The sequence below is a fragment of the Arvicanthis niloticus genome, chromosome 4 (genome assembly GCF_011762505.2).
Source record: "Arvicanthis niloticus isolate mArvNil1 chromosome 4, mArvNil1.pat.X, whole genome shotgun sequence".
NCBI lineage: Eukaryota > Metazoa > Chordata > Mammalia > Rodentia > Muridae > Arvicanthis > Arvicanthis niloticus.
This window is the reverse complement of record NC_047661.1, coordinates 85,953,010-86,025,098: the sequence shown is the minus strand read 5'-3', so window position 1 is coordinate 86,025,098 and position 72,089 is coordinate 85,953,010. Positions and strand designations below refer to the sequence as shown.

The 72,089-nt window shown below is 36.9% G+C and overlaps 2 protein-coding genes across 2 annotated transcripts; both read left to right on the top strand.

Moving 5' to 3' along the window:
• The first annotated feature begins 19,710 nt into the window (after positions 1-19,710).
• Positions 19,711-23,502, top strand: LOC117706547 (olfactory receptor 11A1-like). The gene has a single exon (XM_076932105.1). The coding sequence runs from the start codon at positions 20,134-20,136 to the stop codon at positions 21,082-21,084; it is 951 nt and encodes a 316-aa protein (XP_076788220.1). The 5' UTR covers positions 19,711-20,133; the 3' UTR covers positions 21,085-23,502.
• A 9,710-nt stretch (positions 23,503-33,212) lies between these two features.
• Cd53 (CD53 molecule) lies at positions 33,213-59,652 on the top strand. The gene is made up of 8 exons (XM_034500631.2): positions 33,213-33,369; positions 48,183-48,261; positions 49,932-50,120; positions 52,420-52,494; positions 52,966-53,061; positions 56,546-56,626; positions 57,675-57,758; positions 58,670-59,652. Exons 2-8 carry the CDS (start codon positions 48,199-48,201, stop codon positions 58,739-58,741), a joined length of 660 nt encoding a protein of 219 aa, XP_034356522.1. The 5' UTR covers positions 33,213-33,369; positions 48,183-48,198; the 3' UTR covers positions 58,742-59,652.
• The last annotated feature ends 12,437 nt before the right edge of the window (positions 59,653-72,089 follow it).

Below are 72,089 nucleotides of genomic sequence, written 5' to 3'. Positions count from 1 at the left end.
CTGGTGACCTCAGGATAAAACCTCACCCAGCTAAGCTTGCAAATTGTAAAAATAAATTAAAGAATTTAAAAAAAAGCTTAAGCAATGAAGGACATATAACAACAAAAAAACCTTTGCAAATGTAGTTGAACAGGAGGCCAAGTTCCAGCTCTATCAAGCAATAAAATTTGGCAGCTTCTGTCATTTGGTTCTGGCTATAGGATCAAGGATATAAGAAAGGAGTTGTGTAATCTCCATCCTTGGCTAAGGAAAACCACTGAGGCCATGCATGCATCAGGGTGGCCCTGCATGGAGGTCCAGAGAGACCATTGTGTGACAATAAGAAAGTGAAGCCTGCTTTTTTTTGTTGTTGTTGTTAGAGATCCCAAGATGTTGGAATTGCCAGATTCATGGGATACCTGCCAAGGATTGCTGCTAGCAGGGTGTAGAACCAATCAAAGAGAAATATGTTGCAGTCAGCAAAGTTGAAAGGAATCAGAGATCTGAAGAGCAGTTTGACATCAGATATGGAGACGCAGGGTTTGGAGTTTGTCCTGCTGGTTATTGGTCTAGCTTTGGTTTAGTTTTCTTACATTCCTCCCCATTGGAATGACAATGTATCACCCATGCTAATGTGTTGTAAATATGTGATCTGATTTTTCATTTTGATTTTACAGTTAAGAGATTGCCTGAGTCTCAGAAGAATCTTTGAATTATTATTATTATTATTATTATTATTATTATTATTATTATTATTAAATCTTTTTTTACTGTTTGGATTTTATCGCCCTCCTGGTCTACCCTCTGACTATTCCACATCCCATACCTCCCTCCCCCCATCTCCACGAGGATGTCCCCACCCTCCACCTTTCTACCCCACCAGAACTCCCCACTCTCTGGGGCCTCTAGTTTCTTTTTTCCCACATATTTTTTTATTGGATATTTTATTTACATTTCAGATGCCATCCCCTTTCCCTATTTCCCCTCCACAGAAAACCCCTATCCCATACCCCCTTCTCCTTTTTGCTTTTATACATTCTTTTAAATGTTAACCAATGGCTTTAAAATTTGGTAATGCTCAATATCAATCAGAAGTGTAACCTAATACCCAAGCTAGATATATCAGCTATCTCTGACTGGCGAAGACATGTGAACATCTGCCTCCATGTCTGGCCCCCCTCTCTCTTTCTCTCTCATCACCTAGATCCTCCTCCCCTTCTCCTCCTCCTCTCCTTACTTCTCCTCTCCTTACTCCTCCCACCTTAGCTCCCTATCACCCTTCCTGCTAAAATAAAACTTTTCTCTCAAAATACAGTTAGAGCATAACTATACCAATTTATGTCAGTAAGGTGCAAGATAGATCTAATACCCAGTCCATCATTTTGTTGACTAAGCAGAACCTCTGTCATCTCTCCTAAATAAAAGACTTAGTTCTGAACCTGGCTTTTTTTCTTGGCTTTAAAATGAATGTCAGCTGAAAACCATCCTCTCAAATCTTTTCTCTCAAAGTAAATAGCAAGGATTGGCTATGAGACTATAAGTTTTCAACCCCGTCAGAAATCCAGAATGACTGAGTTAACTGAAATTATGGGAAGCACAAAGCATAGCTTCTAAAACTTAGCCAATCTATAGAGAGCGCTGAACACTTGGACAGTCCCTATACTACAGAACGTTGGAGCATCCGATCTTCAGCCTTCTGGCCCAGGATCATCTGACAGACCTAGTGATGCAGAATTATTAAGGGCTGATTACTCTGTCTTGGCAGATATAATCAGTGTACCCTTTTCTGGACAGTGATTTGTCTGTAGATGGAAAGAGGCAATTCTTGCCTAGTGGCTGACTCACCACAATTGGAATAACTCCAAAGATGCTCAGTTTCTTCTTAGAATCCAAGACAGGAAGCTGTCAGGAGCAGACAGGTCTCTAATCAAAATGAACATTAATACAGAAATGTTTGTAATGTCATTTCTGTGGATTTCTGACGTTTTGAAAACCAACTATTTATGTAAGGCAATCTGGACTGTTGTCTGTTAACTCCTCTCACCTATTTCTAAAGAAAATATAGAAAACACCCTAACAATAAACTCCAAGCCATGAATTTGCTATAGGCCCTTAACTCACAGGCTCACCATCTCAAATAAGTTAAAAAAGTTAAAGAAGGACTGGATCTAAGCCTTGTATTCCTAAATGTGTTATACAGGCACAATGCCTATGAGAGTAACAATATTCATCTCACTTTTATATTAATAAGAAGCTCGTACCAATGAAAAACCTTAAATTTGAAATCAAAGTAAATTTTGTACCATTTAAGAAATTATAACTTCATCTTAATAACAATTATACATATTTCTACCAGTCGGTTATGGCTATGCAATAAATCCTAGCTAATCCTCCCTGTTCCACCAAAACCACTACTTTTCCCTAGAAAGACAGCCCAATATTAACCACCTCAGTCCCCAAACCCAGGGAATAGGGGCGCTGACTCTTCATTAACTTCTTCAAGCTGATTATGGGTGTTGAGATATTAGAAGAGGGGTGGGAGGAAGAGTAAATTGATAAACCTCTGATGCTGTGTCTTCACTGCATCCAGATGGAATTCCAGGACATCAGAGGTTTGAGCAGGTCTGCTCAGCTTGCCTGATGAGTAGATACACCAAGGCTGTATATTCTGCAATATACAATTCTCAAAACAAATTTTAGTATCAAAATAATTGTTTGCTTGAATTCTGGAATCTAGTCTTCTGGCGGCTTGCCTCTGTCATGTCTAATCCATATAATTCTGGGAGTTTCTATGAGGGTGTGCTTCCACCATCCTCCCAGTTTTGCCTTCCTGCTCTCCAATTTCCCAACATCAGGGAATCCAAACTTTTGGACACCTAGGCCCTCCACTTCCACTGATTCCTAACCCCTTACCCCATTCCCCCCTCCAATTACTATGAGGGTGTGTTCCCACCATCCTCTCATTCCCACCTCCCTGCTCTTGCAATTCCCCAACACTAGGGAATTCAAACTTTCAGGTACCAAGGCTGTCCTCTTCCACTGATGCCTGGCAAGGCCACCCTCAACTACCTATACAGGTGGAGCCATAAGTCCCCCACTTTGTGTTCTCGGGCTGGAGATGTTAGAATGGCTACTCCAGCTTGTTTCTTAGGACCATTTGCTTGAAAAATTGTTTTCCAGCCTTTTACTCTAAGGTATAGTCTGTCTTTGCACTGAGGTGGGCTTCCTGTATGCAGCAAAATGCTGGGTCCCGTTTATGTATCCAGTCCATTAGCCTATGTCTTTTAATTGGGGAACTGAGTCCATTGATGTTAAGAGATATTAAGGAACAGTGATTGTTGTCTCCTGTTATTTTTGTTATTAGAGGTAAAATTATCTTTGTGTGGCTATCTACTTTTGGATTTGTTGGAAGAGGATTACTTTTTTGCTCTTTCTAGGGTTTAATTTTCCTCCTTGTATTGGAGCTTTCCCACTATTATCCTTTGTAATGTTGGGTTTGTGGAAAGATATTGTGTAAATTTGGTTTTGTCGTGGAATATCTTGGTTTCTCCATCTATGGTAATTGAGAGTTTTGCTGGGTATAGTAGCCTGGGCTGGCATTTGTGTTCTCTTAGGATCTGTATGACATCTGTCCAGCATCTTCTAGCTTTTATAGTATCTGGTGAGAAGTCTGGTGTAATTCTTATAGGTCTGCCTTTATATGTTACTTGGCCTTTCTCCCTTACTGCATTTAATATTCTTTATTTTGTGCACTTGGTGTTTTGATTATTATGTGACGGGAGGTATTTCTTTTCTGGTCTAGTCTATTTGGCATTCTATAGGCTTCTTGTATGTTTATGCACATCTCTTTCTTTAGATTAGGGAAGTTTTCTTCTATACTTTTGTTGAAGATATTTATTGGCCCTTTAAGTTGGGAATCTTCACGCTCATCTATACCTATTATCCTTAGGTTTGATCTTCTCATTGTGTCCTGGATTTCCTGGATATTTTTGCATTTTGCATTTTCTTTGACAGTTGTGTTGATATTTTCTATGGTATCTTCTGCACCTGAGATTCTCTTTTCTATCTCTTGTATTCTGTTGGTGATGCTTGTGTTTATGACTCCTGATTTCTTTTCTAGGTTTTCTATCTCCAGGGTAGTCTCCCTTTGAAGTTTCTTTTTTGTTTCTACTTCCATTTTTTAGATCCTGGACGGTTTTGTTTAATTCCTTGGTTAGCTCTAGTGCTACCTGCACTCACTCGTTCTGAATGGAGCCTGCCTTTCCAGTTATCTTGGTTGTGTCAGAACCCCTCCGGGTCTGGATGTCTCTGTGATCCTGAGCTCCAGCTATTCTGGGTACAGTGGCTCCTCTAGCATATCTCATTATATGGTGTCTCCACGGTAGTAGACCAGCTAGGTGTTTGTTGCTCTGACTGTAGTCACTCCTCCAGGATGTCTTGGGATATGGTGTCTGTCATTCTGAGTTCAGTTGTTTCGCTAGGATGTCTCAGGCTATGGTGTCTGTTGCTCTGTGTTCAGTGGTCCCTCTAGGATATCTTGTGATCTGGTGTCCACACAGGAGAAGACCAGGCGGGTAACTGCTCCAGGCAGCAGGCCCAGGCGAGGGGCAGAAGGGGAGTGGTATTCTGCTGCTCTGTGTTTAGTGGTCCCTCTAGGATGTCTCGGGATCCAGTGTCCACACAGGAGAAGACCAGGTGGGTGTCCGCTCCAGATAGCAGGCCCAGGCAAGGGGCAGAAGGGGAAATGGTATTCCGCAGGGGCGGGGTTTCGGTGTCTGCTGTAACCTTAGTGCTGCCTGCACCCAGTTATGGGTCTGGGGCAGGCATAGGGCAGTGTGTGAGTGTTCTTACCTGCCGCTCTGGGTTCAGTGGTCCCTCTAGGATGTCTCGGGATCCAGTGTCCACACAGGAGCAGACCAGGTGGGTGTTTGCTCCAGGCAGCAGGCCTTGAATTAATTTTATATCAGCCACTTTGCTGAAGTTTTTTTTTTTATTAGCCGTAAGTGTTCTTTGGTGGAAGTTTTGGGTTCACTTAAGTATACTATCATATCATCTGCAAATTGTGATATTTTGACTTTTTCCCTTCCTATTTATATCCATTTGACCTCCTTTTTTTTGTCTAATTGCTCTAGTTAGGACTTCCAGTACTATATTGAATAGGTAGGGAGAGAGTGGGAAGCCTTTGTCTAGGCCCTGATTTTAGTGGGATTGTTTCACGTTTCTCTCCATTTAATTTGATGGTGGCTATTGGTTTGCTGTATATTGTTTTTTACTATGTTTAGGTATGGGCCTTGAATTCCTGATCTTTTCAGGACCTTTACCGTGAAGGGATGTTGAATTTTGTCAAATGTTTTCTCTGCATCTAGTGAGATGATCATGTGGATTTTTTCTTTGAGTTTGTTTATATTATGTTGATGGATTTCTGTATTTTGAACCATCCCTGCATTCCTCAGATAAGCCTACTTGATCAGGATGGATGATTGTTTTGATGTGCTGTTGGATTTGGTTTGTGAGAATTTTATTGAGTATTTTTGCAATGATATTCATAAGGGAGATTGGTCTGAAGTTTTCTTTCTTTGTTGTGTCTTTGTGTGGTTTCGGTATGAGTGTCATTGTGGCTTCATAGAATGAATTGGGTAGTGTTCCTTCTGTTCCTATTTTGTTGAATAGTTTGAAGAGAATTGTTATTTGGTCTTCTTTGAAGATCTGATAGAATTCTGCACGAAAACCATCTGGTCCTGTTTTTTTTTTTTTTTTGTGGGGAGACTTTTAATGACTGCTGCTATTTCTTTAGGGGTTATGGAACAGTTTAGATGGTTTATCTACTCCAGATTTAACTTTGGTACTTGGTATCTGACTAGAAAATTGTCCATTTCATCCTGATTTTCCAGTTTTGTTGAGTAAAGGCTTTTGTAATTGGAACTGATGAGTTTTTGAATTTCCTCAGTTTCTGTTGTCATGTCTCCCTTTTCAGTTCTGATTTTTATTAATTTGGATACTGTCTCTATGCCCTCTGGTTTGCCTGGCTAAGGGTTTATCTATCTTGTTGACTTTCTCAAACAACCAGCTCCTGGTTTTGTTGATTCTTTTTATAGTTCTTTTTGTTTCTACTTGGTTGACTTCAGCCCTGAGTTTGATTATTTCTTGCCTTCTACTCCTCTTGGGTGCCTTTGCTTCTTTTTGTTCTAGAGCATTCAGATTTGCTGTCAAGCCACCATTGTATGCCCTCTCCAGTTTCTTTTTATAGGAACTGAGAGCTATGAGTTTCCCCTTAGTACTGTTTTCATTGGGTCCCATAAGTTTTGGTATGATGTGCCTTCATTTTCATTATATTCTAAAATGTCTTTAATTTTTTTATTTCTTCCCTGACCAAGTTATCATTGAGCAGAGTGTTGTTCAGTTTCCATTGTTTTTGTTGTTATTGGAGAACAACTTTAGTCTTTGGTGACCTGATAGGATGCATGGGGTTATTTCCATCTTCTTGTATATGTTGAGTCCTGTTTTGTGACCAATTATATGGTTTATTTTGGAGAAGGTACTGTAAGGTGCTGAGAAGAAGGCATATTCTTTTGTTTTAGGGTGAAATGTTCTATAGATATCTGTTAATTCCATTTGATTCTTAACTTCTGTTAATTTCACTGTTACTTTGTTTAGTTTCTATTTCCATGATCTGTCCATGGCTGAGAATGAGGTGTTGAAGTCTCCCACTATTATTGTGTGAGGTGCAATGTGTGCTTTGAGCTTTAGTAAAGTTTTTTTTTTTTTTTTTTTTGAATATCGGTGCCCTTGCATTGGAGCATAGATATTTAGAATTGAGAGTTCATCTTGGTAGAGTTTTTCTTTGATGAGTATGAAGTGTCCTTCCTTATCTTTTTTGATTACTGTTAGTTGAAAGTTGATTTTATTCAATATTAGAATGGTTACTCCAGTTTGTTTCTTGGGACCATTTGCTTGGAAATTGTTTTCTAGCTTTTTACTCTGAGGGAATGTATGTCTTTGTCACTGAAGTGCACTTCCTTTATGCAGCAAAATGCTGGGTCCTGTCTATGTATCTAGTCTGTTAGTCTATGTCTTTTTATTGGGGAATTGAGTCCATTGACATTAAGAGATATTAAGGAAAATCGATTGTTGCTTCCTGTTACTTTTGTTGTTAGAGGTAGAAATATGTTTGTGTGACTATCTTCTTTGTGGTTTGTTGCAAGATTATTTTCTTGCTTTTTGTAGGTTCTAGTTCCCCACCTTTTGTTGGAGTTTTCCATCTATTATCCTTTGTAGGGCTGGATTTGTGGAAAGATATTGTGTAAATTTGGTTTTGTCATGGAAATATCTTGGTTTCTTTATCTATGGTAATTGAGTGTTTTGCTGGGTATGTTAGTCTGGGCTGGCATTTGTGTTCTCTTAGGGTCTGTATGACATCTGTCCAGGATCTTCTTGCTTTTATGGTCTCTGGTGTATTCTTATAGGTCTGCCTTTATATGTTACTTGACCTTTTTACCTTACTGCTTTTTTATTTTAATTTTTTATTGGATATTTTATTTATATTTCAGATGTAATTTCCTTTCCCCATTCCCCCACACACCCAGGAACCCCTTATCTCATCCCCCCTCTTCTTGCTTCTATGAGGATATGCCCCCACCCACCCTCCCACTCCCACCTCCCCATGCACAATTTCCCCCATACTGGGGCATTCTGCCTTCACTGGACCATGAACTTCCTCACACACCTATATCTGACAATGTCATCCTCCCCTACATATACAGCTGGGACCATGGGTTCCTCCCCATGTCCTCCTAGGCCAGTGGTTTAGACCCTGGGAGCTCTGGTTGGTTTGTATTGTTGCTCTCCCCATGGGGCTGCAAACCTGTTCAGCACCTTCAGTCTTCTCTCTCACTCCTCCATTGGGAATGCCATGATCAGCTCAATGGTTAGCTCTGAGCATCCACCTCTGTATATTTCAGGCTCTGGCAGACCTCTAAGGAGATAGATACATCAGGCTCCTGTCAGCATACACTTCCTGGCATCCATATCCGTGTCTACCTTTGGTGACTGAACAAGGGATGGGTACCCAGGTGGAACAGTCTCTGGACGGCCCCTCCTGTAGTTTCTGCTTCACACTTTGTCTCTGTATTTGCTCCCATGAGTATTTTGTTACCCCGTCTAAGAAGGACCAAAGCACCCACAGTTTGATCTTCCTTGTTCATGAGCTTTATGTGGTCTGTGAGTTGTATCTTGGATATTGCGAGCTTTTGGGCTAACACTTGTCAGTGAGTGAATACCATGTGTGTTCTTTTGTGATTTGGTTACCTCCCTCAGGATGATATTTTCTAGTTCCATCCATTTACCTAAGAATTTCTCAAATTCATTGTTTTTTAATAGCTGAGTAATATTCCATTGTGTAAATGTACCACATTTTCTGTATCCATTCCTCTGTTGAAGGACATCTGGGTTCTTTCCAGCTTCTGGCTATTATAAACAAGGTTGCTATGAACATAGTGGAGCATGTGTTCTTGTTATATGTTGGAACATCTTCTCGGTATATGCCCAGGGGTGGTATAGCTGGATCCTCAGGTAATACTATGTCCAGTTTTCTGAGGAACTGCCAGACTGATTTTCAGATTTCCACCTTGCAATCTTACCAACAGTGGAGGAGTGTTCCTCTTTCTCCACATCCTCGATGGCATCAGCTGTCACCTGAGTTTTTGATCTTGGCCATTCTGACTGGTGTGAGGTGGAATCTCAGAGTTGTTTTGATTTCCATTTCCCTGATGACTAAGGATATTGAATACTTCTTTAGGTTCTTCTTGGCCATTTGAATTTCCTCAGTTGAGAATTCTTTGTTTACCTCTGTACTCCATTTTTTAATAGGGTTATTTGACTGTCTGGAGTCTAATTTCTTGAGTTCTCTGTGTATTTTGGATATCAGCCCTCTATCAGATGTAGGATTGGAAATAATCTTTTCCCAATCTATTGGTTCCCATTTTGTCCTATTGACACTGTCCTTTGCCTTACAGAAGCTTTGCAATTTTATGAGGTCCCATTTGTCAATTCTTGATCTTAGAGCATAAGCCATTGGTGTTCTGTTTAGGAACTTTTCCCCTGTGCCTAGGTATTCGAGGTTACCTTACTGCTTTTAATATTCTTTCTTTGTTTTTTTGCATTTGATGTTGTGATTATTATGTGATGGAAGGAATTTCTTTTCTGGTCTAGTCTATTTGGAGTTCTATAGGCTTCTTTCATGTTCATGGGCATCTCTTTAGGTTAGGGAAGTTTTCTTCTTTAATTTTGTTGAAGATATTTACTAAATTTGGGGATCTTTACTCTCTTCTATACCTATAATCCTTAGGTTTGGTCTTCTCATTGTGTCCTGGATTTCCTGGGTTAGTGACTTTTTGCATTTTCTTTGACAATTCTGTCAATATTTTCCATGGTATCTTCTGCACATGAGATTCTCTCTTCTATCTCTTGTATTCTGTTGGTGATGCTTGTGTCTATGACTCCTGATCTCTTTCCTAGGTTTTCTATCTCCAGAGTAGTCTCTCTTTGTGATTTGTTTATTGTTCCTACTTCCATTGTTTTTTAGATCCTGGGTGGCTTTACTTAATTCCTTTACCTTTTTACTTGTGTTTTCTTGCAATTCTTTAAGGGATTTTTGTGTTTCCTCTTTAAGGGCTTCTAACTGTTTACCTGTGTTCTCCTGTATTTAAGTGAGTTATTTATGTCCTTAAAATCCTCTATCATCATCATGAAAAGTGATTTTAATTCTGAGTCTTGCTTTTCCTATGTGGTGGAGTATCTAGGACTTGCTATGTTGGGGGAACTGGGTTCTGATGATGCCAAGTAACCTTGGCTTCTGTTGTGTTTTTGTACTTGCTTTTTGCCATGTAATTATTTCTCATGTTACCTGCACTCACTGTCTCTGAGTGGAGCCTGTCTCTCCTATTATCTTGGTTGTGTCAGAACTCCTTAGAGTCTAGCTGTCTCTGTGATCCTGTTGTCCTGAAAGCCTTGGTCTAAGAGCTCCTTGGTGTCAGGCTGCCTCTGGGATCCTGAAATCCTATGATCCTGGGCATATTAGAGCTCCTGGGAGTCCAACTTTCTCTGAGTGTTGTGAAACTGTGTGCAAAGCAATTGCTCTGGGTGCAGTGGATCCTCTAGGATGGGTCAGAATATGATGTCTTCTTGCAAGAAGACCAGCTAGGAGTCAGCTGCTCTAAGTGCAGTGGATCTTCTGCTGCTCTGAGTGCAGTGGATTCTCCAGGATGGGTCAGGATATGGTGTCTTCCTGGGCTCAGACCAGCTAGGAGTCTGCTCCAGCAGAAAGCCCTTTTTGCTAGTTTTAAATCCTGGTTCAGAGCCTTCAGTTCAGCTTTTTGGGCTGAAGTTCCAAATGACAGAATCCAAGCCCACTACCACCACCCTCTATATCTGCTTCCTTTCTGGATGAAGCTGCCCCCATCCAAGAAGTTAATGCATTCCACACCTGGCCAGTGTATGTCAGTCAAGTCTGGCTTGATGTTCTGAATGTGCCCCAAAACTTTAAAGTAATCATGCTGTATGTCTAAGGATTGATAAGGTTGCAGGGTAGTGCAGTTTAAGGCAGATGATGTGTTATATCTTATATGACGGGGGTTCAAAAGCAGAGCCTGGAAGTGCACCAGTCTGGCATTAGACAGACATTGGCTAGGTGGTTCTTGAGTGTCCCATTAATAATGTGTGGAGGTGAGGTGGTAATAAGCTCTTGCCCTGTAGTTATCTTGTCAGTGTTCTTAACCAGCAGGACAGTGGCAGCTATAATCTGCTGACAGGCTGGTCAACCTTGGGCCACCAGGTCCAGCTTCTTAGATAAATAGGCCACAGGTCTTTTCCATGGACCCTAAGTTTAGGTGAGCATTTTTCTATCTACCTTCTCTCATTCATATACAGGTGGAAAGATTTGTGAATTTCCAGGAGGGCCAGGACTGTCACCTCCAAAAAGGCTTTTCTTAAAGTCTTAACCCTGGCACTCAGTCTACAAAACCCAATGGATCCCAGAAATTCTGAACTTGCCTTCAGACTGATGGAATTGGGATGTTGAGGATACTTTGATTTCAGATGGACAACAGACAGCATTAGCTGGACCCCTTGAGTATGTATCTCAGATAGGTGACCTCAAATTGACAAAGGTTAACCTTGGCAGACATAGCCCAGTTGACTCAGCTCCTGTAGCAGGTCTTGTGTGGCCTCCTGGTATGTCTCCAAGTTTGGAGCCACAATCAGGAGGTCATATACATACTGGAATAAGTATTTGTGGGTAGGACCACTGGTACTCCATCCAAGTCTTTATGCAGCACGTCATCAAAGATAGTGGGTGAGTTGTCTGTTGAAGCCTTTCTCCAGATCTTGCCATTCAAAGGCAAACAGAGGCTAGCTTTTAGGTACCAGAGGCAAACTGAAGAAGGCATCCTTCAGGTCAAGGATGTACATAGTGTGCTTGGGAGGGAGGCTGCTCAGCAGGGTATGTGAATTCACAACCATGGTATGGGTGTCTTGTTTGCCTCCCTCAAGTGCTGCACAGGACTCTCCTGATGTGAAGGAGAGGAGTGTTCCATGTTGATTGGCAAGGAATCAGAATCCCTGACTACCTGTGTCTATTGATGTGCAGGGTGATTCCTATTTTGGCCTATCTGAGCATTTGACATTGCCTGATTCAGGCTGGGGTGACCCAAGTTTCTAATTGGATTAGAATTGGGGCCTGTTGATGGGCAAGTCCTATTGAATTCTTTCTGTCTAGACCTTGTGGACCTTTGCCACAAACTCCAGAAATAATGGGATCAGAAATGGGGCTGTTTGAGTGAATAACTTGTATTCTTCTAGGGACTAGGTCAGAACATGGATGGGGTCATTCTGGTCCAGCAGTTCCACTGCCTCAGGGCCAAAATGGATTTGGGTTCTCATTTTGGTGAGGATGTCGCTTCCTGGCAAAGGGTGTGGACATCCTGGGATGACCATAAATGAATGGGTTATTACTTTCACTCCTAAATCCACCTTTCTTTAGGTAGTCCATGGCTATTCTTTAGTGTGATGACTATTACCACTGCACCTATGTTTTTGACTTGACAATAACCCTAGTGGTTGTTTTAAAACAGAATGTTGTGCCCCCATGTCCACTAGAAAGTTTATAGGCTTCCCCTTCACCTTTAGGATTATCCAGAGTCAGTTAGTAGAGTCAGTTCAGATAATTAATTTCTGCTTAGTCTGTTGAATATCAGTGCAATGAGAACAGTACAGTGGAGATGTGTTCATTTATAAGTTCATATGGCTCCATGCAGGCTACCAGAGGCAGCTGAAGCCAGATAATAAGGAGCAGAAGGTTAGAACAAATTTCAAGAGGTAGTTTGAGGTTAAGCAGAGCAATTCAGTGAGAAGCTGAGGAAGCTAGATTGAATCAGTCATCTTGGAGAGGAGTTTGAGCCAGAACAGCTGAATTGAATCAGCCAGCCAGAGTTCAGAAAGTAAGAAGCCTGCAAGATGACAATTACATCTGGTGAATATAAAAGTGCCTTGTACACCAAGTAAAAAGCACAAATCCTTTGTCTACAAGGGTTTACTACCTGCAAGATATGCTGGGGCAATGGTGGCACAAAGCTTGTGCTAGCCATCAACCAATAATTGATTTAACTTAAGGCCCACTCAGTGAGATGAAACTCATACTTACCACTGCTTGGGTGACCAAGAAGCTAAGACTAGATAGCCGAGAGACCCAATACCAAATAATATTGTTCTGAAAGAATAAAAAATGCAGTAAAAATAACTCCTAATTATATTCGGCTATACTCATAGGTTAGTAGTACCTTGTTCAGTTATTACCAGAGAAGCTTCCTCATGTGACAGATAGAAAAAAATAGAGACCCACAGCCAGGCATTACACAGAAAGTTAAAGACTTTGGAGCACTCAGTCCTAAATGGGATGTCTCTATCAAATCTCTTTCTTCAGGGATCAGGGAATCCCATGGAAGACAAAGCAGGAAGAATGTACAAGCCAAGGAAATGGAGGACTCCATGAAAACAAAGGCCTCTAACTCAACATGGGCAAAGCTCAAATGAACTCACAGAGACTGAAGCAGCATGCACAGAACCTGCTCAGGTCTGCTCAGGTCTGCACCTCTGCATTTGTTTATATTATGACTTTCAGTTTAATGTTTTTATGGGAATCAAAAGTGTTCAGACAAGTGCATCTCTGACACTTGTGCCTTTTCTTAGGCTATTTTCCTTTTGCTGGTTTGTCTTGTCCAACATCAATGTGATAGTTTCCATGTTTTATCTTATTTTATTTTGTTATATTTTTAAAATAATAAATGAATCTAAATATAGCCATTAGGGTAAAAGTTAACAACTGAACTGTCATTTATACCCTATGGAAGAAGGAAAGTCAGTTTTCTACAATGGACTGATACTGTGTATATCAACCATGCTAGGATAGGCCTCATGTTCAGTAGTTGCTGACTAACAAATGTTGGACTTCATGAAAAAAAAAGAAAAATTATTTTTTCTCAAATAAGATATCCTTATTATGGTTTGCCTTCCCTCTCCTCCTCCCAGTTCCTCCCCATTGCTCTTCTCATCCAGATCCATCCCTTCTGTCTCTCAATTAGAAAATAAGCAAGTTCCCATAAAAATATAATATATCAAAAACACACACCAGAATTAGGCAAAACACACAAACAGAAGGTAAAGGGCCCAAGAGAAGGCACAAGAAATGAGACCAATTCATATCCACAGTGAGGAATCTCATAACAACAGTAAACTAGAAGTAAACTAGAGAAGAAAAATAAAAGTAAAAATAAAAATAAAAACCAATAAGATAAAATTAAAAATAAAGGAAGAGTCCTGACATTACATTGTGAGACAAGGGACCTCCAAAGAGCTCTCAAGTCCATTTTCTGATTGCCATATATTGTTGGGCATGCAGCCTAACCTTAAGAATACTTTCTCCAGTAAGACTAAATTTTCATTTTCCAGTGTTTATCATTTGGAGGTAGCTTCTGGGGTAGGTATGGGAGTATGCATCTAGTTCTACTTTCATCTCTAGAATATTAACTGGTATAGACCTCTGCAGGCCATGCTACCTCAGAATCTGTGAGTTTACAGTTGTATCTCTCTTGTTGATTTAGAGGGCTTAGTATTCTTGGTGCCCATAGGTGTGTGAATTTATGTATGGGTCTTTAATTTGATTCAGCTGATCAATAGATCTCTTTTTGTGCCAATACCTTGTTGTTTTTATACTTTGTAGTCCAACTAGAAATTAACAAAACTGACATTTGTGAGTTGATTTTATATCCGGCTACTTTGCTGAGTTTACTGCAGTTTTTAGAGTCACTTATGTATACTATCCTATTATCTGCAAATAAAAATACCTTGGCTTCTTCCTTTCCAATTTGTATCCCCTTGACTTTCAATTTTCTTATTGCTCTACCTAAGATTTTAAATACTACAAATATTTATGGAGAGGGTGATCAACCTTTTCTTGTTTCTAATTTTCTTGGAATTGCTTTGAGTTTCTCCCCATTTAAGCTGATGTTGGCTATGGTCTTGCTGTAAGCCGCCTTTATTATGTTGAGGAATATTTCTTGTATCCGTAAGTTCTCCAGTGCATTTATTATAAACAGATGTTAAGTTTTGTCAAAGGCATTTTCTGAACCTAATGAGAATATCATATATTTTTTGTTCTTTATTCTATTTATATGGTAGATTAGATTTATGCATGTTGATCAATCTGTGTGTCTCTGGGATGAAGCCTACTTGATCATGGTAGATGAACTTTTTGATGTATTCTTGCTTTATGTTTGTTAGTATTTTATTGAGAAGTTTTTACATCTATGTCCATAAGAGAAATTGGTATGTAATTCTTCTTTATTGTTGAGTCTTTATATGGTTTGGGTATCAGGGTAACTGTGGATTTGTAAAACAAATTAGACAATGTACTTTCTGTTTCAATTTTGTGGAGTAATTTAAAGAGCATTGACATTAACTCTTCTTTAAAATTCTGGTAGAATTCTGTGCTAAGATCATTTGGTCCTGGGTTTGTTTTTGCTGGACGAATTTTAATTTCTGCTCAGGATGTAAGGAACATACCTCAACATGAAGCATATATTCATATCCTCTTTGAATTCTTGGATTATGTTTATGATTGCTATCTTGAAATCATTGTCTTATATGTTATCTAAATTGCTTTTTTTGGAAGACATTACAATGAGACTATCAATATTTGAGACTTGTTTTGATTATTCATATTTGTGTATTTGTACCTAGTCATCTAGAGTTAGATTATTTTTTGCTTCTTGGTGTAAAAATCTTGCCTCTTTGATTACTGTCACTCTGCATTGTTGAGAGGTTACAAGGATAGTAGACTTAGTCCTAGCAGGATGAGATTGATGACTACTTTTCTTTTCTCTGATAGCATGTGTAGAACCTACCAGCACTATGAACACTAATAAACAGTGGTTAAACTAATTCAACAGTAGCTCAGCTTCTCCATGCTTAATGATATAAGTGGTTTTTTTCAGTAATAGAACATTACTATCAAATTGTGGAGTGTATCCAATAACATAGTCAATAGCTTGTAATATTTTGAGGTCATTTTGGCCAATGAAGCAATAAGATGTAATCCTTTCCTGGCATTAGGGTTTTACTTGGTAGCATATCTAGTTGGGGTATTGTTTACCCATTATATGTTGACTATTTAAACCTTTTTCATAGACATATAATCTGAGAAGACCCTAAGTTCTCTACAGCCCCAGCTACTAGTTTTGATAATACATGCTTATTAGTGTAGACACTTCAGTTCCCTGACAAATCTATGACAGCAAGGAGATGCAAGGTCATCTTTCTTCTGGAGGATAGAAATAAATCAAATATTTCTTTCAGTGATAACCCCTTATGATAAAGCATAATACAACCACACATTTTCAAACAAAGCTCTTTACCAAGGTCTTGTAGACTTTCTCTGAGTACAAGCTTAACATATAGCAAAAGAATGAAGAGATTTCCTGTGTGATGAAGGTACCTTGGTTTCAGATACTTTGCAAAATAAACACACATTTCCCATGTGAGCCATTTGGGATATTTCTATGTTTGACATCATTAGGGAGGTTACAACTTTACTCACAAAGGAACTAAACTTTACACAATGGAATAGATTGAGAAACAGGGTCAATATTCCACTGGCCTTCCGGACTCAAAGGAATATAGCCCTTAGTTTTTGATGAATTCACAGGGAGATGTATTTCTGGATAAATGCAAGGTTCTATAATCTAATATCATTATTATATCCAGGGTAAGTGGACATGTTTTATTTTATGTGATCTGGCTCTGCAAAGTAGGAATGGACCTCTTTAAGGCACTGGTAGGCAAAGCTTATCTGTTCTGATAATATACTCCATTTTCCACTTCTTTGTCTATATTTAGCTAACTTGGACTGGGATAAAATTTACTAATGTCCTAATTAACTATTATCTTAGTAGCAAAATCAAATTCCTATCTGTTTGACAAATTGCTTACATGAGTTGACCCAACACCTGGCTAGCATGTGTCCACTGTCTTTATTGTGAGGTCCAATTTTGAATGAATTGATTTAGTGGTCATTGATGATTTGTATTCATTGCCTTCAGTTCAGAGAATGGGTTCCATGTAGATGATACCTATATTCACCTCACATCTTTCTTTGTTTTGTTTTCAATCTTGCAAACGAAAGTGACAAAACCTTCAGTTCACAAAGTATTTGTATTTTAACTTTGGTTGTGACAAGCCCTTTTTTTCTCTCACAAATTATTGTATCAATACTTCCTGGAGAAATGGAATGTTTTATGTTAGAACAATAACAAAGTCAAGTTTCAAAAAAATGTAGAAACCTTCAATTTAAGCCAGATATGATGGTGCATACCTATAATTTCAGCACATAGAAACTTTAGCAGGGGAGCAGAGTCAGTCTGAGCTATGTAGTGGGCCCCTGTCACATAAAAAGAACAATGTAAATAATCCTTAACTGAATTGGTTTCTTTTAATTGTCTTTAAAAGCTGTTCTTATTGACTATCTTTAGCTAATGGAAGCAGATGTGTTCCACAAGGTGTCCATCAACTACCTAATGACAACATTGCCTGTTCTGGACAGAACTGAGAGGAAAGAAGACAGTGCAGAAGAAATCTTTTTAGGAGAAATAAGAGAAGTAGGGAGAAGAATACATGGAAAGAAATGAGGGGGAAGATAATATATGGAAGGGAAGAAGGGGGATATACTGTCACTTATGAACATATTCTCTGGGGTTAGCCCTGTACCACCATCTTGCACTCACCCATTGAATAATTTGTTAGATTCTTGTGGTTTTAGAGTAAAAAGGTACATATGAACAGTTAATGTAGAAGCCTTTTAGCAGAGCCTATAACTCTGGCTTTTACAACAAAACCCTTTTAAAGTTTCTTCAGTTTAGCTGAGAAGATAGTGGTTGCAAATTAGGGTGAGGAGGTCAGGTCATCTACTTTTGTTGTCCTTGAAAACTTCATCCACACATATTGGGAGGAAATAGAGTTGCTCTTTCCTTAAAGTTTTCAAGCTTGATCTCAATCAAATACATTTGTGGTTGAGTGAAGGATTTGAACCTAGCCCATTTAGTTTTAGAGCCTGTGTTCTTAATTTGGCTTCATTGTGTTTGATCTCAGGTCTATTTATTTTGACTCAATTTTTTGCTCATTTTGGGATTCTCTGCACTATATCCAGGATATGAAGCAACCCTGAGTAGGTAGGGCAATCACTTGGTAAAGAGGAAAGAGTAAATTTCTGAGCATCTTCTTTAAAATGCTTCTTAAAAAATTTTAAGATAATAGATGACTCTGATTTTTAAAAATATGATAAAGAAAGAATATAAAAGTAACCCTAAAGCAAGTCTAAGAGACATTATAGAGTATTTAAAGCCTTTAAAAGGGCTTTGTTGAAAAAGCCTTTAAATGGGTATAGGATCTGCTAAAGGGCTTCTACATTAACCGTTCACATGTACCTTTTCACTCTAGAACCACAAGAATCTAACAATATAGATACTTTTTATGGAATTAAAATAGGCTCTCCCCAATTTTTAAAATTGTGTGGAAGTCTTCCCTGTGGAACTATTTTTCTTTTTTTACCTTTGTCTGATGATGTAGACAAGCCTTTGTAGCTACACTCCCAGACAGTCATTGTTTTTAGCAGCTGGAGGGCCACAATGGGTCTAAATCTCATCACTGTCTCATTTTGGCTGATAAGCATGAACAGCTATGCAAGGTCTCTGTGTTTTTACATAAAGTGTGACTCTACCTGCACAGTACTTGCAGTTGTGATGAATTATGGTGATGATTTTATGAATCCCAGATTTTTAGCACTTAGAAGATTAGCTGGGGCAGACATATTCTTATTATCAGCAGTATTCAGGAATCTGATTGTGCAGTGTAAGAACTGAACTTTTTTCTAAGATCTCTGATCATGGGTGTGCTTTGCAGCAAGTGGAGAGAAGTCACTTCTTTACAGTTTCCCCATACTACATTAAATGAGCTCAGAGTCTGAATCATTAGATGTCAGGCAACCTGTGAGTGTTCAAACTCATGGAGTTTGCAGGTTAGTTCTATAAAACCCTCAGTAAGTTGGAATTTATATCCCATAGGATGATCTCTAATTTTCTACAGCAGTGTAAAAATAGGATCAACATATTAACAAAAGGCTGTAAGTGTGACACAGGGCAATAAGGATCAAGCTTTAACACAAAATTTCATGACCACACATTGTTCAAGGCAATTCAAGAGAGATTGATATTTGATGTCAGTGGTCCTTCTAAGGCAGAGTATTCCTTAGTATACTTAAATATTGCCCAAAACCCTGCATAGTCAATGATTTTCTAATATTTTTATTTGTATTTTTATATTTTTACATTCTTCTTCAAACATTTATTGAATTTACAATGAAAAAAAACCCTGAGACTTGGAGAAGCTAGACCAAATTTAAAGTCAAACTCATAAAGTAGAATCCCTAACTTCATTTAAGGCTTTTTGATTACTCATGATAACAACTCCTTTGTTACACCCACATAGTGCTTTATGTGCCTATACATAAATTTTCTCATCTTGCCTTGCCTTCCTCAACCATATAGTCTCTCCATAATTGCCATAAGGAGTTTCATACAGGATTCAGATCTTGAAATTAGTACAGTGGTTTCAGCCTTAGACTTTGCAGAACTACTGCAGGAGTTAGGAGTGCTTCTCTGTTTACTTTGTGCTCTGTTGTTGGTGAGTGGCTTTCATCAAAGTGCAACTAAAGAGGAGAGCAGGATTCCTTAAATCACCCAACAGTCCCAAATTATACATATCATATGCATAGTTGGTTGCACTCTCTGGTACTGGATAGAACATGAGCTAAATAGTTTATTTTGTACTCTACTCCCTGTGCTGTTGTAACCAAATAGGTATGACTTATTGAAGCCTTAGATAAAATTTTTAAATTTGCTTTTATATTATCTGTTTAAAATTGTGAGATAATGTATTTGTCCCTGGTTATGTCTTCATAGCTTATGACCTCTGAATCAGAGAATCTCAAACCTTCTATTCATATGACCTCTTTAAAACTCTATGAAAACAATTTAGAAATAGCCCACACCCTACAACTCACAGAGAGGAAAATAAAATTGACATGAAAAGAAATTTCTTTAAATGTCTTAAATGACAATCACTGTCACTGTTTGAAGTGGGAGGGACTGTCTTGCATCCTTGTTTCTCTGTCATTTCACAAACCTCCTCTGAGTTTTCTCTATTACACTTTTTTTAGATCTTCTTTCTGTCTATAACTCACAAGATTACCAGAATACACCCAGGAAGAGTGTGCACTATGCAGTTCTCCATCTATCTTTACATTCTTCTAGTTCAAATGTTTCTGCTCCTGATGAAGTGATGATACCAAGTAGGGGAAAAGGAAAGAATAAACCACAAGTTCTTAATTTAAATTATGTTCATTCATATGAGTTAAAAAGCCCTATTCTCTTCACCCATAGAGCAGAGAGTAGATAGAGTACAGAATGAAGATGATTCTGTTCACGTTCTTGCATAAAGTAGAAACAGCTATATTGTGTATGTTTTTATCATTGTGTCCTTCACAGAAACCAAAGTATGATGACCCTATCCTGGGAAAATCAAACAACGATAGTGGAATTTGTTCTTCAAGGATTCTCTTCCATCTTACAGCTCAATATTTCCCTCTTTATGATGTTTAGCATCTTCTACATCCTAACTGTTTCTGGAAACATCCTTATTGTTCTCCTAGTTCTGTGCAACCGTACTCTCCACATTCCCATGTACTTCTTCCTAGTGAACTTGTCCTTTCTGGAGGTCTGCTACACCTCCAACATTGTTCCCAAGATGTTGCTGATTATTATAGCTGACCAGAAGACTATCTCATTGGTTGGTTGCTTGGCACAATTCTACTTCTTTGGATCCCTTGCTGCAACAGAGTGCCTCTTGCTTGCTGTGATGTCCTATGACCGCTACCTTGCTATCTGCCAGCCTCTCCGATACCCCATCCTGATGACTGATTCTCTCTGCTTTAGGTTGGCTACTGGGTCTTGGTTTTGCTGCTTCTTCCTCACAGCCATCACCATGGTCATGCTGTGTAGACAAAAATTCTGTGGCCCTAATGAAATTGATCACTTCTTTTGTGACTTTGCCCCTTTGATCCACCTTTCCTGTATGGATACTTCACTGACTGAGACAATTGCCTTTGCCACTTCTTCTGCAGTCACTCTGGTCCCATTTTTCCTCATCACAATTTCCTACTCTTGCATCCTTATTGCCATCCTACGAATCCCATCTGGCACAGGCAGGAAAAAGGCTTTCTCCACCTGTTCTTCCCATCTCACTGTCGTCACAGTATTTTATGGAACACTGATTGCCACATATCTTGTGCCCTCAGCCAACTCTTTCCAATATTTACGCAAAGGGTTTTCTCTGCTCTATACTATCCTGACACCTATGTTTAATCCCATTATCTATAGCCTGAGAAACAAAGACATTCATGAAGCTTTGAAGAAATGCTTGAGTAAAAAGTCAGACTTTCTCATATGACATGAAAAAGAAAAGTCCTATATGGCAGCTGCCTCTGATGGCTGTAGATACTTCTGAGTTCAGTTTTGGGGCTAGTATTCCATGTCATGGTCTAAGTAGGTCAAATTCTGTCCTACCATCCTCAAAATTCATAGAGTATTATAAAAATAAAAGCCCTTAATCAAGATGGAGTGATAGGATTTTGACTAATTCCTTCAAATATTTATTGAAGGTCTATTATGCTCAAGGTACTTTGCTAGACATAAGGGATGAAAACAGATAAAAAAATCAAAGAGACATTCTTCGTGACCATCAAACTCACTGTTTAGTAACAAGAATATCATTCACCAAGAAGCATGGATAAATACAGTATAAAGCAATTACAGGAGAGTGAACCTACTATGTGAATCAACACAAATGTGTTGTTACACATTTGTTGAAAGTCAACTAATGTACAGTACCTACAGTGAACCACAATTGGTCATTGGGTGATCATGATGTCATACTGGTTTAACAATTAGACCTCTTGGGTATGGGATTTAGGTATTGAGAAAACTGGGAGTGTAGGAACAGAGGATACGTGGGAATTTGTACTTTCTGTTTTGTGTTGAATCTAAAAATCTCCATAAAATAAATTTATTTAAGATGTTCTTTGCATATCAGGAGTACAGAGCTTCTGTGTCCTTTTCTGGAATATATTTGGCCCGTGAAATATCTTATCATTAGCATAAAGGAAATGTGGTACATTTATACAATGGAGTATTACCTGTTTAAAAAAATCATAAAATTTGCAGGCAAATGGATGAAACTATAAAAGAAATCATTCTGAGTGAGATAACATAGATCCAGAAAGATAAATGCGGTATGCATTTGCTTATGTGCGAATGTTAGCTGTTAAGTAAATGATATCCAAGCTACAATATAAGTCTTCAGAGAGGTTAGTTTAAAAAGGAAGGTTCTGCAGTTGGGCACATGGATCTCCCTGGGAGTGGGAAATATAATAGATTTTACTTGCAGACAGGGGGTAGGTGAGTGGGAGTTGGAGAGTGAGGATCAGGTAGAAGGGAAGATGGGGTGGAGGGAGAAAGTGTGAGGAGAGAAGGTTGGAATTGTGGGCATCTGGGTGGTGGTGTAGAAACCTAGTACAGTGGAAACTTCATGGAATATATGAAAGTGATCCTAATGAAGACTCCTAGTAATGAGGGAATAACTGGCCATCTCTTGTCTTTAGGTAATGTTTTCAGTGGCAGGACTTGGTTGAGTTGTTCACTAAAAGGGATCCCATGGAAATCCCCAAACGACCCAGGCTGTGACTAAAACAAAGGATTGCTCTCCACAAACTGACAGTGGGGCCCTATTGCCAAGGACAATACCCACACAACTCATTTCATAAGGTGAAGTTGAGCTGGTGCCTCCATGGAACTCTCATCCCTATGTTCTAGTCACTTCAGTGTGGGAAGGTACTCTGCAGGCTACCAAAAGTAAAATGTAAACAACAAACCAGCCACCAAACCTCTAACATACAATCTGTCCTGACTGCAAAATATGCTAGGGCAATGGTGGCACAGAGCTTGTGGGAGCTGAAGATAGGAAGAAATATAGAAACCCACAGACAGATATGATACTGAAAGTCTGAATCATGAGGTCTTCATCAAACCCCTCTCCTAAGAGCTTGGAAAATATCATGAAAGAAAGACTTTTAGTGTCAGAGGAGATGAGGAACAACAGAAGAACAAGACTTTTAAAATCAACTAAGCAAGGCACATATGAGCTCACATAGAGACTGAAGCACAAGCACAGGGCATCCTATTAGCTTAGTTTTCTTATGGGAATCCTGACTGTGAGACCTTGTGGGTCTCTGACTCTTGTGCCTATCCTTGGGACACATTTTCTCCCTTTGATTGCCAAAACTTCGATATTGTAATTTTGCCTTTACCTTATATTTTATCATGTTTAATTATTATTTCCTAGAAACATGTTCTTTTCTAATAATAAGAGAGAGAAAGCAAGTGGATCCAGAGGAGAGAAGAGGTTGGGATGGACTAGGAGGGCTAGAGTGAAAGGAAACTATAGTCAGAATATATTATATGAGAAAAGAATCTATTTTCAATAAAAGATAAAAATAAAAAAAAATTAATGTGGGGAAAATTTTTGTGAAATGAGGGATAAAGATTTTTGGAGGAAAAGACAGGCAAAACCCACATGTATATCTGAAAAGCTCCTCTAGGAAGGCCTCAAGATTAGGACTGAAAACCCAGAATTTTTAGGACAACCTCTCATTAAGATGTACAGTATTAAAACCACATACATCAATTTTAGAAACTAAAATCATTTGGAACATACATAACTATTTCAACACAATATTTTTTCTGTAGTTGGACAATAATGTCTGATCTGAATATCCCATTGTTCATATTTAGGGTTTCTTGAAAGCATTTACAGGTGGTACTATTGTAAGAAAATGAAAAATTTACAATTAATTATACACTTATAATTATATAATATTTACTCTTGATTAATTTAACATAAAACCAATATGATAGATTGAAAAAATTTTATAATCCTTTGTACTTTAGGATTTAAAAGTAGGAAAATGAAGATTTACAGAAATGAAGTCAATTAAAGAAGTAATGCAATAAATATCTCTAGTGTTGTCTCCTCTGTCACTACAGCAGTAACCCCAATCAAAAGAGAAGACATTGTATTTACTTAATGCCACTCCCTGTTGCCAGGCCTTCTGTGAGACTCTCCCTTCCTGCTAAACATGGTTTCAGTAGTTACAACATAGGATGTGCTGGATATGTGTTTGTTCTTAATTAAAAATCAGCTTAGTTCAAAGTTCTTAGTTCTGAGTCAGCTTCAGAGAAGAAAAGCTGATGGCAGCACTGCATACTCAGATATTGTCTATTTCTTGAAAAGTATACATCACTAGTTCTGAGAATAGGTATATGTGGTCTTGCCGTTTCTCTTTTTAATCAGTTGAGCTAAGAGATTATTTTCATCATTCATGGAGGTTAGTCAGGAACTGAGCTGTGTGTTTAATAGCACATTTATACTTCATGAAAACACATGTACATTTTGCTTTTTTTTTCCAGACAAAATTACCTTTTTTTTGAGTCTCACCCAAATTTAGATGAATAGGATTGATATTATAATGTGTTCCAAGTAGAAGTAAAAGTTGTCAGTTTTCAATTATCTGCAGGCTGCTCAAATATAACAAATTGACAGTAGTTTATTTGGAGGAATGGAGTGGTAGATGGAAGTAATTTTCTGCATCATGAGCAAGCTTTAAATTCAGACTCTATCTCCCCAGCCCTTTTAATACTGTAGCCTTGGATAAGTTACCAAACTCACGAATCAGCATTTTTCTTTGTAGAGAAAAAGACACTATATTTATCCTTCACTTGTCTGAATGAAGTCATGTCCAGCATGTAGATTGGCTTATAAGTTATGGCAGTTTGAATGAGAATGGCCCCATGGGTTCATATGTTTGAAAGCTTGGCTGCTGATTGGTGGAATGGTTCAGGAAGAATTAGGAAATATAAACTTGTTGAAGAAGGTGTGTCACTAGGGCTGAGCTTTGAGGTCTCACAGCATTCCCAGTTAGCCCTCTTTGTCTCATGCTCATAGATCAAGTATAACCCTCAGCTATACTTGATGCTCCAGCACCATGCCTGCCTGACTGCTGCCATTCTTCCTGTCAATGATTTTCATGAACTCTAACCCCCTGAAACCATTAAGTCTCCAAATGAAACACTTTCTTTCCTAAGTTACCTTGATCATGGTATATTATTACAGTAGTAGAAAAGAAATTAGGACACAAATAGAGTCTAGAAGATGAGTTCAGTAATTCTTCCAGGTTCCACCTTCTAATTTTCTGTAGGTATTGACTTTGGATATTGTGATGGCTACTCCTGGTTGCCAACTTGACTACATCTGGAATAAACTGCAATCCAAAAATGGAGGGCACACCTGTGCTCCAGATCTTGAGTGAGGCTGGAAGACACAGGTTTCTGACCTGGATCTTGACATATAGATCTTGAAGCATAGTGACCATGAAAAGCTTAGTCCCAGGCAAGTTAATATACACTTTTAATGGCCAGATACTGAGGCAAACAGATCTTTGAGTTCAAGGTCAGCCTGGGACAAAGCAAGTTCCAGATCCAGGCATGGTGGTACACACCTTTGATTTGGGCCACACCTTTTGCTGGAGGTCTATATAAGGACATTAAAAGAAGGAAGATTCACTCTTTGACTGCTTGCTCTTACTTGCCAGCACATCTGTTGGAACCTACTTCTACAGAAGACCAGCTTAAACAACTAGCCTCATGGGACTGAGCAAATACTAGATTCTTGGACATTCCATTCACAGCTGCCTGTTGTTGAGTTAGTTGGACTACAGACTACAGTCATTACAATAAATTCCCTTAATATATAGAGACATTTCATAAGTACTGTGACTCTAGAACATCCTGACATACAGATACTATAAGTGATAATTGTTCAAAGTTATTAATATCTAGTAAAATGTATGGTTAATCTATTTTGTAGTTTTCACAGATATTGAGATAACCTCTTAGAGGATCTGATAGAATTTATCACATAATTATAGAGCAACAGCTTGAATACAGCACTTCTGAATCCAAGTATTTATTCCAAATAACATATTACTAGCTCAGTGGTTTCTCTTTTTTGCCCAAGAGCACATAAGTAACTTCTGTTTGTACTGCAACTGCCTCTGGGACCAAATTTGTTGCAGTCAGTGAGGAGGTAGTATAGTCAGACATACCCCACCAGCCCACAGTGTTCTTCCAAGGTCACATCCTGGAATCAGTTCACAAAGCCTCAAGGTTTTTGTGGTCAGTAAACCACTGTCATCAGGGGAAATACTTCCTTAGGATTCCTTCTGTCGAAAACCACAGCTCTTGACTTCTCATATAGGGAAGGGAAGATATTTGTTTATAATCGTCTTCCTATTTCTATCAAGACAGTAAAATAAAACATGAAGTGTAGAATTCCTTCCAAGTTTTGGAGGTCTATTAAATCAGAAATTCTATGTTCCTGGCACCATAACTGGAAATAAATCCTGTTGCAAAGAGCTAAAAAAAATATGACTACCTAGATCATTGGTTCTCAACCTATAAGTTGTAACCCCTTTGGCAATTCTATATCTCAAAAAATTTACATTATCATTTGTAACAGTAGAAAAATTACAATTATGAAGTAGTAACAAAAAATTTTATGGTTGGGGTCACTACAACATCAGGAACTGTACTAAAGGGTCTCAAGCATTAGGAAGGTTGAGAACTACTGACATCTAGACAAATTTCTAGCCTTAGAGTTGGGAAAACGTGAAAGCCAATGAAAAACAAGAAGGATAAGTAGTCTGTTGACTCCCACCTTCTGCATGTTCTCTGAGATGTTATGTTTTCCTTTATCTTATTTATTATTGTTCCATTCAAAATTTCATTTGAATAAACACTAGGCATATATATATATATATATATATATATATATATATATATATAAATTTGTTTTTGCTAGAGCTATCCTTTCTCTATAGCCTCCTTTCTTTCTTTCTTTTTTCTTGAAGGGCTTTCTTTTCTGAGATTTATTTATTGATGTGAGTACACTGTAACTGTCTTCAGTCATGCCAGAAGAGGGCATTGGATTCTATTACAGATGGTTGTGATATATATATATATATATATATATATATATATATATATATAGTGTATGTATGTATGTATGCATGTATATGCCAAGGGGACAGATTTGGCTTAATTTAAACCCAGTAAGGTTGAAGACAAATGGTTTGATCTGGATAGAAAGAAGAGATAAACAACTATTTATAGAGAGTTACTGTTCAGGTTACAAGCTTCTATATATCAAGTAAATCACAGCCATTCCTGCTATAATTTAAAGTAATTGCTTTCAATTAATACATATTAATTATATGCATTTATGGGCACAATGTCATAATTTGACCAGTATAAAATTATTATGATCAAATTAGAAAATTAGTATGCCCATCTCCCATCTCTTTAAATATTTATCATGCCACTTTATTGGAAGCCAATAAACTCTTCTACTCTGGCTCTTCATACTTTAAATATGTTGTTGCAAATTAATGTCATTCCATTTTTGTACAGAATTCTATTACTTTTTCTTGCTTAAATGTATACTGTAGTACTCTCTATACAATCTTATATTCTCTCTGTTGTGCTTTGAATAAGAACTGTCCCGTACAATCTTGGGCATTTGAACACTTGGTTCTTGTTGGTGGCAGTGTTTAGGGAGGTTTAAGCACTGCAGACTTGTTGGAAGAAGTATGTCATGAGAGGCAGGATTTGATACTAAAATTTTCCAACTACTAGTTTGCTCTCTCTGCTCTCTGCTTTGTGCTCATGTTTGAAAATGTAAGCTCTCAACTTTCTATTTCTGCTGCCATGCCTGTCACTTGTTGCTGTGCTTCCCAGACATAATGGACATTATCCCTCTGGAACCATATGTGAAAATAAACTTTTTTCCATAAGTTTCTTATGGTCATGGTGCTTTATCACAGCAACAGAAACAGAACTATTATATCCTTCCATTCTTCATGGACTGTAATTATCACTACCCCACAGTCCTCTATATATTAGAAATTTTAGCTTTTCCATGTGACGAATAATATGCAGTACTGATCTTTCTGTCTCTGCTTTATTTTATTTAGTATACGGGCCTCTAATTTCATCCATGTTGCTTTAAATAACAGGATTTCAATACTTTTATTACTGACTGATTTATGTTATCTAGGACCACATAGCCTAAGCTTGTCTCAAAACAAAACAAAACAAAACTAAAAAACAAGTTAAAAATTAAGCAAAACAAAGGAAAAACTGAAAATATCTGAAAAATGGACAAACAATCTGAAAGCTATTTGGAAATGGAAGACATACAAATGGAAAATATATAAAATAATGTTCAACACAAATCAAGGAAACAGAAGTTAGTACCACGGTTTAGTATCATTTTTACTGTAGCCAGAATATTAAATTTAGAAAAAGCCATTTTAAAAGAGGATGTAGACAAAGGGGAACTCATCAACTGTTGGTGAAGAATATAAATGATAACAGCCACTATGTAAAATATATGATGTGGAAGTTCCTTAAAGAACAGAAAACAGAAAGTACCACACATTTGAGCTAATTGTCTCATATATCTAAAGGGGATAAAGTCTTTACATCTAAGAGACACTTGTGCACACGTGTTTATTGTACTATTATTCATAATAGCCAAGGCATGCACAGTTAAGATTGTAGTATTTTAAGCTTCTAGAAGTCTATGTCAAGTTCATTCTCAAAGTAAGAGTAAAAATTGGCAAAAAATCCGTCATAAGGTGACCACAAATGAAGCCTATGCCACTTACAGACACATTCTTTCTCATGACGAGAGACAGGATGCTGCCTGATGCTTTGTATGTTTGTGACTATATCTCCAGACCTGTTTAGTCTGTTACTGATGGATGAACTAAGGTTTCAATGTATAGTCAAGGTTGCACTTGGGTCAGGACAAGGGTCAGGACAGGGGTCAGGAAGGATATATTATAGCTATTGGCTACCATCACAGGGATTAGTTATCTGCTTGACAGTCCTATCACTCTTCTCTTTTTGATGTTAGGCAACCCACCATGGAAATTTGGGTTACACTGCCATCAGGTTTGGTAGCTCTTAACTATTCTCATGTATATGAGTTCAAAGAAGATGAAAGCTTAATAAGAGAGTCACATTATCCTATTGAAATAAAAAAGAGTCTACAGGACAAAGGGACCACTTCTTGTACATTCTGGGCTCTGACTGCTTTTCTAAGTGCAAGATTATGATAGCTACTAGTTTTCCAAATAGCAGAGATCAAGGACCAGTCTTTTACTGTTTTATATCTTAGGCTCTGAATGTGAAATAAATCAGGAAGATTGGGTAGGTGTTATCTAAGAACTATATGGAGAGTAATAAGTAACATTTTATCATAGTTACAATTATATAAAACTTTTCAATACTCTTCATTTGACTCAGAAACAGAAGTTATTCCTATGGTACATAAAAATTTACCAAGACCCAAAGATGCTAAGTGACATGCTAGATAGTTTTATGTCAATTTGACACAGCTAAATTCATCAGAGTAGAGGGAACCTCAACCAAGAAAATAACTCCATAAGATTTGTCTATATGTAACCCTGAAGGGCATTTTCTTAATTAGTGTGGGCCCAACCCATTGTAGGTGGTGCCATCCTTGGAATTGTGGTCCTGGGTTCTATAAGAAAGCAAACTGAGGAAGTCATATAGAGTAAACTAAGAATCAGTAGTGGCCTCTGTATCAGCTTTTGTCTTCAGCCTCCTTCCCTGTGTGAATTCCTACCCTCAGTGATTTTGATGATGAACTGTTCAATGGAACTATGAAAAAATAAATTCTTTTCTCCACAAGTTTCCTTTAGTCATGGTGTATCATTACCACAACAGTAACCCTAATAAGACAGTGACTTTCAAACTATGTTTGTGGACATTTTCTGTTTTCCAGCACTATGCTATTTCTACTGTACCATATTCCTAGGTCTAAGATTCAATAAATCATTTTTAAAAAGATTTATTTATTTAATGTATATGAGCACCACCATTCCTGTCTTCAGATACACCAGAACAGGGCATCAGATTCCATTACAGATGGTTGTGAGCCACCATGTGATTGCTGGGAATTGAACTCAGGACCTCTAGAAGAGCAGTCAGTGCTCTTAACCTCTGAGCTATCTCTCCAGCCCCAATAAATCATTTTTCTTCATAACATTTGATCATGATGATTTATATGTTATAGAATACAAGTGTTTAAAATTCTAAAATCTGGTTCATTCATACAATCTGAATAGGCATGGAGTTTTCAAATACCATTTATTCTGAGAAGTGAATTAAAATCTGAGTACCATAAATTTGATACATGTTGTTGAGAACTTATGTCATTTGTAGGGTCTAAAGTGAATATCCATAATGTATCACAGGCATTATATATGCCCCCAAATATACTTCAGCACATAGTTTGGCACATATATTTTTTAACCAAGACTTGATTAATATATTATGTATCAACAAAGTCAAATCATGAGCTTGAATGAGGGTCTTAAGCCCACACCCATAGTGACAGACCTACTCCAACAAGGCCACTCATCCTAATAGTGCCATTCCCTGAGACAAGCATATATAAACCATCACACCTAGGGTTCAGAAAACATCAACAAAGTGGGAGATATGGATCTTGTAGTCAGGTAGGACTTCCAATGAAGGGATAAGGACAGCAACCTACCCACAAAACCTTCGACCTAAAATGTATCCTGTCTACAAGATGTTTAGGGATAAAGATAGAGCAGAGATAGAGGAAATGGCCAATCAATGACTGGGCTATCTCATGGGCAAGAGCCAATCCCTGAGACTATTAATAATACTCTGTTATGCTTGCAGACAGGATCCTAGCATAACTAACCTCCGAGAGGCTCTATTTAGGCTGAAACAGATGCAGAGACATATACCAAACTATTTGATGGAGCACAGTAAGTCTTGTGGAAGACTTGGGAGAAGAATTGAGGAACCCAAAGAGGATAGGGACTCCACAGGAAGATCAACAGAGTCAACTAACCTGGACCTTTGGGGGCTGCCAGAGATTCATCTGCTAACCAAAGAGTGAGCATGGACTGGACCTATGCCCCTGGCACATGTGTAGCTGATGTGAAACTTGGTCTTCATGCAGGTCCCAACACCTGGAGCAGGGGCTGTTCCTGAATATATTGCCTGCCTGTGATATAGTTCCTCTAAATGGTCTGCCTTGTCTGGCCTCAGTAAAAGAGGATGTGCCTAGTCCTGTAGTCACTGATGTGTTGTGTATGTCTCTCTCTCTCTCTCTCTCTCTCTCTCTCTCTCTCTCTCTCTCTCTCTCTCTGTGTGTGTGTATGTGTGTGTGTGTGTGTGTGTGAGAGAGAGAGAGAGAGAGAGAGAGAGAGAGAGAGAGAGAGAGACAGACAGAGTCATACAGAAACAGAGACAGAGACTGAAAGAGAAAGAAAACCAGGGGGATGAACTCCCCATTCTCAGGTGAGGAGAGGGGGGAATGGGGGAAGAGTTGGGAGGGGGAACTGGAAGAAGAGGGAAGGCTAATATTGGGCTGTAAAGTGAATAAATACATTAATTAAGATGCCAGAAGAATTAATGGAAATATGCAGCTGCTGGGGGTGGGAGGTGGGGTGAACCTTTAGAAAATCCCAGAGACTTGGGACATGAGAGGCTCCCAGGTCTCAATGGGAATAACCATAGCCAAAATGCCCAACATCAAAGAAACCATCTCTAGTAGATAGAGAGGGTTCCCAGTGGAGGGATGGAGTCACAAAACTACCTTTAAAATGTTTGACTCAGGACTGTTCCTGTCTGAAGGAAATGTGGGGACAAAAATGGAGCAGAGATTGAAGGAAAGGCCATTCAGTGACTGGCCCAACTTGGGATCTATCCGATGGGTGAACACTAAACCATGATACTATTACTGATGCCATTTTGTGCTTGCAGACAGGAGCCTAGCATGGCTGTCCTCTGAGAGGCTATACTAGTAGCTGACTGAGACAGATGCAGATACTTACAGCCAACCATTGGACTGAGGTCAGGGACCACCCCTTCCCTCCCCACCCCCCATGGAAGAGTTAGTGAAAAGATTGAAAGAGCTGAAGGAGATGGCAACCCTATAAGAAGACCAATGGTATCAACTAACAAGGACCCCTGGAATCTCTAAGAGACTAATCCACTGACCAAAGTGCATACATGAGCTGTTCCATGGCCTCCAGCACATATATAGCAGAGGACTGCCTTGTCTGGCCTCAGTAGGAAAGGATGTTACTAATCTTGTAGAGACTTGCTGATCCATGGAAGAAAGATGTAGGCAATAAGATGAGGGTGGGGAGGTGATGGGAGAGTAGATGGGTGGGTAGGTGGGGGAGCACTCTTTCAGAGGTAAAGGAGATCGAGTATGGGGTGAAGAACTCTTGGAAGGGACACCAGGAAGTGTGGCAACATTTGGAATGTAAATAAATAGAACAATAAAAAATCACAGACAAGGGGATTGAAAAATTGTAAAAGTCAGAGAACCAGGATTCAAAGTAGTTTTAATTTGTATTTTTCTGCTAGCTGTGGATGTTCAACATTAAAAAAAAATTTGTTGTCCATCTGTCTTTTTTCTTTTTTCTTCTTTCTTTTTCCTTCTTTCTTCTGTCTTGCTAAGTTTATTGACCTATTTAACAATAAGCAGTTTTGAAAGTTTTTTTTTTTTCCTTTTTGGTGCTTAATTTGTGCAAATCTTTATATTTCTAAATAACAAACCTCTGTTTGACATACTGCTGCCAATGGTGTTCTCTTCTGTACTCTATCTGTTCATTTTCTGAGAGGCTGTGTAGATTTTCTTTAATCTTATTTTTTAAACTCATGAGTGTATTTCCTGTTCTATTGGGATTCTATTCCAAAAGTTTAGGTTATACCAATATTTTGAAGTGTTTTCCATAGTAGGTTTAGCATTTTAGGTTTTAAATTAAGGTCTTTGATTCACTTTGAATTTATATTTGTAAAGGGTAAAAAAATACAGATTTAACTTAATTCTTCATTAGTAGCTATTTAATTTTGTCAGCTTTTATTCAATATGTTTTAGTTTTTCTAGTTCATGAGTTGATACACCTTTGTCCAAAAGTAGGTATGTGAGCCTATACAAGTTTATTCCCATGTCCTCTACTATGCTCAATTAGTCTGCAAGTATGTTTTGATTTCAGTACTATGCTGTCTTTGCCAATATGGTTTAGTAGTATAGTTTGTGGTCAGGTGGTGGGGACACATACACAGGAACAGATCCACAGAAGATCCACATAAAATTCATAGTTGCTGCTTCAATTAAGAAGCACTGTTCTATGGTCAGGACCGATCACCCAAATTACTGTAGAGTTCACCAGGACTCAGATTGGTGTGTCAGACCTTCTTTAGCTCCCAGAAACCAACTTAGAATAGGCTGGGAGTAGAGGCCTCTAAAACCCCACTGAGGAACAGTTGAAGATCTGAACCTAAGAGAGAACACTCAGTCTCACTTCCTCACTGTTCTCGCTTGGGTTTCCTGTCATCACAGCATGATCGTATTTTTTCTCTCTTCACTTCTCCTTTTACACAAATAGACATAGACTTCTGGGTTACAAGGCTGTGCTGGCCACCTTAAAGATAACCAGCGAATTCTGCCTGAAGTACTGAGGGACACTGCCTTCAAAAGGTAAGACTTATGACTTTTAACAGCTCTGAACCAGTTAATGCAGCACACAGCATTTTGAGAGTCTCCATACATCAATTTAGTAACTTTAAATTGTCGGTGTTTGCACATATTTAGATCAGCACTTCCCTCAGGCAATTGGGCTATAAATACTTTGATTTAATTGGTGTTTTATTTTCTGATAGCTCTTTGGGTCTGAGCATCCACGAGCTTACATTATGGCACTTGAATTGCTTACTGTACATGGTGGTTTCTAATGCTTGAAGTTTTTAGGTGAGATGAAATTGGGAAGATATTCTATGTTGTTTAATCTTTAGAAAAGTTGAAGTTTCATTTTAAAGTGAGGAGAAAAATCATAGCCAGAGTGATTTTGAACAGTAGCCAGAAGACATGTTGTCTTGGTTTGAAAACTTTTTAAAAGGAAAGTTAGTGCTGAAACTGTCATGTTTTGGTATAAGATAGGTACAAAAAACTGTAACATAGTTAGGTGTTCTGCAATGTACTTCATGATTTTATTCCTATGTACCCTCTAGGGATAATTAGTTTGTGGGCTTTCAAAGAGGAAGATAAACATTGTGATCTGAAGGGCTTCTTTCTTCACATTAAATGATCTGTGATATACAAAGCGTGAACATTGCCAAATCTCATATAAAATGTGCAGCCAAGAGGAGACCCATATAACTTGATACAGTAGTAGTTTCCAACTTGCAAACCATTCTAGGCTGTAAGTATTCAGAAAAATGACAGCTTTAGTCTGTACAAAATGTCTGTATCAGGTCTTTCTTGGTCCAAGAACTGTGAGAAGCTCACTTGATTATGATCTAAAGGGGAGAAAGTAAAGTACCCATGTCCACATTTACTTACTTAAGATTCAAGGGAGATGTTTGGGAGATAGTTGCAGCTTATCGGAACCTCCTTCAGAGGCTACTAAACCTTATGTTTAGATATAGTGACCTAAGCGAACTAAATTAAAACTCATGGGCTAGGCACCCCTTGATGTCTGACAGTATACTGTGGGTAAGGAACAGAAATGATGGAGAAGGGAGAATTTTTTTCAGTAATAGTTTTGTCCTTGAGAACCTCTTCTGCGCAATCATATATATTAGAAGATTGAGCCAGAGAAGAATTGTATCTGCTATGTGAACAACTGTTTGCTTTCTCAATCTCGATCCAAATCTTCACTGCTTTGAAACTGGTTGATTAGGACCAGAGGCTGAACTGAAATGTGGTTTCCTGTGTGGGCCAGTAAAGGTTATTTTGCTTTTAGATATGATGTTTGCTTATCTTTATGCTCACAGGAAGTGATTCACAGCTCAAGCCAACACAGCTACCTCACTACCACTCAAAGGATTTCAGTTTTGTTTGTTAGCAAGAGGCAAAGATATAAAGGAAAACCTCTGTTGTTTTGATACCTTCTATGGCCTCTGACTGCCTAGAAGCCTCAGACTAGTGCTTTGCTTCCTCATTCTCTCTTACCCTGCAATGTTCCAATGGCCAGGCATTGTGCTCAGGTGCTGGAAACACAAAGTTACCAGATGCGATTGTCAATTCCAAAGAGATTACCATGGAGGGTAGATATAAGGACACACAGAACACAATAGACTGTGCTCTTTTCTATAAAGTAGGGAGAATGTATGCATAATACAAAAATTCAGTTTTCCAGACTCCTTAAGAAATGAGACTGCTATGAATTTATTATAGAGACCAGAAATATTAACATTTCCAGTTACAAGACACTATATATGTACTCAAAGAAGTATTACTCCCCCACTTCCTGCCCCAGGCGTGGTAGAAATGAAATTAAGCAAGAGATACTAGTCACATGATCACAGGAAGCACCAAGCCCTTTCTCCTACTAGGCAACTGAAAGTATATGGCAAGTTTACTCAACAGACAAGTGTTGGGTGTAACAAAAGGCAGAACCTGAGACTTAGACACAACAATTTTGATTGAATGTGGCTTTGAATTAGGGTGCAGATCCCCTCTAACCTGAGTGTTTCATGTGATCAGGAAGGACAGAGCTTTTTCTGAAATTATAGCCATTCCCCTTTCTTTAGTTTCCAATCAATGACTAGTATGTTGATTTAGTTATAGTGGTTTGGCCTGTGTTCATAATCAGCATATAGTACTTTATACACCAACAAGCATCCACTGTGTGTAGGTTGCTTTGTAGACTAGGCATCTGCCCTTAGGATGTTGTTCTTTGAACTAGGAACTTACCCTCTGGATGGTTTCAGGACTAGCTACCACTTCAGGTGTATGTGTTGAGTCAAAACAATCTATAGAAACAACACCTATCTAGATCTGGCCTCCAGAATTGCTTCTCCTGAACAAGAGGAAGGTTGGATACTCAGTTTAGGAAGAAAGGTTTTGAGAAAGGGGAAAATAGGGCTCTAGAGATGGCTCAGCCATTAAAGACTAAGCTCACAACCAAAAATAAAAGAGAAAGAGGAAATTATGTAATTTCAAAGCTAATAGGTAAGAACTTATAACACAAGCCATTCATCTCTAAGTTGGGGTATGGATGCATAGTACCATTTACTGCAAAGTTCTTTATCATTTTAGGAAAATGAAAAGGATATGATGTCTACTGGATGGACTGTGTAAGAGCTTCAGTTAATGGCTCCTAGTTTAAGTAATAGCTTTATTAAAAAGATATTTACCCCATGTAAGCTACTAGTAACATCTAGCTGAGCTCCCAGATGGGAGAAAATGACCCCTACCATCATTTGGGTTCATCTTTCTTCACCTTTATTTTATTTTCTTTTTATCTTCTTTATTTTTCTTTTCATGAACTTTTTCTTATGAATGGCAAACAAAAATTTTAAAGAAGTATTTCAAAAAAAAAAAAAAACCAAAATGAGGGAAAAGGTGATTAAAGCCTTTCCAGGCCATGTTACATTTCTCAGGAGCTCAGGGCCTCTCTCAGAAATGACTTGTTCTTTTACATGGCACTCACTGAACCTCTGACACTGAGCCATTCAGGAAACTCAACCACATTTACTCCTTAGAACAATATGAGGGCAATATTACTAGTCCAGTTTAAAGATGGGGAAACTGAAAGTTTGACAGCTTAAGAAAGTTGTTCATGGCTGTACTTTTAAGAGGCAGAGCTGGAACTTAAACTAAACCTGATTCTAAAGCTTTTGTTTATCAAAACATGATCTGTACTTGTTGAATTCAATTAATCATCTTCATTAAGTTACATTGCTCACATACAGTTTTTCCACACCTGGAAGCAACTTCAGGTCAGTGATTACTTGCAATCTGACTTCATTTGACCCAACCTGCAAAGTAGCAAGTCCACTAAATCTCTGTGCTGTGCTGAAGCTTATATTAGGCTGGCATGCAGTCACAAGTCTTAATGTATCTGTGGAGCATATCAACAAGAGATACGCTCTCCCACAAAGGTCCACCTGTTGAGTTGATATGTGCTGGGATGCCCATAATCCCAGAATAATTAGACAGCAACATCATGACACAGTGTTATGAATAAGAATGTTGTAGTATAAAATTACATAGTTTTGTAAGTATACTTTTCTCTTATAGACCCACAATGAACAGTAGTTTACAAGTTATTTAAAGCTGCAACAGAAAATACCTTTTCTCCACTCCACATTAGAGTATCTATTGTTATTCTTGTTCAGCTCATGATTAAGCAGTTGTGTGAGACTTGATGCAGTGCCCGACATTTGTGGGAAACACAACAAACTCTCTCATCTAGCTCTTACAATATTTTTTCCCTCTTCTACACAATTATCTCTGAATCTTAAGTATTGGGGTTGTTTCATATATGTATCCATTGGGGTTGGATTCCAGAACTCTCCTTTTGGTTGGATGTGGTTTTCTGTAATGGGGTTTGTCTATTAAAAAGCAAAGTTTCGTTGATATGGGGTAAGGACTACACTGATCTGTAGGCATAAAGATAAATATTTAGAATGTAGTTAGGATTATTTTTATTTAGTAAAGTGGTAGTTGTTGATTCGCCTCTATGATCACTAGCCCTGGGTTGTTGGCTAGGTTTCTTGTATTTTCCTCTTGTTGAGTGGGTTGTAAATACAATGAGATACCTGGTGGTTACCCATAAGTTATGTGTGTTATTACTGCATGCTTAGGGTTATCATGCAATTCTGGTCATTGTTGGTGTTCAGAGGCATCATATCTGTGAAGGGCTGTTGGTTGCTTTCCTCCTTTGGATGCTTACATGGCACCTAAATTGATGTAATTTACTTTCAAAATGTTCTGACTATGAATTTCTTGCTTCCTTTCTGCCTTGTTTTTGGTTTTGCTCAAGAAGAACTAGTTAGTTTCTCATAAATGTGAAAGCAAAGCTCCTTGCTGTTGTTACAAATCAGCCTCTGGGACTTAATTAGATACAGTCAAAGATTGAGAACTGGTAGGGTGTTTTGAAGTTTCTGTCTAACCAGAGCAACTTCTAAACCTGATCTCACTGGTGCTGCAATTGCTGATCAAAAGAAAGAGATCAAACTAGGAACCTACAAGATCGCTCACTAGCCCAAGCTCTTTAAGTGGAATAATTAGTGTTTGGCTCAGGCTCCCACATTGGGACCTGGGATTTGGCACCAGATCACTGTGGTTTAGTCTTGGCAGTTTTCTGGAAATTGACGTCAGGAGCTTTCTTCATAAAAAAGAACCCTATGAGAATGCTGTGAGTCATGGGGGCGGAAGTGGCAGATTTTTAACTGTTAGGTAAATATCATTTCCGCTGAATGTTAGAAAAAAGAGTGGGAGGTTCTGAAACTGGCCTGTAAGGGTGAAGAAATGGTAGGTGAACTTTTTTTCTCAGTTTATATGAAAATTGTAGCATTTTGCAAACATAGTGGCTATAATCACCAACTGAGCAGATTTTATATTTCAATTCAACATGAGTATGAGCAAATAGAAAATCAGAAAGGAAAGAAGCAGAAGCAGATGTCCTTTTTTGTGAAGGACAGACTCAACGGTGACTTACTCAGGTTTGTGAGCACCTTGGTCATTGATGCTCTGTGGAGAACTGGTTCCTATGAGTCTGAAAAAGCTATGACAGGACTCAAGGATGCTCAAACTTGTGTAACTCTAGGAGGCAGCTCACTTGATTACTTTCTGTTAGTTGATGAGAAACTTACTCTCCTATGCTTAAAGCATAATTTATTAACAACAACAAAAATCCCAAGGTTCCTGACTCTGTAGTATCTTGTTCTTTCCACTATATTTTCCACTTTATTGCTGAGAAGTACTCCAGTATCTAATTATAGTAAGTTAATTTGTACATTAATATGTTGAAGGGCATTTGTTTCCACTTTGGGACTATTTCCAAACCAAGCTGCTGTGAACATTCTTGTATGATTCTTTGTATGAGAATGTACTTTCATTTGTTTTTCTTGAGAAAATGCCTATAAGCAGAATGAATTTTATGTTTAACATATTTTACATAACCAGCAATTTGTTTTTCAATATGAACATATCATTATAAATCCTCACTAATAACATATGAGAATTGGTCTTATCACCAAGACTTGGTATGCTTAATTTTTTTGCCTTCCAACCCTTTATTGATCAAATGTCTTCATAATCATCAGACTTGCTTGACATGTTTTGGTAACTATAATCAAATATTTACAGGACAAATATTTCTGGATAATTCTTTGTGGTATACAAATTTCATGCCAAAGATATATTTTAACAGGCAAAGACCTTTTTCTGTGTTGGAAATTGAACCAGGCCTTCATGCACAGCACACAAGGGCATCTACTGTATGCTTACTTTTAAAAATATATATATTAGCCTTATTAGAAGGTGTACGGTATGATATTGTCATTTAATTTTCATTCCTGAACTGACAAGAGAAATAAATAATTGATCTCATTTGCCACCCACATATTTTTTGAAATAAAATATCTATTTAGATATTTGTCCGTTTTTAAATTGGGTTGTTTATTTTTTTACTGTTAGGTTTAAAAGCATGTTATACATTCTGAGTGAAAACATTTACCTTCTTTTTTTTCAATATAAGGCTTCATTGTATTATTTACACCAGTTGTTCTCAACCTGTGGGTTATGATCACCTTGGGAGGTTAAATGACCCTTTCACAGGGATTTCCTAAGATCTGTGGAAAACACAGATGTTTACATTGTGATTCATAATAGTAGCAAAATTACAGTTATGAGGTATCAATGAAAATAGTTTTATGGTTGGGGGTCACCATAACGTAAGGAACTGTAGAAAAGGTTGCAACATTAGGAAGGTTGAAAACTACTGCTTTGAAATAACACGGAACTCCTTGTCTGAAGAGATATTCCTGCCTCAAATTCCCACTTCTTGAATAGTAGGGACTATAGGGGTCTTTAACTTGGACTAAATTTCAACTCATATGTGATTTGTAAATCTTCTCTTCCTGTGTGTGATCTCTCTTCCCCCTTTCCCAACAGTGTCTTTAAAGGAGCCCCAAAGGACTGTGCTTTTCCTGTTTTATCTGAGAACTATTTTACTAAGCATATTGGATAGTATCATCTCTGACATTGTTTTGTGCTTTTAGGTTTTTGCATCCAGATACAATATTATTAGGAGCTATTTTATTAATTTTTTTTTTAGAATAAGTTTGGTTTTACCCAAGGTCTCTGGGCTATCTATTCTCTGGTTCTAGGTTACCCAAGCAATGTCAGGTATAGGTTCCATCATGTAGAGTGGGCCCTAAGTCAAATCAAACATTGGTTGGCTACTTCCACAAGTTCTATGCCACCATTGCCTTAGAATAATTTGCAGGTAGGACAGATTGTAAATTAGAGGTTTGGCAGCTGGTTTGGTGTCTACATTTCTCTTTTGGTAGCCTGCAGAGTACCTTTCCACACTAAAGCAACTAGAACATAGTGGTAAATGCTCCATGTAGGCACCAGCTGGACTTCTCTATGTTCAATGAATTGTGTGACTGTTACTTCAGCAGTGGGGCTGCAGTGTCAGTTTGTGGAGACTTTATTGACTTATCAATAGACTGGGTTGCTTAAGAATTTCCATGGGACTTCTTGGTCAAAAACTCACTTGAATGTAACCAAGTCCTGTCACAGGAAACATTGCCTGGTGACAAGAGATGGCCAGTTGAGACTATATCTCCCATTACTAGGAGTTATCATTAGGATCATCTTCATACATTCTAGAAAGTTTCCACTACAGTAGGTTTTCACATCACTCCTTAAAACCTCCCAATTACAGCCTTGTATCCCTACAATCTCTCTGTCCACCCCATCTCCACAGCAACCCATTTTCCCCATCAGATACCCACCCACCTTTGACTGAGGATTAAAAAATCTATTATATTTTTCCCTCCCAGGGAGATCCATCCTCCCTGTCAACCCTCCTCTACATAACTTCTCTAATGCTACATACCATAGTTTGGTTTTAATATACTTGAACAGCTAATATCCACTTCTAAGTAAATATATGCCATTTTTAGCTTTCTGGTTCTGAGTTGCCCCATTCAGCATGAGTTTTCCTAGTTCCATCTATCCTGTAAATTTCATGTTACTTTTTTTAACAACTGTAAATTTCATGTCATTTTCAGTCCGTTTTGTAAATGTACCACATATTTTTTTCAATCATTTGTTGAAGGACATGTAAGTTGTTTCCAATTTCTGGCTATTATGAATAAAGCCCCAATGAACATGATTGAGCCAAGTACCTTTATGGTAGGATAGGGCACTGTAGTACTTCTAGAAGTCAGGAATGGTGTATTAGAATAAAATAACAATTCTATAACACTAGAATAACAATAACAATAAAATAAAACAATTATAATAAAAATAAGTTTTTTATTGTTCAAGATTATTTTAGCTATACTTGTTTTTTTTTTTTGTTTTTGTTTTATTCCACATGAAGTTGTGAATTGTCCTTTAAAGGTCTGAAAGAATTGTCTTGGAATTTTGATGGGGATCCTGTTTAATCTCTAGATTGTTTTTGGTAAAATGGCAATTTTTACTGGTTTACTTGTACTGATCCATGAGCATGAGATATATTTACACATTCTGATATCTTCTTCAGTTTCCTTTGTCAAAGACTTAAAAGTTTTTATCCTACATGTCTTTCACTTGCATGGTTAGAATTACTCCAAGATATTTTATATTTGTGGCTATTGTGAAGGGTGTTGTTTTTCTGATTTCTTTATCAGTTATGTGCATTTGTACATAGGGGGGACTGATTTTGTTTGTGTTAATCTTGTATCCACCTACTTTGCCGAAAATGTTTATGAGCTGTAGGAGTTCTTTGGTGGAATTTTTAGAGTCCTTAAGTATACTATCATATCATCTGCAAATGAAGATACTTTGAATATTTTATTATCAATTTTTATCCCCTTGATCTTTCAGTTATTTTATTGCTTTAGCTAAAACTTCAAGTATTATATTGAATAGTTATATAAAATGGATAACCTTTCTTGTTCCTGATATTAGTGGAATTGCTTTGAGTTTCTATCCATTGAAATTGATGTTGGCTATATGCTTGCAGTAAATTGCCTTTATTATGTTTGGGTATGTCTTTTGTATTTAAAACCCTGTGAGGTACAGAGTTTTAAAATATGTCCTTATGATTCTTTGAATTTTCTTGGTGTATATTGTTATGTTCACCTTTTCATTTCTAATGTTGTTATTTTGGATATTCCCTCTGTGTCATGTAGCTAGGTATTTTTTTACCATGTTGATTTTTCTCAAAGAAAAAAACTTTTTATCTTATTGAGTCTTTGAATTGTTCTCTTTGGTTCTATTTAATTGATTTTTAGGTTATTTCCTGTTTTTACTACTCTTGGGTGAATTTATTTCTTTTTGTTCTAGAGCTTTTGGGTATGCTGTTAAGTTACTAGTATCTTTCCAGTTTTGTTTGTTTTGTTTTGGTGTCTGTCTTAATGTAGGTGCTTAGGGCTATGAACTTTCCTCTTAGCACTGCTTTCATTGTCTCCCATAACTTTGGGTATCTTGTGTATTCATTTTCATTAGAAAGTCTTTAATTGCCGGGCAGTGGTGGCGGACGCCTTTAATCCCAGCACTTGGGAGGCAGAGGCAGGCGGATTTCTGAGTTCAAGGCCAGCCTGGTCTACATAGTGAGTTCCAGGACAGCCGGGACTACACAGAGAAACCCTGTCTCGAAAAACAAACAAAACAAAAAAACAAAAAAACCCAAAACCAAAAAACAAACAAACAAAAAACAAAAAACGAAAATCTTTAATTTCTTTATTTCTGTCTTGACACAGTTTTTTTATTCAGTAGAGGGTTGTTCAATTTCCATGAGTTTGTAAGCTTTCTGTTGTTTCTGTTGTTGATGATATTTAGCTTTAATATATGGATGGCTAGTAGGATGCAGGGAGTTATTTCAATTGTCTTTTATCTGCTGAGACTTGCTTTGTGTTTGAGTGTGTGACCAATTTTGTAGACGATTCCATTGAAATGCAAGGAAGAAGTTATATTCTTTTGTGTTTGGGTGAAATGTCCTGTAAATAAGTTAGATCCATTTGTAATATAGTTTAGCTCCAGTATTTCTGTTTAGTTTTTTTCTGGATGACCCGCCCATTGGTGAGAGTTAAATACTGAAATCTCTCACTATCAGTATATGAGGGTCAATATGTGCTTTAAGCTAAAGACAAACTTGGGTACCCTTGTGTTTGTAACATATATGTTAAAAATTGAAATGTCATGTTGGTGGATTTTTCCTTTGATTAATATGTAGTGTTCCTTCATTTCTTTTTTGGTTAGTTTTGATTAGAAGACTATTTTGTGGATATTAAAATAGCTACACCAGCTTGCTTCTTATATCCATTTCCTTGGAATATCTTTTCCCAACATTTTACCCCGAGATAATGTTTATTGTTGATATTAAGATGTATTTCTTGAATGCAGGTGAAGGATGTATTTCTTGAATGTAGGAACCTGTTTTAGCATCCATCTTGTTACTTTGTGTCTTTAAATTGGGGAATTAAAACCATTGATACTGAGACATATCAATGAGCAAGGATTATTGATTCCTGTTATTATATATATGGCATATATGTGTGTTTGTGCATGCACAAACATGTGCACATGCTTTCTTTCTTTTGATTTCTATGTGTTTTTATGTTTCATATTTCCTGTATTTTCATGCATGTAGTCAACTTTCTCAGACTTGAGTTTTTGTTCTATCATCTTTTGTAGGGCTGGGTTTGTGTGTGTGTGTGTGTGTGTGTGTGTGTGTGTGTGTGTGTGTGTATGTGTGTGTGTTTTAAATTTGTATCATAGAGATATCTTATTTTCTCCATCTATGCTGCTTGAAAGTTTTGCTGGGTATACTAGTCTTGGTTGACATCTGTAGATTCTTAGAGACTTAGTCTTTTCCCCTTCAATCTTTTAATATTCTTTCTTTGTTCTTCGTGTTTAGTGTTTTGATTATTTTATGGAAAGGATACTTCCTTTTATGGTCTAATCTATTTGATGTTCTGTATGCTTCTTGTATCTTTATAGGTATCTCACTTCTAGGTTAGGAACATTTCCTATGATTTTGCTGAAAAATTTTCTCGGCCTTTGAGCTAGGCTTCTTCTCTTTCTTCTATACATATTCTTTTATATTTTATGGATTTAGTCTTTTCATAGTCTCCCAGATTTCTTGGATGTTTTGTTTTAGAGGTCTTTTTGATTTAACATTTTTTGACAGATATATCCATTTCTTCTATTGTATTGTTAGTACTTGGGATTCTCTCTTCTATTTCATATGTTTTCTTGGTAATGCTTGCCTCTATAGTTTCTGTTTGAATTCTTTAGTCTTTCACTTCCAGAACTCCTTTAGTTTGTGTTTTCTTTATTGATTTTATTTTCAATTTTGGGTCTTGAACAGTTTTATTTATTTCCTTCCACTTTTTCCTTCTTTTTGTATTTCTTTAAGGGATTTATTCATTTTCTCCTTAAGGACCTCTATCATATTCATGAAGGCTGTTTTAAGGTTTTTTCTCTTGTGCTTCAGGTATGTTGGGATATTCAAACCTTGTTGTGCTAGGATAGCTGGGCTCTAGGGGAGATATACTCCCTTGGCTGTTGTGCTCTTATCCTGCATCTAGGCATCTGGGTTTGGGATAATTATAGGTCTAAGTGATGATCTTTTGATTTTCCTTGTTGGATGGCTGTTTTGTTTCTTGGCTTCTATTTCCTCTCTGAATTTTATGCGAGTGTTATGGTGGTGTGTTGTCTCTTTTCCTGGCCTGCTTAGCTACTGTGTTCAAATGGAATGCCTGCTGGTGTTGGAGGCCCAGATATTAGAATGAGTTGAGAGAAGGAAGGTTGGAGGATAAGTTCTTTGTGATCTTTTGGGGATGGGGTCAGAAAGAAAAGGGATTTCAGCTATAGAATTGGAGATAAGACTAGGGGTGTTGGGTCTCAGGATCAGTAAGAGAGATATGAGTCTGACTTCAGCTTACTTGTTGCCATGGAATAGGGAACCTTTGGTTAGAGGGGGATAATTGCTCAGGTTGGGGGTCTGCAACAAAGAGAGAAGTAGGGGGAAGAATGTTAAAAGGGGAAAAAAAAGATCTGGCTATTGTGATTAAGCTAGCAATAAACATATAACTCCTGGCAAATGCCCCAGAACTTGTTATTCTACTCCACAGATACATGTAATTACTTTTTTGTAACAGGGTCTAACTATATATCATAGGTTGGCCCAGAACATGTGACAATCCTTTTGCCTTTGATTTGAGTGTTTACAAGCAAGTGTTAGGATTACACTATCTTTGTCCCTCATCCCACCTTTTCCTTCTGTATTGATCTCCCTTCTTCTCTGTTGGACCCCCAAGCTATAATTATTATTTTAAAATATTATTTCTCTTTATTTTTGAGAATTGTTTGCATGTATATTTATGCATTATTACTATAACCACTCCCAAGCCTCCCAAAACATCATGAGTCCAACTGAGTTCAGTCAAAGGTTGCCCATGCATGAATTGGTGTGAAGAATCTACTAGATCATTGACAAATGAGCAGTGGCCACACCTTCAAAAATTTTGGTTCCCATTCTCTATTTCACACCATCTCATCGAGTACAAGTAAGTTCTGGGCCTCAGGAGATTTCCTAAATTCAGGTTGGGATTTTATAGAAGGCACCAGTGCATATAACCACAGTTGCTGTGAGTTAATAATACCACACTTCCAATACATGAATCTTCATTCTTCTTTCCTAGACTCAATGTTATTGCTATTAAAAACTTCCCCTTTATATCTATTCTTAACTTTATATAGTACTATTCTTCACTGTCAAGTACCTTTTAAAGATATTTGAAAAATGTGATAGTTAACTGTGACAACAAAACCTCAACAAACCAACCAATCAAACAATCAACCAAACAACAACAACAACAACAACAACAACAACAACAACAACAACAAAACAACAACCAAGGAAATCAACTGAAAAGGGGAAAATTTTATTTTGAGTTACAGTTTCAAAGGTGTGATTCTCGTTATTTTGGGTGTGTTCTCAGCCTCAAACATTGTGGTGAAAGCGCAAAAGAGAGCAAAGGTGTTTACTCATAGGGTTTGAGCAAGAGAGAGGGAAAGGGAGAGGAAGGAGAGAAGGAGACATATAAAAAGATATACCCTGCAATAACATGTGCCCAATGTCCTAAATCCTGAAAACAGGCTCCATCTCTCAAAGAATCAATCACCTTTGATAGCATTATTAGCTGTAGACCAAGTTTTCTTTTAACATATGAGTCCTTTGGGACTATTTAAGATTCAAACAACAGCTAATAAGAAAACATGGCCTACTTTTCTATGAAAGTCATGTTGTCTTGCCTCTGCTCTAACAATTTGCCTGGAAATTTTCTCTATTTCTTAAAGTATGGATCTGCTAGATAGAAATTCCCACAGCGTTCGTACATATTATAGTTACATTTTGAATGTCATGCATAAATCTTATATATATTTTATAGGCTTTAATTTTTCTTTTTTTGTCAATACTTGTTGAATATAAAATCCTGAGATGACTTTTTGGGTGTGTTTTTATATCTTAAACAAATTTCCCCATCTCTCCTGGATTGACTATTTTCTGATATGTCTGTTTTTATTCTTATATTAGCTCCTTTGTGTCTAATATATTTTGTTTCTTTTGGCTATTTTAAGACTTCATTTTTATCATTGGTTTGGTAATTTATAATACATTTACTATGAAGCATAACTTTCTTATACTTGGATTTCATTGAGCTTCTTTGGCATATAAGTAAATTATTTTAATCTAGTCAGAATTTATTATGGATATTAATTATTCAAATATTTTTCTCTCTGTTCCTTTGGGGACCCATATTACATAAAATTATGATACTTAATATTGCTTCTTCATTTAGAAGTGCTTTATTATTTAAATCTTTGTTGTTTGTCTTTACTACCTAAAAGTTCACTAAGTTTTTCTTATGTAATATCTATTCTTCTATTAATATATTCTAGTGTATTTTTATTTTAAGCATCGAAGTAGTATCTTTAGTAGTTCACTTTGCACACATGTATGCATGCATGTGCACACACACACACACACATACAGGAACTTATTATGTAACCTAGGATGACCTTAAATTGTTAACCCTCGGGCCTAAGCATCCCAGCATTGGGACTATCAGCATGTGCCATCATATGCACATCTTGAAATGAGAGATGGCCATGGTTTATCTAGATGGGTATTGTCTAGATAATAATTCTCATTCTCTCTCTCTCTCTCTCTCTCTCTCTCTCTCTCTCTCTCTCTCTTTCTCTCTCTCTTGCATGTGTGTGTGCCTTTTCCTTTTCTTCCTCTATTCCTCCCCATTCTGTCTCTCACTTACTACATTTATCTCCTTTTTCACCTCTTATGTGTGTAGTGTCCTATCCAATGGCATAAATCAAAGAATGATAGAGATGGACACCTGATGTACTCCTCTGTTGCTCACCTATATGTATATACATATACCATTTATATACATCATATACATTCACAGAGTGTGTCTTTGCTAAAATGATAGTGTCATTTAAAAGACTGTGCTCATATTATGGTCTCTTTTAACTTTCTCAATATATATTTGTGTGTTTAATTTCTGCCATAACACTGACATCTACTGGAAAAGATCTAATCCTTAGTTAAAGTCATACTTAAAACAGAAATATAGGTGGTTGTACATAAAAAGATAAATGAAGCATAGGCATATCTCCTCACACTTTCATATGGAGAGGCTTTACAGACCATTCAATAACAAATGATGAAAAAAAGAGGCCATGGATTGGAAGGAGAATGAGGAAGGGTATATAAGAGGGTTTGGAAGGAGGAAAGGGAAGAGAGATACTGTAATTAAAATACAGTCATGAAAATAAAACAATAACAGCATATTTAGTATGTAATGAGTCTCAAGACAGTTAAGGAACTGTCTGATTAGGTCACTGGCCTTTTGCCTTGATTGATCAGCCAATTTTAACCACAGAGGCTGTTTTCTTGAGTAGTCAGACACTAGTCACTGATGTCACACAGGACCAATAGCACTGGCTTAGTTTGTGTCTCTGTGACTTATCTTTTTGTTAGAATGGTTCTGCTGTTGGGTCATGGGCTTGCTATAACACCAAACATGGCTTGTTGAACATTTAGCCTTCAAGATGATGGCTTTTCAAATGTGCCTTCAATTTTCAACATGTGAAATTGGGGGTTTGGAAAAATTCTCCAGATGACAGATAAAGATTAAACACAAGATGGTGGTGATGATCCTTGAATTCTGAACAATCTCATTTTGGTATCTGTGATGCTATCCTAGTAATACCAAATTCATTTAAAACATCTTTTCTTCTTCCTTTTGTTGTTTTAGGGCATACTATCCCAGCATGGGCATGAGCAGCCTGAAATTGCTGAAATATGTTCTGTTTTTCTTTAACTTGCTTTTTTGGGTAAGTAGCTCCTTTGAATATGTCTGAATTAATAGTCCTTCATCCCAGCTAAGGTGTTCTTTCTTCTCAAGGGAGAGTATAGTACAGAATATGAACTGTCCACGCCTGGGTAATATCTAGAGCACTTCACCTAGGCACAAATAAGTAATAATTTCTTCCCTGCCATTGTGTGACACTATAAGCCTACAAAATTGAAAAAATATCAGTGCAATTAATAATGAAGGTGCCCAGTTTCTCTGGGGCTTTAGGGATGCATTGCAAGTAGCTGGCACTTGTAAAACAAATAGACTAAAATTTGGGTGTTAAATTCTACCCTCTCCTCATCCCCAGTGGCATGGAAGAATATTGACAGAAAATTTATACAACAGTTCTACTTCTAAATTAAAAAATACATCTATGCTGCCTTCTGCAGTATCTAGGCTAATTATATTCTCAACAACAGTGTGAAATGGTTCCTTTCTGTTATTCTGGTCCGATGTTATTGATAGTTTTTTTTTTTATGACCATCATTTTGATAGGATGGAACAGTGTCCCCATGTAGTTTTGATGTAGCTAGAGACATTGAACATTTTTTTCATTTAATTATTGATCACTTGCACTTCATTCTTTTAAAACTGTTTACTCATTTCCATTGTTCATTTGTTGACTGAATTTTTTTTGTTCTTTTCTTCTTTTTATTAAACTTCCATATGATCTAGCCATTTTACTTCTCATATTGCCTCCCAAGAGAATCATAATCACTTTATGGCAAAGACAGTTGTATATCCATTCTTTTCATTGCACCATTATCAATAGCTAAATTGTTGACACAGACTACATATCCATCAACAGGTGACTGTATAAATGTACATGTCTAAATGTGGTATTTGTTCATAACATGTTTTCTTAGCCACAATGAAGAGTGAAATCATGCAGAAAAATAGATGAAACTTGAGGTTACTTTGAAATAAGTCATTCCTACTTAGAAAAGTATTTCATCTTCTTTCATTTGTGGAAGCTAAGAAAAATATGAAAAGCATTTAACTAAAAGGGGGACTATTAGAAGTGGGAAGGAGGAAATGCAAAAGAGAAAGCAGATAAGAAAGATTAATAAAGCAGTGAGTATGTCTAAAGTATATTATATGCTTGATGTGTAGAAATAGAAAACTGAAAGCTTTTTGTATAATTAATATGAACTAATAAAAATGTAAAGTTTATAGACACACATATAATCATGCTTAAAAATTCAACATGAAAAGAAGATGTGACTATCATAAGTTTGGTTTCTTTTGTTGTCTTCCTATTAAGATGACCTTCTTCAAAGAGAGTGACTTTTCTACATGGTAATATTCTCCAAAAGAAAGGCCATGTGTGGACAACTGAGTAGATAAGAGATAGAATATCTAAAGTATTATGTTAGGCGTCTGTATAGTGAAGGTAGTAGTTCCTTCATAAAGATGACCTTTTCTTGGTATCTGGAAGTGTGTAGTAAAAGATATGAGTGTGATTCTACATGAAGAAGCCGGTATTTCCTTTCTATTATAATAGTGGGGAACTTAGTAAAGAGGTGAGCTCATGAGTCTTGAGTGAGCAATACCAGGTAACTCTGATCTTAAGGAGGTGGGAATATAAATAAAGAGATACTTAAGAACAATATTAACCTTAGAATGTAATGGATTTCTTCCTTTCAGATTTGTGGCTGTTGCATTTTGGGCTTCGGGATCTACTTCCTGGTCCATAATACCTATGGAGTACTCTTCCGTAACCTCCCCTTCCTGACACTTGGCAATGTTCTGGTCATTGTGGGCTCCATTATCGTGGTAGTTGCCTTCTTGGGTTGCATGGGATCAATCAAGGAGAATAAGTGTCTGCTTATGTCGGTGAGTTATTGTAGTAGTTGTGCTATTCTAAGTTTGGGTAGATAATGGCTCAAGTCTGGGGTAATATGTTTCATGGTATGTTACTTTTAGGAGACATCCATAATCAAGAGCAGAGAGACAGGCAGTGGTGGCACTTGCCTTTAGTTCCAGCATTCAGGAGTCAGAGGCAAGTGAATTTCTGAGTTTGGGGTTAACATGGTTTACAGAATAGCCAGGGTTACAAAAAGAATCTCTGTTTTTGAATAAAAAAGAGCAGAGAGGCAATAAACACACAGATTACATACTGATTCTTTTCATTCTTTTGCAACTTAGATGACAACCTATGAAAATTGCACACATAGTGGCTTGGGCCCTCCCATACTAGCCAACATAAAGACAACCCCTAACAAGCATCGCCACAGGCTAACTTGACTTAGATAATTTCTCAAGTAGTTTTTCTTTCAGTTGATTCTAGGTTGTGTCAAGTTTATAACATAAAATAACCAGTACAATCTATTCCTTGTCAATTTAAGATGCATGAACAGATCACTTTGAGCCATAATGTTCTATCCTTTGTCTCATGTTAATATCAGAATACAAAATATAGTTCAATTCTAGAAATTTCCCAAAGCCTTACGAAATTTTTAAGACTTCAAATTCCAAGATCTTTTAATGTGAGCTCCTGTAAAATAAAAAGAAATTACATATGTAAGCATTGCTATTCAGAAATAGAAGAAACAGGAAGTAGAAACAACCATGCCCAAACAAACAAAAACCCAGTGATAGGTTATATTTGTGAATACACCAACAGTTAATTTTTAAAAAGGCTATGGATTAGAAAAAGAGCAAGGAAAGTTTTATAGGAGAGTTTGGAGGGGGGAAATGAAAGGGGAAATAATATAATTATATTAAAAATCTCAACAACAACAAAAATAAAAGTCAGCAGTAAATAGACCAAATCTTGAAGCTCTTATGTCTAAACACTGTGCATTGTGTTCTGGGTTCCAGACAACTTGGGTAGGACCACCCCTATAGTAATGTTTCCTGTAGTACACACAGATTCCCTCTTGGGAGAGGTCAGCCCTATTCTACAATGGTTGCTCTCCTTGGTAGATGTTGGCATTTCTAGTGCTGTGGAGTGGGGTCTCCATTGAAACTAAGGCATCACCTCCACTAGTGGCCTCTCAGGGCCTTTCTACAAAAAATCCAAACCTACCTCAAAGTTCCAATATTTAGTTGCCCTCAATAACCATTTCATGCTTTCAAAATTAGTACCATAGGAATGACTGTTACATTTCCAGATTCTTCTGCATGCTCAAGATGTACTTTTCCTATTGGGCCAAAGTTATATCAGCTTCTGTGTGATGACTCTGAGAAAACAATTTCTATTTTCCCAATGAAACACACGAAGCTCACTTCAGTGGTACTAATGTCTTTGACAACCATAGCTGCTTTTATAGTTCCCACATGAACAGTTTACATAGATTACTGTGTAAAATACTACACTAAAAAGCTTCCTATCCTGATTGTATCATGCCAGTGAAGTACAGGAGGGTTTACTTAAATGATGCCAATTTCTGATAGATCATAGCTTTATACTGTTCCAGCATGAACATCACACATAGGTTCTGAGCCAAAATGTTACACAATATCCTCTAGACCAGTTAATGACTAAGACCATGATCTGGACCTCCACTCTTAGTAATTCCTTTTTTAACATCCCACATGAATATTCCATTAAGTTCTACCCACATCACTTAATGGGATTTTTTTTTAAACCAAAGTTCCAATATCTTCCTTATTCCTCAAAGTAATATCACCAGGTTCACCATAGTAAAACTTCCTTGGTACTGATTTCTTATTTTATTTCTTTTATAAAATACATTGAAAAAGAAAAACTTAAAATGGAAAGGTATTTGATCTTATTAATACAAGGAGTACAGTCCATTATTCATGAAAGGAACTTAAAGCATTACATCTACAGTCAGGAGCAAATAGAGAACAAATACATGAATACTTGATCACTTGCTGTGTATTCTCAGGTAACTTTCTGTATTCCCACTTTAATTAACAATTAAAACAGTCCCCCACAGACATGCCCACAGATCAAACTAATCTAGACAAATCCTCAATTTATTGAGAAATTACCAATTGATTCAAGGTTATCAAGTTGATAATTAAAGCTAACCATCATAGCATCTCTTACCATCCAAGATATTTATAAACCAATATTAGTTTGTAGACCCATTTGCTCCCAACGCAGAGAGAGTTAGATCAGAAGCAGAATCCATGTTCTGATAATTTCTCTGCTTTATTACAGTTCTTTGTTCTGTTGCTGATTATTCTCCTTGCTGAGGTGACCTTAGCCATCCTGCTCTTTGTGTATGAACAAAAGGTAAGTTATGAAAACATGGCCTACTCTCTTATTGCCGAGAAGGGGAATACACAGTGGAGAAGTTAGTAAAATCAAATTAGTACTAAGTTATACAAATAAAGTAAGAGAATGAGAGATCAACTGCAATTGAGAGAAAAAAATGTCATGAAGATTGTATTTGAATGATGTCTACTTTTCTCTGTGTTCCTTGTCAGTCTTCTCAGTAAAGTATGACCTTGGCTTTGGTTGTTTAACTGTTTTCTTTGTAAAACTATAGTTCTAGAAGGATAAAAGTCCACTATGTATATATAACTTCCTTAGATACCATATAACCTTCAGCTTGTCTTCCAATATAGTCTCCCACACCTCACTTTTGTAGCTCTAACTCCATGATGGGGGTGGGGCATCAATTTGGTCTACTAGAAATCTCTTATTTCTTGAATTCATCTTGTTTTTACTACATCTTCTCTGGTGCAATATGATTTGCCACAGCTCAGCACCTTAGTGGCTGAGGGTCTGAATGACAGCATCCAACATTATCACTCTGACAACAGCACCATGATGGCATGGGACTTCATCCAGTCACAAGTAAGTACATAAAAGATCTTGCTCAGATGAGTCAGACTAAACTCAGACTAGACCCTGGAAGCAAATATCTCTTTCCTAAAAGTTTAAGACTCTAAGATCTTCAGTTCTAAAGTCCAAAGTAATGTTTTTGCTCTCAGAGGTAGGAGGGTATAGGAGTTAATTCAAAACGTACAAAAGTTTCTACATTCTATTTAATTCTTTACCAACTCACATAAAATCATTGATATAGCCCTAACAGGATAAAAAGAAGATCCAAACAAATCATATTGTGTTGGTTACTTATTCTTTGAAATGTTATCAAAATAGCAGCAAAATAGAAGAAACAGCTTTTAAATGTCCAACTCACCAAAATTATTATATTTTTACCTAGTCCTCTAGTGTCACATTCTCCAAACTTCTCCCATACTCAGGAACATATACCAACTCTGCATTCTTGCCTTAGAATGTTAGGGAACAAACATTGGCTAGAGAGCAAAGCATAGGCATAATCTATGTCTCAAAAGTATCAACATTTCCCATGATGGATTAATATGGAGAAGATAATAATAACATAAGAAATTACAACATAGATACAAGAACAAGAAGACCTAGAAAAGTTACAACCCCTCTACATTTCAAATTCCTCATCTGTTTCAATTCAGATTACAAGTGCCTTTTAAATTTCAAACACACAACAAACTGAAAAATAAAACAAAATAAATCTCTTGATACATTTCACATTGACTTAGTCACTGTCACCTCATTTAATCCCCTAAACATTGTTCTCTAAAATATTCTAAAGAAAATACAATACTGAACCTTCCATCATCTCACTCACCAAGTATCACTGAAGAGTCTGGGTCAGTGGTTAAGATCCCTTATTGCTTTGCCAGAAGATCTGGGTTTTGTTAGTGCACATACATGGTTGCTTACAACTTCCTGGAACTCCAATTTCAAATGATCTGAATCCCTTTTCTGGTTTCCACGTGTTCCCAAATACATGTAGTGAACATAGAGTCACACACACACACACACACACACACACACACACACACACACACAAATCCTCAAATATCAATAACACTCTATATCCCAATTATTCTAATTTTGTCTAAAAAATTTAAACTGATTTGCACAAATTAATATCTCAAAGAGGTCCAAAGAGGTCCAAATATTACATTTGGACAACATGTCTCAAATTTTCTTTTATTACTTAACAATATCCCACTTTATGGTATGTGATTGTGAAGAAAAATTAGGTTATATGCCCTACAGATTCTATCACTTTCTGTATCTGGCTGGTTTATTCACACAGGTATTTTGATGTCAGGAAATCTGTTTCCCAGAAGTACTGTGAATCTAGAGGCTTGCTGAAGTCTCATTCTCTATTCCTCTCTCTACTTTTAAAATAGTATTCTTATTGAAAATTTCATACATGTACTCTGATTATATTGACCCCTCAACTCCTCCCAGATCCACCCCAATTCTATACTCACCCAAATTTGTATCCTCATTTTGTTTATAAACTCACTGAGATCAGTTAATGCTGACTATGTACTTTTCAGCAAAGTTATCCCCAGGAGTGTAGTAGCCTGTGGTTAATCCTTAAAGAAAGCAGGGTCTCTTTATTCCAGCAGCAATCAATCACCTGTAACTCCAGCTAGGGATGGGACTCCCTGCCCATTCTGCCCTTCATGATTGTTCTGGTTTTGTGAATGCTGACACAACTGCTGTGAGTTCCTATGTGAAACTGCACTTGTGTCCACAAAAATAAAAAAATATTGTTTCCTTATAGCCATGCACTACTTCTGGCTCTTACACCTTTCTGCTCACTCTTCCACATCAATCCCTTGGGAGAAGATGGTGTAATATAGATGTACAATTTGGGGATAAGTACCCCATTGTCTCTTATTCTCTGCACCTTGACCAGTTGTAGGTCTCTGTGTTAATCACCATCTATTAAAAAAAAGCTTTCTTGTTGATGGTTCAATGATACATTCATTCTGGATACAGTAAGAAGTCACTAGAAATTGATTTGACATTATGTTTATTTAGCAAAATAATACTAGTAGATTCTCCACAAGGGGCTATATAACCCACTTCATAATAGATTCATGGGCCCCAAAATGATTCAATATAATGTAATATGTCAATATAATGTAATTAAGACTTATGTAATATGTCTTAAATTCAAGTAGAAAGTTATTAGCTTATACCCACAACATTTACATCATGATAGCTCTAATTGTAATAGATCCCTAGGGTGATCATTATTATAGCTCAGGGCACACAACTCTGTAAGATACAGGATTAGTTTTCTCCTCTGGTAGTTTGCACAGAACCTTCCAGCACCATGAAATCTAGCCACTAAGAATCAAACTTCCAAATCAATCCAGCTTGATTTCTCCATGTTTCATGATTCATGTATGTGGTGGCTTCAGCTATAGGACCTCAATGGCCACCAGCTCTAATGAAGGTTTGTTAGTCTGTGGGATCTAGTAGTGGCATTATTGCCCAGTTATAGGGTGACCCCATTACATTTCTTCATATCTATATGAAACTTGTACAGTAGTGTGCTTCCATATGTTTTTTTCAAGAGCTTTTACTGTTAGTTATCCCTTCCATTATTTCATCCTGTATCCTTCCCTCCCATCCCACTTAACTATTCACATTACATATTTCTCCTCTATATGACAGAATTTTATCCTCTTTCTTGAGATTACCCCCTATTTTCCTCTACTAGTTTTCTGACCTCTATATATACTCCAATTTCAACAAAATAATCTAAACATTCAAGGTTAGCATCTACATATAGAAGAAAATATGTGATTTTTTTCTAAGACTAGTTTATATTCCTCAGGATAATTGTTTCCACCTTCATCCATTTACCTGAAATGTTCTTAATTTAATTTTTCTTAAGAACTGAATCATATTCCATTGTGTAAGTATACTACATTTTCAATATCAGTTTTATCATTTGATGAACATTTGATTGTTTACATTTTCTGGCTACTGTGAATAGAGTAGCAATAAAAGTGGATGAACCAGTATCTCTTTAGTAGGATATAGCATCTTTTGAGTGTTATGTCCAAGAGTGGTATAGCTGGATCATATGTTTCTCCTATATGTAATACCACCATAGCAGGTACTTCCTGTTTTCTCATGTAAGTTGATATCTAATTATTCTGTTATTCAATAATCTCAAGAATCAATGTAGTTAGATTTAATTCTGTGTTATACGGTCTTTGGGTAGAAAGTAGCTGGTAGATAAATATATAAACGGATCATGTCCTCTGAACTTTCTAGAGGTCTTTTGTGAATAAAATTGTATAACAGACTTATGAACATTTAGTTCCAAAGAGTCTGTAGCAGTAGACCAATTCTGAATTTTCTTCTCTGGAGCCAGAGCTGAATGATAAGCATATTCTTTAGTATAATGACACGTGTTTTGTTTTGTTTTTCTGTTGATTTTCTAATCATTATGTTTGGGGGACTTGACTTCCAGCTGCAGTGTTGCGGTGTAAATGGATCTAGTGATTGGAACACTGGTCCACCATCTTCCTGCCCATCAGGTGCAGATGTTCAGGTAATTTTGTTGACAATTATCCTGTTGTTGTTTTTTTTTGTTCAAACTTTTAATTACATCAGAAAGTGTTTTAGAAAGCACTTAAACCTTCCACCAAGGAACAGGGAACTTTGGATACCACCAGCACCACCACCACCAACAACAAGAAAGAGCAGAGAAACATCCCCCAATAACTATAGAAGCTTCCAAAATCTAGAAGCAGGTTAATCCAGTTAAGAGACACGATGAAGAATCTTTTGTTACACTATTAAGGGAGTGTGTGTATAGTAGGTAGTTTGTATAAAAATAGGCAAGAGGTGTATCTATCTTAAACAAAGGATAGATATTCTTTTATTTAAAGTATAATTTACAGAATTAGGGTAGACTAGCTTGTCAGGTACCTACTTGTCTTCTCTTTTGGAGAAGGCAGATCCATTCCTTTTGTGAAATGAATTAAATGTAAGTAGGGAATGAGAGCTCGAGAAAAAGAATGTTTTAGAAACCATGTTGACTCTTAATTTTGGGTCTCTCTTCATGTAGGAGAAAAGAGTCATCTTAAAGTAAACCAAGTAAACTAAGTAAATTAAGATATTGTCTTGATCCCATGTTACCTTTTCCTGAGTTTGGAAATCTACAAAGGAGTTTAGGTTCATGGGTTTGGGGTGGTGTTTGTAGGGGCTAGGGGAACATGGTGACCAACAGTCAATAAATCTGGAATTTTATAGGCTTATGATACTGACTATTGAAGCTATATTGAGCTGTATCTTGATCCAAAGATTACAACACCTATCATCCTATATATTAATCTAAGATCAGCACTGAGTGTTCAAATGATATAAGGACATGTGTTTCTGACTCATCTCTGAGGGCTAGTTTAACTTAAGAGGTAAGAGTTCTGTATTAGGTACAAGTATTTTGATGATATCAGGAGAAATGTCACTGACTTAATGTTCTCTACTTTATTTCTGTTTATTCAAACAAGCAAGGTAAATAAAAACATAACATCTTCATCTTGATAAGGTTGACATATTGAATGGTGTCATTAATGCCTGTAATTCTACCCCCACAGGGTTGTTATAATAAAGCACAATCGTGGTTTCACTCCAATTTCTTGTATATTGGAATTGTTACCATCTGTGTATGTGTGATACAGGTAAGAGCGTAATCCCAGGATCCCTATAAGAATTAACTGAGTTAAATCACACAGTCTTAGAAAAGTACTAGGGAAGCAGAATGAGGCAATAAATATATTATTTATGAGTTCCTCTAGCCAAGGATCAAATATATTATTTGATATTGATATTATCTATTCGACTTAATGCTTCCAGAAAATTTGTTACAGGAATGTGTGTATATGTATATGTGTGTGTATACACACACACACACACACACACACACACACACACACACACGTATATGTATATATCCTTTAGAGATATGAATGAGTCACAGACAAATTAAGATTGCCAATCAGAATCCCACTTTAGTCACTAACTCAGCTGGTCTGGAAATGATTAAGATAAAGCAACTCATTTATAAACTTGACCTTCTATGTTAAGAAGGAAGTGGTGATGGAAATTAAAATTATTTCCCTTTGTGATAGCACCTGGTTTGACTAGTGAAAGGTAACGTTTGTCTTGTTTTGATGTGTGATATTCATAACACTATTTTCTACCCAATGTTGGGCATATTCTATATTACTTAAGACTTAGTCAAGAAATAAAAGGAAGACAAAAGCAAAGGAAACATAAGGCTTTGTCAGAGTTGACTTATTTTTCTTGTACTGTTCCCTGAGGGTAACTTGACTATATAGTTAATTTTTTGACTTCTTAAAAATTAAAAAATGTTTCCAAAAGCTACTTTTCTATCTTACTACAATTGCCCCCATTTTATCTCTAATGTTATTCTTAAACTTAAAGAGAGAAATTTTGTACTGGGGAGTGGTGCTTGGGGAGTGCTCACAGTGTGATGGAAATCTTGCTTTTCTGTATTAGCAAACTCTGGAATTGTGGGAGAAATGTTTTCTCTTATGAAGACCTCACATTTTCTCAATTCTTTTCTCAGGTGCTGGGGATGTCCTTTGCACTGACACTGAACTGCCAGATTGACAAAACCAGCCAGGCTTTAGGGCTGTGACTTGCACCTACCCCCTGCTTAAGTGATTTACTTCTCTCTACAAAGTCAAAGCACCCATTCCATGAGGACTTAAACAATTACCTGTCTGCCTGGCATTTTAGCTTCCTCTTATTCCTTCTTTGACTGGATCTCTGTCTTACACACATCCAAGGAAGAGAATATTTGTCTTGGACTTCCCATATCAAGCAGAAGACAAATATTAACCAACTGATAGCAATAACTATATCTCTTAAAGATGGTGAAACATGCCTGGGTGATTTCTTTTAAGAAACACTGTAGCACTGGTGGTTTGAGATACACTACTAGCTGCAGGTGTGAATATAGTTCATATATGGCCTGGCACATGTGAGTCCTTGAGTTTAGTCCCAAATACTACAATAAAGAGGTCCAAGTTGAAATGTTAGACTCTTAACAATTGCCAAATCAATCTCTAGCCCCTAAATCTTGTTACTTTCACTCTACAAAGTCACATAAGGGACAAGCTGAAAGAAAATTTGGAGTCCCACTCATTAGATAATTGACATATCCAGTTTCCTTTTGAACATAGTCCTTGGTAATAGGAATCATACAGAGATCTTTTATCTCAGAAAATATTCCTATTTCTTTGTTAAAATGTCTTATTGATTTTGTTCCATCCATCCATTCATGCATTCATGCATCCATGCATCCATCCATCCATCCATCCATCCACCCACCCATAAAAAGTTAATAATTCTCATCCTATCATCAGCCAGTCTGGTAGCCTTGAATTACATAACCATAGAACAACCCAGAAGAATTATCATCTCCAGTGTGTTAGGGGATAATTATATCCATTTTTATGTTGTTATTTCTCTATTAAATAAGGTTCTGTTAATGTATCATTTTAACCTGTTAATAAACAAAATAGTTTATAATCACTACTCATCAAACATTTGAGTCATTCTAACATTTCTGCTAGCAAGCCAAATGTATTAGTTAGCTATTTCTGTGTAACAAATTAGTTTAAAATGTAGTGGCTAAGAACCTACGTATTTGTTTTATTTATTGATTGATTTAAAGACAGAGTTTTGCTTTGCAGCCCAGGTTGTCTTGAAACTTGCTGTATAACCAAAATTGGCACCAAATTCATGATCACCCTGCTTTTAACTTCTGAATATTAGAATTATAGGTAAGTGCTACTATACTTAGAACAAACATTATCTGATGGTTTTAGGTAATCAGGAGTGTGGAAACAGCTTATAGAAATTGATTATAGATGTTTCTTGAATATAGTGATTAAGTAGTAAGTCTTGTCTTCAGTCATCTCATGTCTCATTAGAAAATTAATCCACTGTCATGTTCTCATGTAGTTGTAATGAACCTCATATAATGGCCCTATATAACTTTATATGGGTAGTTTCATGCATAATGAGACAGGTAAGACATAAAATGATATATAGCATCCAAAACAGAAGCCAGATCACTTTTATAATTTAACCCAGAAATGATGCTATCAGTTATTCAGGGTCAAAAGTTCAATTTCCACCCAAGAAGATTACACAAAGGGCATATGACTACTAGGAAGTTGAGATCATTGCTGGCCCTATGAGAGATTGCTAACCATCTCATGCTTATTGTGTGAAGAAAAGAAGATGGTATAGTTGTCTATATTATAACTATATTCTATAAAGTAGAAAATTAGAATATATATAGTATAATACCTAATTTACAGAACTCACAAGAATAGAAAAGAATTGGTTTCTGTTTTAGAAAGGTTCTGTAGGTTTCTCTGACCCACTTTAAGGAAAACTTGTTATTTTAGAGTTGCTCTATAGGAAAAATATCTATTGTATTTTCTGAGACATGTAAAGAACAGAAACATGTATTCCTCTTCTTTGTTCAAACTAACACTTAGTGGTGACATTACCAGTAAGTTTTCCTGCCTAGTACCTGAGTTTTGTTCTTAGCTCTATTTTGTTCTTCATTCCTAATAACCTGTTATGGAGTTCTAAAGTATTACCAAATTCATCTATCTCATCATCTTAGTCTTTGCTACAGTCTTTCAATAGCTCATTGTATTAGTCAGGGTTCTCTAGAGTCACAGAACTTATGGAATGTCTCTTTATATTGAGGGAATTTATTGTGATGATTTACTGTCTGTAGTCCAACTAATCCAACAATGATCATCTGTGAATGGGAAGTCCAAGAATCTAGTAGTTGCTCAGTCCCAAGAGATTAGTTGTTTGAGCTGGTCTTCTGTAGAAATAGGTTCCAATAGATGTACTGGCAAGTAAGTGCAAGCAGTCAAAGAAGAGAGTGAATCTTCCTTCTCCCACTATCCTTACATAGACCTCCAGCAGAAGGTGTGGCTCAGATTAAAGGTGTGTACCTAGATCTTGGACTTGCTTTGTCCCAGGCTGACCTTTAACTCAGAGATCTTGCCTCAGTCTCCTAGGATCAGAGACATGTACTACCTTGCTTAGGCCTAAACTTTTACTAGCCACTCTGCTTCATGATCTGGATCACAGGTGACCCCTCTAATTCTGGATTGTAGTTCATTCCAGATAAAGTCAAGTTGCCAACCAGGAATAGCCATTACACCCATTATCTACATTTATAATTGCCAGAAAGGGCCCTATGTGAACTATTTCTTGCACAGAAGCTCAAATTATATGTTTTAAGCATAAATTTAATCTTACATCTTGAAATAAATGAAACTCTTCATTGACTTGTTTTTAAAATAAATTTCAGATACTTTATCTGTCACATCCTACAGAAAATATCCCATTCTTAACCCCAGAGCCTACCTACTAACGTTTTGATGATGATTTTGTGACAATTGATGTTTATTAAGTTTTCTTAGATTTATTAGACCTTGTCTACACCTGTTGTATTTTCTAACAGTTCCCTTTGTTTGAATAATTCCTAAGTTTTCCTTCCAATAAATATTTCCCTAATCTCTCAAGGTTGACAATTACTAAGTGTTTCCAAATATGAGCTACCACCCCCATCTCTTTTATTGGAGTGAGAGATGAACTTTGCTTTTTTTTTGACAGAATTTAATTCAGGGCCTCCTGCATGCTAACTCAATGTTCTGCTCAATGTTCTGTCACTGTGCTAGTGTCCCAAATTAGTAGCTGAACTTTTGAATCACTTTTAAGGAGGACATAGAATAATACACACATTTCCATTTAAATTATGACACAATGTCTCTTAAATGTACTTATTCAACATGTTCTAAAAAGTTCAGTTATTAAATCTATTAGTCTTGCCTTGGTAGATCTTATCACCTTTTCTTGAGATACATACCTAATGTGTAGTCCAGACTGGCCTTGAACTCAGTTTGTATTCCAGGCTGGCCTTGAACTCAGTATGTAATCTAGCTTGGCTTTGAACTCAGTAATTCAGGCTGGTTTATAATTCAGCAGTGATTCTCCTACTCTAGCCTCTCAAGTGCTAAAATTACAGTCATATGCCACCATTACCAACACATTATCACATTTTGATTATTTATTTTTGTCTTTATTAATCATCATCTTGACCAAATTAGGAAATGAGGTAAAAATACAAATTAACTACAAATAAAATTTAGACCAGGTTCAGTGCATTATCAGGAATTTTCAAAAGAAAAATTAATCCTCTTAGAAGAAAGTACCTTTTTGTTGCTGAGACTGCCCCACCTGGGGATTCATTCCATATGCAGTTACCAAATGCAGACACTATTGTGGATACCAAGAAATGCTTGAGTCAGGAGCCTGATATAGCTATCTCCTGAGAAGCTCTGCCAGAGCCCAACAAATACAGAGGCGGATGTTCACAGCCAACCATTGGACTGAGCTCAGGTTCCTCAGTGGAGGAGTTAGAGAAAGGACTGAAGGAGCTGAAGAGGTTTGCAACCCCATAGGAAGAACAACAACAACCTACCAGACACCTCACAGCTCCCAGGAACTAAACCATCAATCAAGGAGTGCACATGGAGGAACCCATGGCTCCAGCAGCATATGTGGCAGAGGATGGCCTTGTAAAACATCAATGGGAGAAGAGGCCCTTGGTCCTGTGAAGGCTCTATGTAGAGGAATGCCAGGGTGGGAAGGTGAGAGTGGGTGGGTGGGAACACCTTCATAGAAGCAGGGGGAGAGGGATGGGATAGGCGGTTTCTGAGGGGCAGGAAAGAGGATAACATTTGAAATGTAAATAATGAAAATATCCAATAAAAATAGATTTAGACTTCAAAAGAAGAGAAAAGTGACTCTCCTTAGTCTTAAAAGACTAAGGAGAGGTTTGAAGGTGATATATTGAACAAAACTTTATTCCAAGCTTGCACAGATTCTTTCAAAGAACATTATGATAGAACATACTTTTACTCAATTATGAGGCAAATACAACTCTGAAATCAAAACAGCCAATTTAACTCATAAGCATAGACACAAAAATTATTTTAAAAAGTTGCAAAAATGTAGTAGTAAGTGACTTAAATGAATTTATCTTAGAAATGCACATTAGTATTAAAAATCAATAAATTAAATATATTAAGCAATTAAAGTTACTAGGCCCCATGATACATTACTATAATCCCAGCACTCAGGAGTCAGAGGCAGAGACTCATTGTATACAGTGAGCTCTAGACTAGCTCACTGTACATAACAAGAGTCTGTCTAAAAAAAAGAAAAAGAAAACACAGAGAAAAAAAATTAAAGAGAATAATAATGTAATTATTCAAAAGGAAAGTTAATAAAATCCAGTGTGCACTGCCTTTTGGTAAAACATCATAAAGTCAGAAACTTTTCTACTTTTAGTTCTTAATTTTAGTTTTCATATTTCTATTTTTAAGTCTTAATTTCTTTTGCATGTATTTTAATTATCTGGGTTTTTAAACTTTTTCTCTCTCTTTTCCTTCATTTTAACCAGTTAATTACTATAGAATTATTATAATTCTTACCCTATACCAAGACAACCTCTTAGTATATTTCAACTTTCAAATTTTTCATTTGAATGAACCAAGGGTGACTTAACCCTGTGTCTTGGCATCTCTAAAACTTTTTGCTTGGATGCCAAACATTATATATAAAAATGAAGATGTCTCCATATAATGTTATTTTTCTTTATGGATGCTCATGTTCTCTATTACCAGACATTTTGAATAGGGATTTTATCTTAGTCTAGTCTTGAGATCAGACTTTTTAGTGAAGTTCTATGTCAATTTTATTTCCATTGCTATATCAGAACACTGAGGATTTTACATGTCCGAATCTGTGTATTTTTGGGGTATACTTCCTAATTAGCAGGAACTGAAACACTTTTCTTTTACTAATATATGGTACTGAAAGATTTTACAGTGGTTTATTATACTGTAAGTCTGAATAGGCAAAAAGGGAAGACAAAGATGAGGCATGAAGGGAGAAGTTGCAAACAACTATTTTTGTTTACTAATAACATTCTTTTTCCCACAAAAGATTATTTTCCCTTAGAATCTAACAAATGTGTTAAAGTGAAAGCCTAATGAATATAGCTGATGAAAAGCTGTTTCCTTGGGGACAATATTAATGTTAATATTATACCCTGGCTCATACTGTCTCAAAGATCTATTTTTTTCTGCCTTTTGATAGCAGGCCCTAAGTGGAGTGTTTAGCTGCTTGTGTGCACCAAGTGGGAAAATGTTTGGAGTGTAACATGGATGTGAAATATTACACTACATCTCAGCAGAATCCTGATTTGTGTCATGTTTGTATTCTATAATAATAACTGTCCTGTATGGTCTTGAATCCATCTACTTGAAAAAGTTACTGTTGGAAAAACATTAACTTGGTTCAAGCTTGTCTATCATCATTTAAGCATAGAAGCCACCACCATCTTTGAAAATATGATAATATGTTATATAATCTATATAAACATCAAACCAAATAATGATTTACTGATTATTTTCTCTGTGATATCAATAATAAGATCACCAGGTTCAGTGGTAGAGCATTTGCTTGGGATGTGCAAGGCTCTGGATACAATTCTAGTAGCACAAAAAGAAAGTAAGTCATCACTTAGTCTAAAAAAATAACTATTTCTATATGGAATGATAATGGCATCCAAAGTTTAAAAAACCCACAAAATTAATATCTGACAAAAATAAGAGATAACCAAGGGGAATAATTAATTCTTATTAAAATGCTAAATAAGAGAGATCTATCTTGAATGTATACAACTATAGGATCTATATTTCCATTAATAGTTGGAGAACTCAATATTTTATATGTATCTATTCTTTGCAACTTAGATTATAGATCAAATTCATTCCCAATTAAAAACATTAACAGAATAGTATTTTTTGGTGGAATCCAAACAGGAAATTCTAAAAATTATGTAAAAATGCATAAGGCTCAAACCACTGAGATGCCCTTTGATAAAATTGTAAGTTGGAATTTGCTAAAAAATACCAATCCTTTGTGGGCCCCAAAGGGGATAGGTACTCCACAGGAAGATGAGTAGATTCAACTAATCTGGACCCTTGGGGCTCTTAGAGTCCGAACTACCAACCAAAGAACATACATGAACTGGACCTAGGCCTACCTGCACATATGTAGCAGATGTACAGCTTGGTCTTCATGTGGGCATCAAACAACTGGACCAGAGGCTATCCCAAAAGCTGTTATCTGCACATGGAATATGTTCTCCTAGCTGGGCTGCCTTGTCTGGCCTCAATGGGAAAGGAAGTGCCTAACTTCTCAGAAAATTGAAATGCCAGGGCGTGGAAATACTCAGAAGAGGCCTACATACTCAGAGGATAAGGAGAGGGGAAATGGGGGAACAACTGTGGAAGAGGGTGAACTGGAGGAGGCAGTTAGTGGGATGTAAAGTGAATAATAAAAAACAAAATTAAATAAAAATAAAATACCAACCCTCATTATAAAGTTATAATTATAATATTTTAAGTAAATATGACAGGTTATATTGTTTGGGGAATTAAAACCCAGATGGCATTGTTTAGCAAATTGAGAAAGAGGCCCGCATTGAAAGAAGTATCTGGATAGAACAGCTCCATCCAAACAATGGTACCAAAGATTTTACAAAATTATATGGCTATCAGTCCCTAAAGAACCTCATTCTTGTAAAATGCTTTCCTAATGCTCAACGTTGACTTGAGAATTTCCTAGACAAGTCTTTCATGGACAATACATGAATATTCCCCTGAACTGTATCTGAGATCACTGATTTACAAAGTTTGCAATTACAAATCCCTTCTCTTTTCTTTGAAATGTCATGCTTTTAGTTCCAGTGGAAAGGTAAAAACTTAAATTATGTGGGTGTCTTGCTCCAATTTGCATCAAAGCCTTATAGTTGAAAGATTTTAAAAGCTTGTTTTTCATTCTGTATGTGAGTTTAAACTAGGAAGTCCAGACATTATAATCATACAGTCCCACTCACTTTATTATCTTTCAGTCCATGTCCTGTTGTGCATGGGTTCTCAACTTGTGGACCACAACCCCTTTTGGAGTGAAACCGCCCATTGACAGAAGTGTCGTATCAAATAGCATGTATATCAGATACTTACATTACAATTCACCAAAGTACAAAATTATAGTTATGAAGCAGCAATAAAAATAATTTTATGGTTGAGGGTCTCCAGTACATGAGGAACTGTATTAAAGTGTTGCAGCATTAGAAAGGTTGAAAACCACTGCTTTAGTATGTCTCAAGCTTCAAAAGCCCCTCAACTTTTGTTTTACAAAAGTTTATAAAGTTTGCAATTACAAATCCCTTCTCTTTTCTTTGAAATGTCATGCTTTTAGTTCCAGTGGAAAGGTAAAAACTTAAATTATGTGGGTGTCTTGCTCCAATTTGCATCAAAGCCTTATAGTTGAAAGATTTTAAAAGCTTGTTTTTCATTCTGCATGTGAGTTTAAACTAGGAAGTCCAGACAGTATAATCATACAGTCCCATTCACTTTATTATCTTTCAGTCCATGTCCATGTTTTAACAGAAATTGAATTCAGGGACAATATGTTATTTTCATTATCTTTGTAATTGTTACTGAATACAATATATATGTACTGATTTATCCTATCTAGATCTATATAGCCAAAGTTTTTTTCTTGCAAATGTTAATATGTCACTTGATTAATATTAGTGATGACATTTTCAATAGATGTTACAAGAATGTTCTGGTCAAGAAATCTGGGAAAAGTGATAGTCTAAATTTGATTCTTATTTCATATAATAATGATGAACAAATCAATTATAAGAAGAGTAACTCAGTAGTCCCTGGTGCTTATATGAAGGAGGAGGACCTTAGGAATCTGATCAGTTTCAGGGATCCAGTTTCATGAAGTTTTTAGATTTTACTTCTTTATATTTAGTGAGTTTTTGTTCAGAATTCAATGTTTCACCAAATTTTAGAATGTCCAGTATCTTAACAGGCTTCCCTGGAGGATGGACTATTTCATCTTTCTTGAGAACATTCTATGTCCTAACAAGCTTATCTCCAAGATATGACCCTCTACCTCAGAGGAAATTGCTATGTAATAGACATCTTTATCAATATCTATGCCCCTATCAAGAATCAGAGAATATCACTGACGAGGAGGTGGAAAGAAAGAAAGAGCTCAAAGACTGGGTGGAGTGCTGTGAAAATGTATCTTTTGCATACAACTTCTTATTATACTCATTTATTCACAGTTTCTCTTATTTTCTATACAAGCGCAAGCCACTCGAAATTTCAGCATGGATAGAATAGGCACTCACAAGATTGCATCTCTAACCAAGAAGCTGATGGCTGTTGATAGCTGTTGCAGAAAACAGGTTTCTTTGGATATGTACCCACAGCCATGGCAATTATTTGACTTAGTAGGTAAAAAAGAGAAAAAATAAGATGCTATTTTTATTGGATATTTTATTTACATTTCAGATGCCATCCCCTTTCCACCTTTCCCCTCCCTAGAAAACCCCTATCCCATGCCCCCTTTTCCTTTTTGCTTTTATACAATTTTTTTAAGTGTTAGTCAAAGGCTTTATACATTTGGTAATGCTCACTCAGAAGTGTAACCCAATACCCAACCTAGATATATCAACTATCTTTGACTGGTGGAGACACCTGAACATCTGCATCCATGCCCCCCCAACCTTGCTCTCTCTTTCTCTCTCTTATCACCTAGCTTCTCCTCTCCTTCTTCTCTTCTCCTTGCTCCTTCTCTTTCTCTCAATACTCCTCCCACCTTAGGTCCTCCTACATATCACCCTTCCTGTTCAAATAAAACTTTTCTCTCAAAATACAATTAGAGCATAATTATGCCAATTTGTACCAGTAAGGTACAAGATAGTCCTAATACCCTGCCCATCATTTTGTTGACTAACCAGAACCTCTGTCATCTCTCCTAACTAAAACACTTAGTTCTGAACCTGGCTTTTTTCTTGGCTTTAGAATGAATGTCAGCTGAGAACCATCTAATCAAATCTTTTCTCTCAAAGTAAATAGCCAGGATTGGCTATGAGACTATATGTTTTCAACCCCGTCAGAAATCCAGAATGACTGAGTTAACTGAAATTATGGGAAGCACAAAGCATAGCTTCTAAAACTTAGCTAATTTATAGAGACCTCTGAACACTTGGACAGTCCATATACTACAAAATGTTGGAGCATCTGATCTTCAGCCTTCTGGCCCAGGATCAACTGACAGACCTTAGTGATGCAGAATTATTAAGGGCTGATTACTCTGTCTAGGCAGATATAATAAGTTGACTATTCTGCAAGTGTGTCCTTTTCTGGACAGTAATTTGTCTGTAGATGGAAAGAGGCAATTCTTGTCTAGTGGCTGTCTCACCACAACTGGAGTATTCCAAAGATGCTCAATTTCTTCTTAGAATCCAAGACAGGAAGCTGTCAGGATCAGACAGGTCTCTAATCAAAATGAACATTAATACAGAAATGTTTGTCACGTCAATTCTGTGGACTTCTGATGTTTTGCAAACCAAGTATCCATGTAAGGTAATCTGGACTGTTGTCTGTTAACTCCACTCAGCTATTTCTAAATAAAATATAGAAAACACCCTAACAATAAACTCCAAGCCATGAATTTGCTATAGTCCCTTAACTCACAGGCTAGCCACCTCAAATTAGTTAAGAATGTTAAAGAAGGACTGGGTCTAAGTCTTGTACTCCTAAATGTGTTATACAGGCACAATGCCTATGAGAGTAACAACATTCATCTCACTTTTATATCAATAAGAAGCTCATACTGATGGAAACCTTAAAATTGAAGTCAAAGTAAATTTTGTACCGTTTAAGAAATCATAACTTCATCTTGATAACAATTATACAGATTTCTACCAATAGGTTATGGCTATGCAATAAATCCTAGCTAATCCTCCCTGTTCCAACAGAACCACTACTTTTCCCTAGAAAGACAGCCCAATATTTACCACCTTAGTCCCCAAGCCCAGGGCATAGGGGCGCTGACTCTTCATTAACTTCTTCAAGCTGATTATGGGTGTTGAGATATTAGAAGAGGGGTGGGAGGAAGAGTAAATTGATAAGTCTCTGATGCTGTGTCTTCACTGCATCCAGATGGAATTCCAGGATATCAGAGGTTTGAGCAGGTCTGCTCAGCTTGCCTGATGAGTAGATAAACCATGGCTGTGTATTCTGCAATATACAATTCTCAAAACAAATTTTAGTATCAAGATAATTTTTTAAGAGGGCTGACATTTTATTAAAGATGTTGGTTCTAACAATTTTCCTTTTTTCCCTTCTTTTTTTATTGGATATTATATTTACATTTCAAATTTTAACCCCTTACCCCATTTTCCCCACTACCCAGGAGCTCCGTATCCCATTCTGCCTCCTCCTGCTTCTATGAGGTTGTGCCCCACCTATCCCCCACTCCCACCTCCGCACCCTCAGATTCCCTCCCCGCCCTCCACTCAGTGTTCATTCTTCATGGGACCAAAAATCCTGAGACACCCTAGAGGAACCACCGTACTCAGAGCAGTGGACATCTTATCCTGAGACATCCTAGAGGAGACACTGCACCCAGAGCAGCAGACATGTAGCTGGTCTGCATGGAGACACCATATCCTGAGACATTCTAGAGGAGCCACTGTACTCAGAAAGGCTGGAGCTCAGGCTTAAAAGATCACAGAGACATCTGGACCCTGAGGAGTTCAGACATAAGCAAGATAACGGGAAAGGCAGGCTCCAGTCAGAGACAGTGAGTACAGGTAGCACTAGAGTTAACCAGATATCCAAAGGCAAGCACAAGAATATAAGCAACAGAATCCACAGTTATATGGCATCATCAGAACCCAGTTCTCCCATCATAGGAAGCCTTGAACACCCCATCACACTGGAAAAGCAGGATTCAGAATTAAAATCACTTCTCATGATGATGATAGAGGACTTAAGAAGGACATAAATAACACTCTCAAAGAATTTAAAAAGAACACAGGTAAACAGGTAGAACCCCTTAAAGAGGAAACACAAAAATCCCTTAAAGAATTGCAAGAAAACACAACCAAACAGGTGAAGAAATTAAACAAAATTATTAAGGATCTAAAAATGGAAGTAGAAACAATAAAGAAATTACAAAGGGAGACTACTCTGGAAATAGAAAACCTAGGGAAAAGATCAGGAGTCAAAGACTCAAGTATCACCAACAGAATACAAGAGATAGAAGAGAGAATCTCATGTGCAGAAGATACCATGGAGAACATTGACACAACTGTCAAAGAAAATGCAAAATACAAAAAGCTACTAACTCAAAACATCCAGGAAATCCAGGACACAATGAGAAGGCCAAACCTAAGGATAATAGGAATAGATGAGGGTGAAGACTCCGAACTTAAAGGACCAGTAAATATCTTCAACAAAATTATAGAGAAAAACTTTCCTAATCTACAGAAAGGAATGTCCATAAATGTACAGGAAGCATAGAGAACTCCAAATAGTATAGACCAGAAAAGAAATACCTCCTGCCACATAATAATGAAAACATCAAATGTACAAAACAAAGAAAAATACTAAAAGCAGTAAGGGAAAAAGGTCAAGGAACATATAAAGGCAGACCTAAAAGAATTACACCAGACTTCTCACCAGAGACTATAAAAGCCAGAAGATCCTGGACTGATATCATACGGACCCTAAGAGAACACAAATGCCAGCCCAGACTACTATACCCAGCAAAACTCTCAATCAATATTGATGGAGAAACCAAAATATTCCATGAAAAAAACAAATTTACAAAATATCTTACCACAAATCCAGCACTTCAAAGGATAATTGGTGGAAAATTACAACACAAGGAGGGAAACTACAACTTAGAAAAAGCAAGAAAGTAATCTTCCAACAACCTGAAAAGAAGATAGCTACACAAACATAACTCCACTGCCAATAACAAAAATAACAGAAAGCAACATTCATTTTTCCTTAATATCTCTTAATATCAATGGACGCAATTCTCCAATAAAAAGACATAGACTATCAGACTGGATACATAAACATAACCCAGCATTTTGCTGCATACAGGAAACACACCTCTGTGAAAAAGACAGACACTACCTCAGAGTAAAAGGATGGAAAACAATCTTCTAAGCAAATGGTCCCAAGAAACAAGCTGGAGTAGCAATTCTAATATCAAATAAAATTGATTTTCAACCAAAAGTAATCAAAAAAGATAAGGAAGGACACTTTATATTCATCAAAGGAAAAATGTACCAAGAGGAACTCGCAATTCTGATCATCTATGCCCCAAAATGCAAGGTCACCAATATACATAAAGGAAACTTTACTAAAGCTTAAACCATACATTGCACCTCACACAATAATAATGGGAGATTTCAACACCCCACTCTCAGCAATGGACAGATCATAGAAACAAAAACTGAACTGAGACACAATGAAACTAACAGAAGTTATGAATCAATTGGACTTACCTGATATCTATAGAACATTTCATCCTAAAACAAAAGAATATACCTTTTTCTCAGTACCTCATGGTACCTTCTCCAAAATAGACCATATAATTAGCCACAAAACAGGCCTCAACAGATATAAAGATTCAAATAATCTCTTGTACCCTATCAGATGACCATGAACTAAGGCTGGTGTTTAATAATGCCAATGACAAAAACAATGGAAAGCTCACATACACGTGGAAACTGAACAATGCTCTACTCAATGATGACTTGGTCAAGGAAGAAATAAAGAAATTAAAGATGTTTTTAGAATTTAATGAAAATGAGGACACATCATACCAAAACTTGTGGAACTCCATGAAAGCAGTACTTAGAGAAAAACTCATAGCTTTAAGTGCCTACAAAATTAAACTGGAGAAAGCATACACTAACAACTTGACAGCACACCTGAAAGCTTTAGAACAAAAAGAAGCTATTGTACCCAACAGGATTA

Excerpts from the sequence above, each read along its gene's own strand:
- LOC117706547 (XM_076932105.1), top strand. The coding sequence starts at position 20,134 with ATGATGACCCTATCCTGGGAAAATCAAACAACGATAGTGGAATTTGTT.
- Cd53 (XM_034500631.2), top strand. The coding sequence starts at position 48,199 with ATGGGCATGAGCAGCCTGAAATTGCTGAAATATGTTCTGTTTTTCTTT. Across the intron at positions 50,121-52,419 it reads ATAAGTGTCTGCTTATGTCG|TTCTTTGTTCTGTTGCTGAT; the intron begins GTGAGTTATTGT and ends GCTTTATTACAG. Across the intron at positions 57,759-58,669 it reads TCTGTGTATGTGTGATACAG|GTGCTGGGGATGTCCTTTGC; the intron begins GTAAGAGCGTAA and ends TTCTTTTCTCAG.